This window comes from Phaethon aethereus (genome assembly GCF_964289735.1).
Source record: "Phaethon aethereus genome assembly, chromosome: 2".
Classification (NCBI taxonomy): domain Eukaryota; kingdom Metazoa; phylum Chordata; class Aves; order Phaethontiformes; family Phaethontidae; genus Phaethon; species Phaethon aethereus.
The window spans coordinates 80353223-80425311 of NC_138582.1; the positions used below are offsets into that span (position 1 = coordinate 80353223).

A 72089-nucleotide genomic window follows, 5' to 3' on the forward strand; every position below is an offset into this window, starting at 1 on the left:
TTCTGTAAATCAATGTGTGTGGCTAGTACATTGAATGCTTTCTGTAGTTGAATTTGTGTGTGAGCAATAGGTGAAGCATGACAAACTGGTCCCAGGCATTTGGAAAAATTCTCAAGCTGGGAACTGAAAGTTACTCAGTTGTAATTCTAGGTATTTGAGTTCTACTGCAGGTCCCTAGCTGCAGTAAAAACATTGACAGAAGATTAATTTGTAATATACACACAAAGACATTCTGCTCATCTCTCTTAGTCACCGCTTCTTGAAGTTGTCCTTACATCTGTTATGTTCTGTCTGTGTCAAAGTCATGAAAGAAAACTTCTCGCATTCAAACTTAAATGGGACAGGTGAATGAATAAGGTTATGCATCTCATTCATCCTACTGCTTGCAAGGCTTTGCGAGGGAGTGGCATTTTACAGTACAGCAGGTTTCTCTAAGATGGTTTCTCATTTTTAAGAGAAAAAGCCCCAAACGGTCAATTCTGTAGTTGCACTTGTGTAAGCTCCTTTTTGAAATATGAAATGAAAAACAATATGTTCTAAAATATAGACCTGGTGGACAGTAAAGTGTAAAGGCATTCAGGCAAACAACACTGATTTCAGAAAAGAAGAAACTGAGAATTCTAATTTTATTTTTTTTCTCACACGCTGTAGTTTGAATTCACCAGGTCTACGTTTTGTTTTCTTTTCGAGTACATCTCAGAAAAGTGACCAAAGCAGTCACTGATTTAACATGGAAAATATAATTTACGTAATAAAAAGTGTTTATTTTCATGAAGCTAGTTTCTCTATTGTATTGTTTGCAAACTAGATTCTTGATACCAGGTATATTGCAATTTTACTGCAATATCAAGGCAGTACAGCACATACGACCAATACCATGAGTCCTTTGTAACCTGGCCTACAAAGCTTGGTTGTGAGAAATGTCTTCTTTTCAGAGTAGATGACTCATTTCCAAGTTAAACACCAATACTGCTATCCTTTAAAGTATCTCTTCTTAATCTAATAAGCAAAACAAAATCTTACGGTTCTGCATTCAATAAATTCACTCTTTTTTTGTCTTTTTTCCCCCTGCAGTGTCTTTTAAAAAAAAAAGTGCTCTGTTTTGGGAAATGTGCTGTGATTTAAAAAGGAGGTTTTTGCTTCTCTATGCAACACAAAAGGGGCAGGCAAAAGCCATAGCTGAGGAAATACGGGAGCAAGCAGGAGCCCATGGACTTGAAGCTGATATGCACTGTATAAGTGAAATGGACAAGGTGAGATACTCCATGCTGTTTTGAAAAATAGGTATTTAAGAGCTGCACTTTTCTTCATGTGCTTGAGTGGTGACTGTTAATAATTGTGAAGGCTGGGCACATGCACCCATCTAAAATAAATCCTCTAGTTTTAAATTTTCGTTTCTTAGGAATCAGTAATTTGGACCAATACTCACAGACACTTAATAGCCCTCTGCCAAAGGTACATCTTTCTTGTGATTTTTCTTATTAGAACAGTACATTAATATATCTTTGATCTCTCTTCTAACAACAGTGCAGTGACTTCTTGAAAACTATTTATGTATCCAGTAGTGAATGAATTCTGTATTTACTGGTCAGCTCTCCTTTTTTTGAGAAATGATGCTTTTTTTTTCCTGTTTTCGTGTAGCATTGAGGTCCTGTGTTCTATTAAGTGTGGGCTCCAGCATGATCCTGAGCTTTTGTGGGGTATTCTTGAGTTATAGCATATGCACTCACTGCAGTTCGCACTGAATACACTCAAGATATATTCTAGAAACAAATAAAAAGCTTGGCTGGAGCAAGGAAATGGCTTTTTATTATTTGCTGTTATCCAAGGGTAAGGATCTGAGAACTGTTCATGTCTTTCTGTAGCTAAAAGCAATGTGAACTGTAATTTCCTTCACAAAGTACTTTCAGCAGTATGTCCTCAAACAAAAACATATTAAAAAACAAATAAACAAAACTTGATAGCCTGGTATTTCATATGAGATGGGTAGAAAGTAATACCTAAAAGAGTTTTCTTTGATGCACTTGAAAATGTGAGAAGTTTATAAAAATAATTTGGTTCCCTTCTAGCAGGTTGCTTTCTTGGGAATACAGTACATGTTGAGTAGCTAGTCATCGCTTTTGAATGAATGTTCACTGAATATGTAGCAAAGTGTTACAAAGAGACTTTTATGCAGCCAGCAGTGAATGTGAAGTTTGTCCTTATATTCCTCCATTTAATTTCTTTTGCATTTGACAGGTTTGGAGATTAGTTTCAGGAAGGCAGTATATCTCTAGCCCTGTTATTGGCCTGCCACTGGAATAAATCTATTTTGTCAAATTTGGCAAGACAACTCGGAGCTGCACATTGTTGATGAGGTAGAAAGATGTACTGAATTGAGAATCTGAGAATTGGGCACTGAGGAAAAAAGTAATTTCTGCAGCTTTGTAGATTTCATCACTTAAGTTTTTCCCTACCTTGTAAATAAAGAGAACTTCTAGAAGATTAAGTGTAATTGGGGAGGAAGGCAGTACTGGAGGAAAGAGCTTGCTTGAATCTGGTGGGGCCTCTTCTGAAGTCCTTTGGGCATGTTAGATCTAAGAGTTTATTCCACAACCTGTACGATTCAGAGGGGTGTGTGTATGTCTTAAGTGAGGAAGTAAGAGGTGTCTGTTTTGTCCATATTTGTCAGTTAGAAGGCCTGTCTTCATACAGCTTTTGGGTATTTCTCAGGCCTTGTCATCACTTAAAGGGATTGCTCTGAAGGTCTGTGGATGGAATAGGTGGCTACAGAGCCAATAGTCGTAATGTGATCCTGTTGCCATACAAGAATGAACGATCATACACTGCTCAAGTCTCGGAAACACTGTTACCAAGTAATGTCTCTCACCTACACTCCCATAGGTGAGAAAAGGTCATAATCATTGGTTGGTTACTGTGATTGCTTTTTATGCTTGATGTAAGACTGAAATAAAGTGTAAGTGAGGGAGGAGCAGTAAAATAGGAGGCTAAATGGAGATCACCTTGAGTCACGGTGCATGTAGTCAGCCTTGGATGAGTTACCTGAACAAGCACGATATGTATTATTCTGGGTAAGACATCATCAGGATGCCTGATCCTGTCCTTTTCCCTCAGCAGTTTTTCACAGCTTGAGCAGCTGTTTTGTGCCGTTGCTGTCCTCAGCTGAGGAGTACTTCTGAAGGCAAGAGAAAGAATGAGACAAAGATATAAGACCAAGGATATAGGAAGTGGAAGGCAGAGTGAAAAAACTGTGTAATTGTGTAAGGTTCTTGTTGGTCTAGTGATACATCAGACTTCCTGATAATTGACACAAATCAGCGCAGAACTTCTGTCCTTCCAGAGGCCAGATGGCCTTGACTTTTCTTCTTAAGGAGTCTGTCTACAATTGTTTTGCTTCCACAAGTCTTTAAGTTTGCAGAGGGGAATATGCAGTGGAGCAAGCAAGAATTTAGTGAACTAATCATACTTCTGTTGTAATGTATCCCCTTTTACTTTCTAAGCTTGTATCATTTTTTTTTAATAATGGAACATAATTTAGTGTAAATTTTTATGTGATACTGGTAGACCTTTGCATTTTGTACCTGAGAGTTTGTTTTTGTTTGTGAAAGCAATAGTCATCTGTGACAGTGCATTGCAGAAGCTCTTGTATTTGTACTTACAAAATCAGCTGTTGAAGCTTTAGAAATCTGGGTAACTGCAACAGGACCCTTAAGGCCTTTTTTTACACAACTTAATAGTTCAGTTTGGGAAGTCTTGGGAATTCATGGGTACTTGGAGTTCACCTGAACTTGTAAAAGACAAAACCTCTATTTGGAACGTCCCTGGACGATGACTCACTGAAGTCTGGCAAAGTACTTGGGGAATATCCTTGTATGCTTACTCTCTTCTCTTACGCTTCTCTAGACAGCTGCTGTTGGCCACTGTCAGAGGCAGGACACTGTTCCAGGTGGTAATTTAAGTTGCTCTATGCAGCTGTTTTTAGGTTCTTCAGGCAGGTTTTGGTAAAAATGACAACAGCAAACCCCCTTGATACTCCTTCTTTGTGTTCCGTTCTGAACTGTAGATGTAAGGGGTAACATTTTATATGCCTTGAGGGAGAGATAAGGTTTGAGTGATTTATTGAGTGAAGTGTTTAGAAGATAACTCCTCAAACTCTGAAGTTTTGAATCGCAGTCCTGAAACTGCTTGAAATGAAACGTAGTAGCTCTTGCAATCTTTATTTATATTTTCTCATAACCCTACTATTTTACTAAATTTGGAATGCTGAGAGAGAGTTTAAACTGAAACATACAGGGAGCAGTAAAAGGAGCTCAGATTGTTTACTGTGTCAAGGAGGAGGGCAGGAGTGACCTAATAGCAGCCTACTTGAGCTAGACTCTTCTTGGCAACAGAAGACTCTACAACAGGTAGCAAATTCTACTGAGTACAGCCTGATAAACTCAGATTTGACACTAATGGAAGAAGTTCTGCATGGAAGAGGGTGCTGAGAAAACTGGAATCTCTACCCTTATAAGTTTTCAAAATTCAGCTAAAATCATAGCTGACCTAATGCAGCATTGGCAGTTAGTCCCACTTGGGGGATGGGGTGGGACTAGGTGACCTCAAGTGGTTACTCCCAAACAAGGTGTCTGTGATTCTGTGGAGCTGTTGTTTGAGTAGGTCAGTATCACAAGCTGTCCATGTGATTCAAAACCCGTACGTCCTAGGGGTGCTGTGAGAGCGCGTTGTGCGGGTGACCTGACAGACGGCACGCTGTCACAGTGCTGCAGCCTGCTATCATTGGAAAGCTGCAACAATCAAAGAAACAATGCTTTTTACTTGAGAAGTAAAAAACAGTTGCGTGAGACCTGATTTTATGGAACTGATGCACAATCACAAATATAGGCAGTTCTTGTTGATATGGTATAATGGGAATAGCTCCCATAAAACCATGGGCAATGTGAAAGATCGGTATTAGCAAAAGGGAGATAAATGAATTTGGGGAAGGGGCCCGCTGAATCAGACCGTAGAGCACGGTGACTGATTTTCTCTGTTCAGAGCTACCTTAGCTCCCCCAAAGCACAGAGGGGTTTTTTTTGTGGCAAAGACAGATGTAACATGGAAGTTACCAGAAAGAACCAAATAATACCTAATGGAACTTAGAAACGACACCCACAATTTGTACGACCACACCCCAGTTATCTGTGTGAAGTTATCAGGATTATGCCTGCGTGATTGTGATCATATATACAAAAATTCCTTTTCTGCTTGACAAAGCAAATACTATAGGAGTTGTGTATTTAAGATGTCTGAGTGCAGCTGTGAAGTCATCTTTGCATGCGTACGAGGTTGGAAGGGACTTCATGAGGTCATCTCACAGCAGGGTCAGCTGAGGTCAGAGCAGGTTCCTCAGGGCTTTACCCAGTCTGGTCTTGAAAACTCCAACCAAGATTATGAGTTGCATCCCCAAAATGACTTGTAACTACTTGAAAGACTTTCTGTGGTTTAATACAGGTAAGATGAGATTAAACATTTTTCTGTGCACCTTTGGGAAGATACTATCTAAGGCTGCAAAGAGGTATCAAATGACACTTTGTAACTTACTTGCTCTATTACTTGTAGTATAACCTGGAAACAGAAAAGGATCCTGTAGTTATTGTTATTTCCACTACTGGTACCGGAGACCCACCAGACACTGCCCGCAAGTTTGTAAAGAAAATTCAAGACACGACCTTGCCACCTGATCATTTCGCACATCTCCAGTATGGATTGCTAGGTGATTTAGTATTTTCTATATTATTGCAGCACTTGTCTGTCAGTGAATAATTTTTATATTTTTCACTTGTGAATAGGTCATTTGGGTTTTTTTTTAAAGTGCTTATAAAACATTTATTTCTATAACAAGAACCATTTTTTGTGTGTAATGTCCTTTATAAGCAATAAAGGAAAAATGTCACAGCTACCAATTTATTTTTTTTATAGTTTAGTTTTCTTTGCATAATCAAAATATGATACAAGCTATCTATATTGTTGAAGTTTTAATTTCATGTCAAGTCCCTATGGACTAGATGAATTTACTTGACTTTGCAAGTAATTGGACATTTTTCTATACAGAGGGAAAGGCAGTATAAAATGTTGTTAAAAAATAAGGGTTTAAGATCATCCCATCCCTTTAAATTTGCAGTAACTTCTTAAATTTTGAATGTCGTACTTGTCAATAGAAGGAGTGTAACTTCAGGTTACAGATTGATATGCAAAATACAGATTTGGCAAAATACATCTGACATATCTTGAGCTGATGATAAAATCAGTTTGTTGAGTTTTCAGGTTGTGTTTAAACAAACTCCAGAAACTTCTGTTTGAACTTAGGTTATTTTGCCTGACAAGTTCATAGGAGTTGGAAACTTCTAGATTTCTAGTGAGGAAAGTAGCCACTAGAAGGAAATTTCTAGTGGATATATAGTGTGGAGTCTGAAATATATGCATCCTAATCATGTAATGTTTTGAGATGATGTTATGCTATTGCCTACTTATACGTTACAGTTGTAGTAACTAAATTATAACATGGTTTATGATTCTAGTCTGAAAAGTTACCGATCTTAAAATACGCTCATGGTATACATTTCAGCTTGTCCAAAGAAGTGTTCACTCTAGGTACCATACCTGAGAGATAGCAGTACTCTTTAAAAAAAAAAAAACAAACAAAAGGCTGTTAAAAAAGAGAAAGGAATAGTCCATCGTTAGGTGGGGAAAATAGGGATATAGTGGTTTGAAATTGCACACAAGAAAGGGTCAGGCTGTGAAAAATTGTGATAGTTAGGATAGTGAAACAGTGGTGTGGATTACCTACAGAATTTGTGAAGACTACCTAGCCAGTGGTCTTTGGGGTTGTTAGATAAGCATCTGTTAAGGATGAGGTATGTGTGGTTGATCGCTTTTAGGTTGGGTCATTGGTTTAGTTGATCTCTTAAAATCTCAGGACCTCCACAAACATACCGCTTGAGTCCACTGACTTTTTAACTGATAACAAAGAGCAGCTTCACAACTGTTAAAGGGCAGAAAACCCAGTGCAGTGAAAATGAGATCTGCAAAGTAATCATTGATTCCTGGGGAGGAGGGTGTTGGACCAGGTTCCCTTATGTACTTTTTCCTACATTTCTTCATTCAGATTGTTTAAAATCACTTCTGTGTTTTGTTTTTTTTTTCCAAGGTTCCAATATTTTTAAATTACTTTTAATACTCTCTCCCTTATGTTCTTGACATTTATTAACAATTTTAACCTGAAGGTGAGATAATTTCTTTTGTTAATTCACATACAGTTTATCAGTTTCACTCTTTCTATTCATTTCAGTTCCTTACGTTTTTCTTCCAACAGTGGTTTTGTGTTTCTTAAAAGCCTCAAACTAAAGCAATATTCTTCTGAAACGTGAAATACTGAAAGCAAAGTGCTTTCAGAGAAATTCTGTGTCTTACATTTGTGAAGGAGGAAGGACTTTCTCAGTTCTACTTTGGGACAAACACAATTTTTTTAAGGTCATAAAAGTTTCCTGGTAATATGCACTTTGCTATATCAGATTTTTCTGTTTCCTGCAAGAAAATGCTGTGTTGTCTGTGCAGATCTTTGTCTTTGTAGCCTGGGTGGCTGGCTGATTGACATGATTCCTCTTTCCTTGAATTTGCCAGGTCTGGGAGATTCAGAGTACACGTTCTTTTGTAATGGTGGAAAGACAGTAGACCAACGCCTTCAAGAACTTGGTGCCCAGCACTTCTACAACACAGGATTAGCAGATGATTGTGTAGGGTAAGAGCTGAACGAGTTTGGATTTACTTTCTTCAAGAAACAATGGTTAAATGTGAATTTGGCAAAACATTCTGAACTCTCTGAAATCAGCTGAACCTGAATACTCAGCACCTCACAGGAATGGGTTCTGTCTGAACACATGAACAAAGTATGTCTTTTCAATCTCAATTACCATGAAATAAAACTCCATTTTTAAAGTGTGAGCAAACATCTGTAATGCCTGGAAAAAAATGGAGGATATTTAGCAGTTTTAGAAATTAAGTAGTTCAGAATAAGTGGAGGGGTAGTGTAGGTTACATTAAAGATAGACTGTTTACTGAAGCAGATAAAAATAAAGCCAGTTCCCATTATATGCAGTACTGGGTAATGAGATCTCTTTCTACATTCGCACCAGACTTCTATCCAAGCTCACATCTTGCCGTTGAGCTGCTTTAAACAAACCCTGTATTGATTTTTATTTTTTTCTCTCTTCCATAAAAAATTAATTTCTTGTCTTTGATCACTGTAGAGGAATTATGTAAGAAGGTTTTTTTGATTGCTGTAGAGGAATTATGTAAGAAAACAACTCCCTTCCTGTTCTGTTGCTCTTTCTGGCCAGTAGGCTGCAGTCTTGGCTTACTTATTTTGAACTGCAGATTATATCTGTTCTGTGCATGATGATACAAGACAGTTGGACACAAACATTGCTATAACCATAAAACTTATATCTTGTGTTCTAAAATAATAAAAATGGAACATTAGTGTAAGCTATTGATGTTGCTGTTGCACAATGAAAAGTTGCATATTTTGCAACCATCCCTTCAACTTCCTGTCATAAAGTTCAGTGTAAGAAAATAAAAGTGAGAAACTGGAAGAAGAGCAAGGCTGTTACACACTTTAGGCTCCATAAGTTTACATAGTGGTAATACCTAAATGAAACTATTTTTTTAACAAAAAAGTTGTCTTGGTAACAGCTGCAGATATATATAAAACCAGAAAATTAATAGTATTGTTAGCTTTTGTCATCTTTTCATTACTTGTAAATTAACGGACTAGTAAGTCACAATAATTCATCTATTTATTTTTCCTTTCTCCCCCCCCCCCCCCTCCTTTCCCAGTTTGGAACTAGTCGTTGATCCTTGGATTGATGGACTTTGGCTTGCCCTCAAGGAAGCATTTCTGTTGCAGAAAGAAAAAGAAGGCATGAGCAGCGATGCTATTTCTAGCTCTCTCTCTGCAGCCCCACACGTTATGCATGAACTGAACTTAAGCTCAGAAGTACAGAACTTGAAACTAGAAGATGAGGGAATGAGGAGTTCTGATGTTCTGTCACAGAAATTGGTTGACATAAATCTTGTGGCTTCAACTAGAGACACTGAACCTTCACTTGTTCATTCTGTGCCTCCTGTCTCTCAGTCTGCTCTTAATATTCCTGCCTTGCCACCAGAATATATAGAGGTGCAATTTCAGGACACCCATGGTGAGGTAAGGACTTCACTTTGGATGATGGAAGCCTCCAGCTCTGTTAGGAGCATGAGTGTATACTCCTACATATGGCTCAAAAGAGCAACTGGATACTTACATAAAGGAGATACGTCCCTGAACGCAGGAGGTTTCTGAATTGTAAGTGAAAGGTCCATTTAGATTGTGAAAATGTAGTTACCTCCATAGGAGTTATGGGCACTTATGTTAAAGTATAATTTAGCTAAATTATAATTTGGCATTGCAGTGCCAGGAATGGAAGAATTAAAATCCTCAGTGGCTTATGTAAGGATGGTGAAAACTTTTTCCTGTAGAAAGGAGCATAGCACAATTTCTGTTCAAAGTTTTAGTACTTGCAGAATGCCTTAAGAGGGTGTAAAATTGCTCAAAGTCTTGCTGCAGATTTAATAACAGATAAACTTGTCATGGTAAAAACATGATCATAATTTTACTTTTGGAAATGGAAGATGAACTGTAGGTCAAAAGCCAGTGCGCTTTTCCTGTGAAGCCATGTTGAACAAAGACCTGCTGTACAAAGAGAAGAATTAGCATGAGCTGGTGATCAGCTCCAGTTAGCATATTTAGTGTTCAAAATGAACTGGAAAGCATGCCTCAAACTTCTCTGGTTGCCTGCCAAAGGGCAGACATTTTGGTCATCTCTGTGAGGGAGCAGTGAGGGCTGGCTGCCCTTTAAGGGACAGGGAGCCAGGAGCTGAGTGTGGTAACACAGCCAGCCCCGTTCCCTGATACCCAAGTGATGCAAACCAGGAGATGGCAGTCAGGATCAGCCAAGAGTGCAGATCATCAGGCCAGGAAGTTGGTGTGCAGATCCTTACTTGGATCAATAGTTTCTGTGGCCAGCCATGGGCATGGTTGTGGCTGAGCTGCAGAGCAGTACTCCTGTGATGTGGCTCAGGCAGGAACTGAAGGCCCAGGGCTGAGCTGAGGTGGGGCTCCTGGGCCCATGAGCAGCGGTGGAGGTGCAGTCCTCTGATGAGGCTGGTCAGGACCATGAAAGCCCATCAGTATCTTCAGACCCCTGGCACTCTTGAGGGTGTCAGTGGTAATTCTGAGAGAATCACTTAGTCTGACTAATGTAATTATGTAAGAGTGTATGAATTTAAACACTGGATAATTTTGCTTTTCTTTTAAACCTCATATTGTGGTTGGTTTTGCTCAGGTTGTTGATTTAAGTAATCCAAATTACTGAAAAAAAGATTTATGATTTAGAGGTATTCTTCGGTTAAAGACTAGTACTTGGGTTGAAGGTGTTGCTACAGTGGTTAAAAGAGCCCGTTTTCTTGTTTTAAAGTCATAGCATATATTCAAACTGATCTCTAAAATAATTGATCAGGTTCTAATATTGATGCCTTAACTTTTCTGTAAATAGAAAAAAAGTAAATTTTGCTTTTGGACAGCAAATTGAAAAAGCTGAATCTGCTTGTCTGGGATATAGTGACAGGTCACAGATTGTAGTCCACATTTCAGGTATAAAGCTGGATGGTTGTCTTGAGCCTTGGAAAGAATCAAATGCAGGTTTGGGTTTTTTTTTTTTTCCTTTGGCACTATTTTTGACATAGTTGGTTAGACCTTGTCAACAGAGAGTTCCCATGTGCAGTACTTGTAAAAGCAAACATGACCTTACAATTCATGTCCTTTTCCAGTATCTCACATTGCAACAACCATGGGTGTTTTTTGCCAAACACATCTGAAGTTGGCTTGTTTTGAAATGCATCAATTTGAGGTTTGGATATTGCCAAAAAGAGACTCCCTGCCGTTTAAAGAAGGCTGGGTACATGATCTCTAGTTGCTTTTATGATCAGTGTCCTGGGCTGTTGATTCTCAGGGTTGAATTAAGAAGCTGCTGCTTGTTAGTAGCAGAGCAGTAACAGTCTGCATTTTAAGCCTTTGTGGCAAGTGTAAGATAATACAACTTAGCTTAAAACTTGATCTCATTATGCCTTGAACTTGACTTGGAGGGAATATGAATGTAGACAGTTATCACAGTCCAACTGATGCACAATAACGATATGGCCCAAGCTGTTATTCACCATGTCAAATTTGTTGAGAATAACAAAACCTCCAACTGTTGGTCTCAAGTGATTCTCCTGTCTCCTTTTTTTTAAAATAGGAAATTTTCAGATTAACCAATATTCTCTTATGGGTAGAATAATTCCTCTCCATTTAACAGAGTATTGTTATGGACATTTATTATCTCTCCCACCTCTTTTCATTTTTGTCTGTATGGATCTCAAATGAAGCTTGCTGACAATAGTGATGGAGAAATGAGAGCTGTAATCTGATCTTCAAGTGATAGCCTTTGACAGAGGTGGTCTAGAATTATTCTTGGTGCCCATTAAAAATTCTTGGGGCACATTTTCACCTGTGTGGAAAAGTTGCAGCACGATGCTGTTTTGTAGTGTGGAGTTTGCAGGTTAGCTCTAAATTTAACTGTAGTTTTTGAAATTCCTCTTATAAGTTGCCTGTAATAATAGCCCAATCTGCAACCCAGAGTCTTGATCTGTAAATCTGCAATGACGTTTTTAAATAGCTTCTGTTCTTACTTCTTATGTCTGTTCTGTGTACCTAGTAATCCTTTAATTAGGTGGGAGTTTTTTGGGTTTTAACATAAATGCTATTCTCTAATTGGCTATTTTCAAGGCAGCTTTTGAAAAAGGAAACAGTTAACTGCATTTGTTAGTAGTTTAGGCCCATTAGACTGTTCAAGCCTACTGACTTTTTATAGTTGAATATATGCCTGTTATGGCTTCGATGTGATTTTTAAAAATGCGGCGCAAAACACTGTATGTATATAGAATGTTCATGTTTTTCCTCATTGTTTTGAATTGTTTTCTAAGATTGTTTCAAAAAATTAAACTAACACTAATTCCTGTATGTCATAGTAAGCTGTCATTTAGCTGATTTGCATTTTTAGTGTAAGTTTTTGTGTCCTCTTTTTCAGAATCCACATCTGTCCTCACTGATTTCAGAGGGAACAACCTTTGAAGTGCCAGTTACAAAAGCAGTTCAACTCACTAGAGAAGATGCAATAAAAACTGCATTGCTCTTAGAACTTGATATTGCAGTAAGTTAGTGATGGCCTTTTCTTTAGTGGGTTAGAATAAAGGGTGAAATGAATGTGTGTTATGTGTAATAACTGGGGTGAAAATTACTTATTTGACTGTTTAAAAAGAAAAAATAATTCCCTATACAGCAGGATGTCAGCTTAGTCTGATCCATTTTGTAAATGCAAAGCTTGATTTTTTCACTGAAAGGTATGACTCTGTGGAAACCAAAACAGAAATAAAGTGTCAAATCAATTTCTTTGTTTTCCGTGGATATTATATTGACTGAAATACCTTTTTGAAGGGAATTTACAGTGGAGATGGGCAGGCAGGGAATATTGAAAATTAATAATCTTTCCGTTTGTAAGTATACAACTTAGGAAATACTCAGAAACTGTATAGTAAATTGTGACTGTTCCTTGTGGTAGGTAATCTACAGAAGTAATAATTTGACTAGTATAATCAAGTGATAAGAATCATTATCACTCGAGCACTGTTTCTGCCTCTGGCATTCATTTGGTCTGACTTATTAATATAATACTCAAACTGTCAACCTCTGTTACCCTAGATGTAAAAACTCGTTTAATTTATTCAGGGAAGATCATATTTTGTATGTTATGAAGATGAAAGGCAGAGAGTGTTCGATATTACTTTACAAGAAATCTTTAAAAGGCAAATATGTTGCTTTGGAGTGGTTTTCCAAATTTGTAGAATTATGCCTTAGGGATATTGTGATTTTGGCGCTAACTTCTATTGGACTCTATTAGCCTAATCTGTGTTAATTTCCATGGGACATCTTTAAATCTCAGTTATAAATAGAGTCTGTTTAAAGTTCTAAGCAAGTGAGTCTCTGAGATGACATGATTTTTTGCATATATTTGTATGTATACATGTATCAAGTCATCACCACACACTGAAAATTTGAACATTTTGTGCCTTTTTTTCCTCACATTCTCAACAGCCTGTGTATACAGGTCACCTCACCTGATGCATAAGAGAAACAATAATGCAAGTATAATTTTGTGTGTTTCTATAACAGGTAGAAGCTTGAGCAGGGTTTTAGCAGTTGGGCACAAGAAGCTCTGCCAGCTGAGGAGAATCTGGGTCTTAAGATCTGAGACACCTTTTAATTTTCGCTGTGTTTTTCCCTTGCTGTTTTTCTTTTTTGCCTCCAGAAAATAAAAACGGTTGGGGTCATTTCAGTCACAGTTCATCAAATAGTTTAACCAGCAAGTTTTATTTTAGTGATAATGTATCTCTATACAAAGTTGCACCAATTATGAGGGCTTAATTTCTCTGCTCTTCTCAAACCAGAAAACAAAGTACATCAGTAATTAATGATCTGGACTGATTATATAACGCATCCTCTTAATACATATTTATTTTCCTTCTGTTTAGGCTGCTCAGCAGTTTCTTATTAAAGAGTGTCGAAATATTTAAACCAGATAAGGAAAGATTTTTCTAATTAGTGAGGTTAAACCTGAAAAGAAAACATGAGTATTTAGTTTTTGATCTGGTCCAAACAGTGAAATGCTAATACAAAGTAAAAGAACATATGACTTCATGTGACTGTTACAGTAGGCAGATTGCTGCTGTTAGGAATGGGGATGCTGTTGGCCTTGGTTTATGATAAAATTTAATAGAACTTATCTCATATTTTAAAACAGGATACAGTCTTTGACTATCAACCTGGAGATGCCTTCTGTGTAGTATGTCCCAACAATGTCAATGAGGTGGAAGAACTTCTTCAAATCTTGGGACTTTCTGAAAAAGGAGAGTATTTCGTTTGCGTAAAGGTTAAGCAGGGCACTAAAAAGAAAGGTATGTTGGATGCACTGGTCATGAACAAATACTCCTTTCTGTGTTGGTAGTAGTTGGTATGCATACTTCTGAATGTTTTTGTCTTTAGTATTGGAACACAGCTGTCATTTCATGAAGGCATGTTGAAAGTCACAGAGATGTGTTAAGAAAGAGAAGAGAAGAGAAAAATAGAATGCTGCTGCTGGCTTTACTATAGATGAGTTAGTTTCTGACTGGGAACTTGAGCCTGGCATTGGTATTCATCCATTTCATTCTTCCTCTGTGCTCCTTCATGTTTATGGAGATGAATCTTTAATCACATAACCTAACAATCCCCCACTTGAAAGTAAAATCTATCCTTGCACAGCACTTCACATCAATTTGTTTTACATCCTGAAGCAGAAGACTTAGTGCTGCTGCAAGGTGCCTTTTAAGGGGCTTGTAAGTCTATGTGGATGCGTTCTGCTGAGTCTTACGATCCCACACCTCAGAAAGGTTCAAGATATGTCCGTGTACCTGGACCTGTGAGGATTACTCTTCTCTTGCCTTGCGATTGGTGTCTTAATGGTGCTGCTGAGTTTTGCCTTTAGTTCTGCAGGATGGGGTAGGTCTCTTTGTTGTTCCAGTCTATGGGTAAATCAGTTCCCATGGCGAGATTCCCTGCATCATTGATGGGAACACAAGTTGTCCCTTAAGTATGAGGTGTAAATGGACACGTGTTCTTGGAACTGGCGAGTAACTCGCTTGTTAATGAGGTGAGTTTACATGACAGGCCATGTTGTAACATCATATGGAATGTCCAGGCCCAGCTGATCCCCATCCTTGACCCCCACTCCAGCAACTAAGCTCTGCTGGGAGGGGTCACTGGCAGATCTGGAGTAGAGCCAGTATCAGTTACAGCCTGGTCTGGCTGTTACCCAGCCCCACTGTACTGAACACCCTCCCCCTGCACCACTTCACACCTGCTTCTTCAAAAAAAAAAAAAACAAAAACCAAACCCCAAAAAAGGTCCCAAGCAGGGTCTCAGCTTTTTAACAATCTCCCTTCGGATCAGGACTGGTCCTGAGCACCCTCAAGCTCAAGACAATGTCACCCCATCCAGGGCCCAACTACCATGCACAGGCAAACAACAAGGGATTGGGTGGTGTGTTGGGGGATTTCACAGACACACTACTTCTACTGTTTACAGTATTTACAGATTTTGCAGAATCAAGCACATTTTCAAAGGAAGCAGTTAAAAGGGAGGGGTATAGCAAAGGAGGAGGTAATGGAGGGTCAAAACCATCAGATTTTCATAGGAAGGTGGGCTAGTAGGTTTTTCTGTGCAAATCAGCCCTGCTACCTGGCTGCATAAAATTTGAATCTCTCTCTAAGTTAAAGATAATGTCAACAGCATGTTCAAAGTGAAGGTCTCCTTGAATAGGCACAGAGAGATATTCTGTCCTTCCTGCCTACAGTAGTTCCCTTTATTCTGTTATACTGATGTTGCAGGAATAATGTAAAGCTGCCCTAACAGGGCACTTTGAGTTCATCAGTGGCAGAGCACTTTCAATGTGGAACAGAGACTATATAGCCAAGTGAACATAGCTTAGCCCTTTGATTGTTCTTGTATACCAAGAAAACCACCCTTCCAAGGCAAAGCTGGTAAAATAGTGGAGTGAAACTTGCAATATCGGTGCTCTCATCCTATGTGTAAATAATCCAGGTTATTGCATCTCTAGCTGCCTAATGTTGCACTATTCAGGGAAAAACTGTAAAATAATGTGTTATTTATGTAACATTTTACCATATCTTGTATATAAAATGGCACGACTGTTTGTGAATCTTAATGAATGATAATGGAAAGGAAGATGATAGCACTGGATTGCAGCACAGGGAATCAAAGTTTCTGATTTTGCTCTGGAGTCTTCTGAGTGATGCAGAGCAAGTCATGCTGATTTTTTACATTTGCCTTGGATACTCGGCCAGGACCTAGCAAGTTGCTACTGATCCACCGATGTCCAATCACGGCTTGTACACTGACTTCCATCCACTTCAGGTATGAAGTTAAGTGGTTTAGAATCAAACCCAAATTCATTTCTCTGGAGCTGTGCTGGTGAGCAGAGACTCATTAAGTTAAATTACATGTTGTTGGCAATCTGTACCGAAGAATTCAGCTCTATAGTGCAGCTTTGCAATTCCTAGCAATGTTCCAGAGTTGTTTTCCTTTTGAGATGGTTGTCTCTTAACTGCACTGACATTTCTGAGGAATTTGTAATAGTTACTACAAACTATTATGGTTGTGGGTTTACTGAATGAAGAGATATGAAAAACCTGGGAGAAAAGAGCATGAAGAGCAAGTTGTGCCTGGGCTGCATCTTCAAGATTTACCAGGAATTCCACTGAATTTTGTTTACAGTCTCTCTTTGTTCAGTCTATGAAGTCTTTGATGAAGTAGATGAGATCAATTGAGAGGACAAAAAAAGAAACTATTTGCAGTCTGGTGCAAAGTCTATTGTTCAAATACTGGATTTTCTGTAGGTTTTTTTTTTATTGTACAGATGAGCATCTTAAGAGGAGGATTAAGTACTTCTTGTAACATGCTGTCAGCATATTCAAGAAAAGGGAGTTTATATAAATGTGAAAATGAATGCTTCTTTCCTGCATTATATTTATGCCAATCCTCTTATCTTCTAAAAGTAAACTTTCGTCTTTGTAGCGAGGATTCAGTCAAGTAATGTTGGTATGAAGAGGTAATTTAGTAAGTTATGTAGGTATATTCTTGGAGCGAAAATTCTGTAGTATTAAAGGGCTCTTGAGCATGGAAAAAAACATAGTAAGAATCAGTAGCTAGATGTCAAAGCCAAGAAACATTGTCAAGAGAAATCTCAACATGCAAGTTGGGTCTGTAAGGAAACAGTTTGGCAGCTGCAGAGTTTATTAATTAAATGTGGTTTGTCACATAAATGCTATTATATTGCTTTTGGGGTTAACTTAGAATAGTCACTTACGCATGACGTGGCGTAAGACTGATAAGCCTGGCTGCACCCTAGCTGACTCCATAAAGGGATAGGTGGGATGTCAGTGTACCTCCTTCTCAGAAACGGAACCTGTAGAGACTACAGGAGGGATTATTTGCTTTGTACAGAAACCCCTTGGATTTGGTGGGCCTCAGAAGCTCCAGCTTGGCACTGGCTGCATACACCTTTGGTTAGATCATTAGAAAGCTTTGACACATTCTGATTTTCAGGAGTGCTTATTGATGGAGGGAGGAAGAATGTGGATGTTTCTTTTCCTGGTAAGCATTCCTCTGTAATTCTTCAAGGTGGAAAGTGGCAACAAAGCCTTGAGTGGTTTAGCAATGAAATTTATTTAAACACTCATGTATTATACCTGTCTTTTTGTTTCCCACTTTCCTGATGTTTCGAGTATTCTGTGGAAAATTGTCATTGATACTTCACTGGAAAACTGTCTTGCTGTTTAGTTTATAATTTCCACTAACCAGATGGGGCTCAAACATATAGAATTGGATCCAGTTTAGCTCTCTTGTATTTCCTGAAAGAACAAGCACTCTGTGATGCCATTTTTGGATGTTAATGAATGCATGTTTTGTTTTGTTTTTTTCTCCCTCTGAACTAGGAGCAACTCATCCACAACACATCCCTGAAAGAAGCACTCTGAAATTCATTTTAACCTGGTGTCTGGAAATAAGAGCAATTCCCAAAAAGGTGTTTATGTGTTTGTTCTTTTAAAAAGAAATCCTTAGTAATTCTATGCTGTATGGTCTCTTACAGATCTATCCTTGTTTCGTGTGTAGTTACTATGTTTCTTGGTGAATAAGGATTGTCAGTTTGCATGCTGCTGCTTGTACTTTATTCTGAGAAGTTTCACTTATTTTTCTGGCAAACTCTGAGATACCGAAATCTCTATTCCTGTTACACAGTATCTTGATTCATAACTAGTCTGGAAGTAAGTAGAAAACTATTAGGTATTTGGTGCCGGATAACTGGAAGGCTGACTGAACTTGGCCCCATAGGCATTTTAGAGAAACTATTCTTTCTAATCAGAGGGAGCCGTATCTGTCAAGTTTTGTCACAGAAAAACACATTGCCATAATGTCTTTTAAAGTATTTTAAAGCTTTTGTTTAGCATTTCAGTAACCTGGCAGAATTCAAAGAAAGATTTTTTGCTTGTATAGTATTTGTTCTCACAAAGCGTGGATATTATTTTCCTTTCATTCTGTGCCTGCAAAAAACTCGAAGCTTGCAACTGGAAATGCATGTGTATTTCTGGTATTGTCAAAACACATTTTAAAGACGACTTTGTATGAAGGATGAAGCTAAACAATTGTGTTGGTTGGGTCTCTGAGAGAAATTACTTTTTGGAAGGACCTTTTCACTCAATTTAATGCATTTCACAGCAGAAGAGAAGAGAATCTTCCAATTGTTTCAGCCTTTTCAAAACTGTATTTAACAATTTTGAAAAATTGTCTCAACAATAAGAGTAGGCAGAGAGTACTGGCTGGGGAATATTGCCCGAGCCAGTTTTTATAACCTATCTGCTTTATTACCTGTTCAGCATAGAATGTGGTTTATGTAAACCTATTGCCTGGAAGCTCAGTGTTTGACCACACTCAAATTACTTGGCAAGTGTTCTTTTGTGTAGAATATGTCATCTGATTGCACTTGGTGTTTTGGATCATTTTTTTATGCACTGTGTCTATTTCTACCTTGCTTTTGGAAAAAAACTTATAACTATTTACATCTGATTTTTACTTTATCTTACAATGCTCAATTTAATTTTCCCTTAAGAATACCTTGCAGTACCATTATGCAGGCATAAAGTATGGAATAAAACACCACAGCGACATTTACATGACTCATTAAATACTATACTTTATTTACAGTAATACCTCTTCTAAGACTTTTTATTATGCCTTTCCCGGCTTCTGTAACTTAGCAAATGGTGTTTTGTCTTGAATTCGTTTTTGTTATGGGGCTGTTTACTTAACTCAAGTGCAAATACATAAATAAGAAAGCCTTTCATAAATTTGAGATTTATCAGGGAATCGGTTGTACCTGTTTGTCTCTCTCCTACTCAGGCTAAGTAGGATTTTCTGACCTGATAGCTTGTACCAGACATTAAAAGAGCACTCCAAAAATAAAAAAAAAAGTCATAGTAGGTGAAAGTGTGCATTGGGAAATAAATTGTATTATCCATTAACCTGTCAGGTGACTGCTTCCTGTCCCCAGGCAACCTAAGTTTTTCCCAGTTTTGTGATGGTTTTCCCAAACGGACAGGTTTTTTTTATCCTGCATGCTTATTTTCTTCTCTGCAGGCATTTTTGCGAGCTCTTGTAGAATGTACCAGTGATGCAGGAGAAAAACGGAGGCTTCAAGAGCTTTGCAGCAGACAAGGAGCCTCTGATTATACACGGTTTATTAGAGAGTCTAATGTTTGCTTGCTGGATTTACTTCATGCTTTTCCAAGCTGCAAGCCTTCACTTAACCTGTTAATTGGTAAGTGACTGATTTGGACTTAATTAGGTTTTGTTTCTGAAAATGCATCAGACTAAATGTTCGGTTTCCCAAGAAAGGGGAATAACTGTTCCGTTAACTGCTTTAGAAATGTTACAGTATTCATAGTGATGAAACTAAAAGTATTGTTGGGGAACAGAGCTCTATTCTCCAGGGTGTGGTCTTTGGCCTCCATTCTGCAAACACTTAGGTACATACCTGTGCTTCAGTTGACTCTGGATTGCTCCTATGCATAAACAATAAGCATAAGGTGTTTGCAGGATTAGGCTCTGTTACTCCACTGTATGTTCTCTGGCATTTGCTATGCCCAATTTTTCTGGTATTGCTCGCTTCTTGTCACCATTCCCCACCACACTGTTCACTTAGCAATATGTCTGTCTCCTTTTAATAAGCCCTTCTCCTCAGCCAAAATGTGCAGTCTGCATAATAGGGCAAGTCATTCCTTTGAAGACACCATATCTATGTATATATATGTACATCATATGTAGATACAAATGTGTGTGTGGGAGGGATAGTGGGTTTCTCATTGAAAAAATGCCCAGTAAACTCCTGTCTCTGTTGTTGTTGTTGTTGGGCTTTATAAGCTGTGATTTCAAAATTTGCATAGGTATTCATAGTGGTTTGATAGTGAACTGGCACATCTGGTTCTAGGACGTTATATATAGGAACTATTCAATCAAGCAATGCCTATTCTCAGAGCTTCTGAGCTCCATAAAGCAGTCTAAGATGAAAGGTAGGGAAAATTAAATTTGAAGCTTCACCTTGTCCACTAGCTACTGGTATCTCTTCTGTGCACCTTACAGTTGTTTTTAGTTGACCAAGAACCCCATAAATTCACTGTTGTGGCCTCATTTTATGGTATCTCTAACAGATGTTCGACAAAGTCTAAAAAACATTCAAAATAGAGCTCTGTCTTAATAGCTTATTTCTGAGACAAAAACACTGAATGTTCAAAGAGTAAAATTACAGTTAAATTGTAATATGCTTGTAATCCGTTGTAGTGTAAACACTCACTATGATATTTTCATTTTTATTGGGGTAAATCAAACAATAAGTGATGCTTTTATTTATTTATTTATTTATTTAAATTTTTCAGAGCATCTTCCTAAATTACAAGCCAGATCCTATTCAGTGTCAAGGTAATGAAATATTCAAATTATATCTTCTTGGCAATTTAGGTATGCTTTTTTCTCAAGTGTGTGTGTGTGCATATGTTATAAACTAAAGAAGAATAAAACCTGAGGAAAAAGTGGTTGTCTCCCTGTTGCAAAAAAACCCCAGGGTTTGACTATTTCAAACAACATTGTTTTGAGTGTCTGGCGAGACTTTGATAGAATTCTCAAGAACAAGCTCACACATGTGTGAATCTGATATAGAGGAATTTGGATTCCCTTCTGTAGGCACTGGCTTCCAACTCCAACCTTAAGACGTTTTCTAACTATATATGAGTATCACACATTTAACTGAACACTGAGAATCTTGATTCAAGTGAGGTGGTTTGGGCTGCAAACGGACCTGCTATAAGATTGTACATTTCTCTCTCAGGTTTTGTGGGTTTTTTTAATGCTTTTATCTTTACAGTTCAAACTTATATCAGCCAGGAAAATTATGTTTTGTGTTCAATATTGTGGAGTTTCCTGCCTGTCCCGCTAGACCAGTCTCACGGAAAGGAGTATGTACAGGCTGGCTTGCTGAGTTAGTTGCGCCTCTGCTGCACCCCGGTACAAACACTCTGCATACGAAAGGAGGAAACCCTTCAACTGAAAAGGTACGAATGTTAGATCTAAACTCCCTTAACCGTTTAATTTATACATGTTTGAAACAATTGCAGGTTTCCTTGTTCACTGCCCTGATGTAATGCAGGTGTTTTGGCAGTATGCTGCTTCATTTTGCAGTTCTACCCTTCTTGTAAGTTTACCCTTCCCTCTGTAACATGTTTGGAATTTCATTGCTAAGTTGCTAAACACAAGTATCCATAGATAAAGTAAAACATGAGTAGTGAAACTTCCCATTGATGAAAGGCCAGAGTCATTTTCCACCTCACTGTATCCTTAAGCAAGTCTCGGAAGATGTTTTCATGGGCTAAAATACCGCTGTGCAATTAAATGATTACGGCTGTTAGCATTTGTAGGCTACAAGGCCAAGAGGCACTCGGTCACTTCCAGGGAAAGGGTGGCAGATAATAGGGGAGAAATCATAAATATCTTGTCAAGGTCTCACACAGTTTGCGAAGGCCAAGTTATTGAATGTGACACAGAGAACAATCTTCTATGGTATTTCTGATGTGCAACAAAGATCATAGAAGAGTTTGGGTTGGAAGGGACCTTTAAAGGCCATCTAGTCCAACCCCCCTGCAGTGAGCAGGGACATCTGCAACTAGACCAAGTTGCTCAGAGCCCCATCCAACCTGACCTGGAATGTTTCCAGGGTTGGGGCGTCTACCACCTCACTGGGCAACCTGTGCCACTGTTTCACCACCCTCACTGGGAAGAATTTCTTCCTTCTATCTAGTCTAAATCTACCCTTTTTTACTTTAAAACTGTTACCCTTTGTCCTGTTGCAACAGGCCCTGCTAAAAAGTCTGTCCCCATCTTTTTAGAAGCCCCCTTTAAGTACCGGAAGGCGGCAATAAGGTCTCCCCAGAGCCTTCTCGTCTCCAGGCTGAACAACCCCAATTCTCTCAGCCTTTCTTCATAGGAGAGGTGTTCCATCCCTCTGGTCATTTTGGTGGCCTCCTCTGGACCTGCTCCAACAGGTCCATGTCTTTCCCGTGCAGAGTAGAGGAGCAGAATCCCCTCCCTTGACCCGCTGCCCACTCTGCTTTGGATGCAGCCCAGGATACAGTTGGCTTTCTGGGCCGTGAGCGCACATTGCTGGCTCATGTCCAGGTTTTCAGCCACCTGTATCTCCAAGTCCTTCTCAGGAAGATGGTTTGGCATAGTGGGTATTAATAGGAAAAGGTACTTTTTTTGGTCTCTTTTCCTTTCAGGGCAGAGAATCTATGTAATTAATCGGTCACAAAGTTACTAGGTGTAAGCTAATTATTAAAAAATTTGAAATTCTAATATATAATTAGTATGACAAAAGAACTACTGCCAGGCTAATCTATCTTTGATTAAGAAAATGGACACAAGTGTAGAATTTAATTACAAGAAAACTGTGCCAATAATTCAAGATGTTGGTCTGGCAAAATGGAAGGAAAACCCATACAAGTTATCTTCGTTTTTTAAAACTAACTGAAAACCCAAACTGATTAATATGTGCATCGTATATCTTATTCCAGTATTCACATATGCTCTTTATTTAAAATATAATTGATTTGCAATATATTAAAGACCAAACATGAAAAAGAGGTGGTATAAAAAGAAAGAAAAAAAAGGATTATAACAAAATGAGTCTGAATAAAGTTCAGAACTATTTGCATCTGCTGCACAAGCTAGAATTCAGCATAGATAAATGTGCAGCAATACACATATATTGCAGAAATCTGTGGAATACCAATGCAAAATAAATTAGTGTGATCTTATGCAAAAATACCTTAGATTAATTGAAAACACTTTATAAGTATGTTTACCATTTGCAGTATTTTTCAAAGGAATGATCAGTTTGGAATCATTAATAGGGAAAATAACCTCCTAAGTCAAGTGTGGTTTGAAGTAGTAAGTATAACAGAAATACAAATATTGCCCCCTGCAGCAAGAATTATACTATATTTTTGTCATCATCATCAAACCTGAAAAATAATCCTGTTTAACATTCTAGTATCTATGACGAATTAAATGATAAGAAATGAGTAGTGCTAAACCACTCAGGTTTAGAGTGCAAAGTTTAAGTTACTTGGTCTAGTGCTTCACTCCTTCTTTAACCTTGAAAGTAAATTCAAATCCTTTCGTAATTATTATGCAAAATAAATTGGATGTTTGCTTATGACTTTAATGGATGAAGCTCTGCTATGGCTGCTGCTGAGTCTTGAATAATCTTTTAAAGGATTAAAAATAGTCATCTCTTGTTTTCCGTACATTATGTTAGCCGTGCCTCAGAGAATAGTTACGGAGCTCTTATGAAAATCATATCTAGAATTCCTTTTAGATACAGATCTGAAGATCAGAATAGTTTATCAGTGGACTGATATAAACCATTTTCCGAGATCTTTGAGCAGTTATGTGCCTTCCCTCAGCCATATGCATTTTTGGGGGTCATGTAAAACTTTTATGAAAATTAAGAATGCAAGTTCAGTATCAGTAAGCTTCAATTTGCTATAAACAAATCCTCACCTCCACTGGAATATTTTTAGATGTCCACAACATAAAAAAAGGTTGAGTTGCCTATAATAGCAATAAGCTTTACTTCCCTTTGAGTACCAACACCATTTCCATGAGTTTTGTTAACAGTATTCCTCAAATTTATCTATTGAAATTCCTCAAATTTCATACTCAGAAGCTCATATTTGTGTGGTTTTGCCTACTTTTTCTCCAGATTGATTAATAAGTCTGTAAGTATGCTGTGGGGTTTTTTCAGACGCTCATGTGAAATTTTGTTCCAGATGTCTGTATGGTATTAAAAATAAACTCTGAAGCTCAGGATTTGGAAGGATGTGTGGACATATACGCTACATAAATATCCTGAAGTTTCTAAAATGTTCATGGCTTTTTCACTGCTTAAGAATATCCTTCAATTATATTCTATCTAATTTCATTTTAGATACCTATTTTTGCTCGTCCAAACAATACTTTCCACTTACCTGCAGACCCATCTGTCCCGTTCATGATGGTTGGTCCAGGAACAGGGATTTCACCATTTATTGGTTTCCTACAACATAGGTATGTACTGAATTGTTACCTGGAAAGCAGCCTTTCTATGTTGAGGAAAATACAGCCTCAGGTTTTGAGTACCAATATAGATAACTTTTTTTCTTTGTTTTTTTTTTTTTCTTTTTACTTTTTGTAACACTGGTATGCTGATTTGAAAGTCTTACTACTTTTAAACAAGAAGTGCTTGTTTATTTATCTGTTTTTCAAATGAGTAAAACTTACATTTTCATCTGACTGTATCCAATATCCATAGTGGATATATAAGGAATTGGGTAAATTGCAGAAATAGTAATAAGAAATTAAATCTTTTATCTGTGTGTTGATAGTGGAAGCCCTGTGGACTGGTTGGTTGCTTTTAGAAACAGTTGATTTGCTTAACTTTGATATTCAAAATCCCTTTCTTTCAGAAGTGACATCTATATTAAAAGCCTTGGCATGCTGAATGTCAAGTTTTCCCCCACATTCCCCTATTTCTGTGTGTTTACACATTTTGATGTTTTAAGATCAGGAGCTTGGCAGCTCAACTGTCAACAGCTAGGCGTACTGAACCCAGCAATCTTGGGTTTTGTGGGGTTGTATTTGAGGGAAGATAGATCCCTTTTTTTCCCCTCCAATTCCAGCAGCATAATTTTGCAAGGCAAAGAGATGCTTGTGCAAAAAGTGACAAGTACCTTATCACCAAGGGTGTGTAAAAACATGATTTTTCAGAGGAAATGAAGAATGGGAAGAGTGGAATATTTGGGTGGGAATGCTTGCAAGTTTTGTAGGTAACCAACACATCTCATATCATTCCTACATGACTCATTTCCTGTAGCAAGATAGTGGAGTTTCTTGCATCCTGTAACAATTATTTTTAAACCATTTTCTTTGAGAGAAAAGTGAAATTTTGACATGATGTGTCTGAGTTCATGCTTCCACTTTAACCAGATCATAATGTACAATCCTTACTCCTTAATTTTAACCCCCAAATATATCATTATCTTTCAGAAGTATATTGCATTTTAAAAGATTCATAGCATTTCATAAGCATTTGATCAGTGATGAATAAAATCTCGAAATGTAACTAAAAAGTTGCAGCTAAAACCCCTATAAAGTAATACCTTCAGCATTATTTCAAGAAAATGCAATAACTTCTGATGATGTAGTAGTAAATAGATTGATAGTCATAAAGTCTTGCAGGCTTCTACAGCTAAATGGAAAGTGTGCTAAAATGCTTTGTGCTGAATTTTCCCAGGTGTTTTTACAGGGCTTCAAATGAAGGATAAAGGGTAGTGATCTCCTTATTGAGCAGTCAGGATTGTTTTGTGAGATGTTTGGAAGTGTCATTCTTGACTCTTCCAATGTGAAACTGTGGCAAAAAAAACTCCACATTTGAAGTTGATTGATTTTGAGGTGGTCCAAAAGTGAGTATTCAAGAAAATCAGTGGAGGAGGATTTGACTGTGATTTACCTTATGCCGTTTCACACTTCTGCCAATACAGAGGGCTATTAAAGCACTGCTTTAAATGAGAATTAGGTTATAGGAGTTTTCGATTCTGCACTTCCTAAAACAGATTGGATTTACATACGCTCAGTACATTCTTCTTTTTTTTGGGTCTGTTTAGGCAAAAGCTCAGAGAGGAACATACAGACTGGGAATTTGGAGAGACCTGGCTGTTTTTTGGTTGTCGGCATCAAGATCGAGACTATTTGTTCAAGCAAGTTTGCTATTTAACATTAATTTTGTATTGATGAGAGAATGCTTATCTCTGAGACATTACTAACAATTTTTATTGCCTTTCAGAGATGAGCTCAGATGTTTTCTTGAAAATGGCACATTAACTCATATTAAGGTTTGTTTCTCAAGAGATTTTTCAAATGCCAAAGAAGTAGCCCCGCCGAAATATGTGCAAGATGTCCTTAGGCTTTATGCTAAGGAAGTTGCCAGAGTCCTGCTGAAAGAGAGAGGTTACTTCTATGTATGTGGGTGAGTAGAGCGGAGACAGACTGTCTCAGAAAGAGAACAGACTTAGCAGAAGTTTGAGGCTTTAGAAAGACTCAGAGCTGTCTGAAAAAAACATGATGCTGAAAGGCCTTCCTAGAATGCTTGAATTTTATCACTATGTCCATTTTTTCCAGTATAGTCTTAGGTTTAGCTTGTAACCACAGAGTTCCACTAGTTGCTTTAGTCACTTACTATTTCTTTTTCAGTATTCAATTAAGCTATAGGAGGTTTCAAGATAATAGGTTTCTCTTGAGAAAAATGAGATACTTGAATACGTGTGATGATAAACTGCACAGCTGTGAGATAGTAGCAGTCCTCTTCTGTGTGCCAGGCTTGGATGGGCTAGAATGCTAAAGTAATGTAGTAGTAATGTATTTTAAAGTGGGGAGTTTTATTTGTGGATGCGAACTTAGGTGGAGATTTGAGATTTTTAGGAAGTTTGTGGATAAATAGACAGACTGAATATAGAGCCTGATGTCAATACTTTCTACTGCACAAATAATGTTAGCTATTTGTATTAAAAATAGCATTATTAAGAAGGGAAGGTTGTTGTGTTGGGTTTTTTTATATGGTGATATAATAATAAAAAATACTTCAGCAGATCCAATTCTCCGTAAAAGAAAGCAATTATTCTGTGACAGCTCAACTAGGGTTCCAAGGGTTTTTCTTATAAATTACAACATGCTGAAAACTTTGTAATGTTTGACTGAGAGAAACCCTTGTTACTGTCAGTGCTCAGCTACATGAAAACTCAGTGAGAATCTTGCCATACAATATACAAGCTGTATTTATGTTTAGGATTTTTTTAAATGCCTCCTTTCCAATAGTATCCTGCCTCTGAAGCTCTTGATAAAAGGAAAAATACACTGTTACCCATTTTCCTCCTCTATTTTTTTTTTTCCTGCAGAGATAAGAAGCACATGGCTGATGGTGTAAGTGATGCTGTAGTGGACATTTTGAGCATGGAAATGGAAGTTGACAAATTGGAAGCAATGAAAATCCTGGCCATGCTTCGAGAAGCAAAACGATATTTGCAGGATGTTTGGAGCTAAATATTTAGCTTTTCTTACACCTTAGTAACACAGAAGATTTTGTTTCACACTATGCTTTTGACTAAAAGTTATTGTCAAAAGTGCTATCTGTAGTCACACAAATACTAACTTTCTTAATTGATCTTTCAAACAGGAATATGAAACCTTTTAAATGACAACAAGCCGGGTTGCTTTTTGAAGCGTATGTTTTTTTAACAAGGTTACATAATGGACTCTCTCAGTGCCTTAATTCTCTCATTTTAAGATTGGTTTCACATAGAAAGTAACAACTTCTGTACTTGTACAACTATAATTGGATGTTTACATTACATTATGTATTTTTTCCTATAATATATACTTAAAGAAGCTACAGAGTAAATATGATGTTACACACTAACCTGTGCATCATCACATATATTACTGACTTACCAAGATTTATTTGAAAATGTACTGGGTTTGGGTGGCAGGTTTTGGTAGCGGGGGACTGCCGGGGTGGCTTCTGTGAGGAGCTGCCAGAAGCTTCCCCTGTGCCCGACAGAGCCAGTGCCAGCGGCTCCAAGAGGGACCCACCGCTGGCCAAGGCTGAGCCCATCAACGACGGTGGCAGCGCCTCTGGGGTGACGGGGTTAAGGAGGGGAAACACCCGGCAACAGCAACTGCAGCCGGAGAGAGGAGTGAGAAGGTGTGGGAGCAGCAGCCCTGCAGCCCCCCCGGCCAGGGCAGCAGGAGGGGCAGGAGGGGCTCCAGGCGCCGGAGCAGAGGGTCCCCGGCAGCCCCTGGGGAAGAGCCTGGTGAGGCCGGCTGTGCCCCGGCAGCCATGGAGCTCCACGGGGGAGCAGATCCCCACCCGCACCCGGGGAGGGCCCCACGCCGCAGCAGGGGGATGCCCGAAGGAGGCCGTGACCCCGTGGGCAGCCCGCGCTGGAGCCGGCTCCTGGCAGGGCCTGTGGCCCCGTGGGGAGAGGAGCCCCGGCTGGAGCAGGGGTGCGGGCAGGACTTGTGACCCCGCGGGGACCCAGGCTGGAGCCGCCTGTTCCTGAAGGACGGCACCCGTGGGGGGGCCCAGGCTGGAGCAGCTCGTGAAGAACTGCAGCCCCTGGGAAGGACCCACGTTGGCGAAGTTCACGGAGGACTGTCTCCCGTGGGAGGGACCCCAGGCTGGAGCAGGGCAGAGTGTGAGAAGCCTCCCCTGAGGAGGAAGGAGCGGCAGAGACAGCGTGTGATGAACTGACCACAGCCCCCATTCCCCGTCCCCCTGCGCCGCTCGGGGGGAGGAGGGAGAGAAATCGGGAGTGAAGCTGAGCCCAGGCGGGGAGTGATAGAGTGGCTTTGGTAAACTCCTGGTCTCCAGTCAGTGTCAACCTACCACAGAACACTTCCTAGATACTTCCTGAGACTATTTGTACTTTTCCAGCTTGCACAATGACAGTAACTGCTAAAAGGAATGAATGTTCAGAATGTTGCACAGAAACATTACTATAGAATTTCAACTCTGAAGTTTTTTTACATTCCTAGCTTTTCTGTTCCTTCAGATCTCAAAGTTTTGCTACACTCCATGCTAATGCTTATTAGATTTTCCTGCATAATTGTTTTGAAATTATTTTCATTCCTGTTCCTAAAATGTTTGTGGTTTAATTTACAAGCAAACTCACCAGTTGGGTTGAATTTGGTTGTTGGAGAAATAGTGCTTAGTAAATGCTTTCTCAGATTACTAAACTAATTTTTTTTAAGTTGACGGTACAGTAAAATATTGTGTTTTCAAAGCAGTTGTCCTTACATATGAGAATCCACTGCAAAAATCAGTTTGTTGGAAGCAAATTGTTGAAGTATCTGGTCTTGTTCTAGCAAGGGCCATTTGGAGTGCTAATAGGTGGAAGAGTAAAAGTGTAAGTCAGTCATGCTTCTCTTCAGATCCCTCTTCTCTCCCCTCTGCTTTTTCTAACTTCTAAACATCCTTGTTGTTGTCTTGGTTCCTTGTCATACTTAGATCTTTAAAGATAAACACAGAGTATGAGAGAATATTTTAGACGAATCAGTGTTCATTTCCTGGGGAGAATTCTTGTTTTGTTTTGCCTTACGCATAATCAGAACCACATCACTTATTCCAAGTCTTGTGGTTGTCTAGTGATTATTAGTTAATTTTTTCTTGATTTACCTACCAGTTATGGAAAAACTATGACCATCAGAATGAAATCATGTATTTAAAGAAGAAACATTCTAATGAAGTGCCTGGAATTAAGGTTTTGACATAACCTGTATAATGATTATTTAAATATCTTTGGAAGAGATCAACTAAAATTTCGTGCAGAAATTCTTCAGCAGAACTGTTATATCAGTCACTGTCAAGTAATCTCTAAAAAAAGCTCCATAGGGAGAGATGGTTACAGTAACTGCAAACAGTGCATTTTTTTATCTTTGGCATGTAAGAAGGAAAGAAGCGCTTCTTTTGGAAATGTACTCTAATTTTAAACTTTAATAGAAATGACTAAGGTGATAAAAGCATCGACGTTTTGCATCAGCCAATTACCTTTATGTGTTTTTAAAAATTAGTAATGAAAGAAAAAGCTACCAGTATCGCAATAGTAAAGATAAATCGTTAACTACCTTCTGTTAACTGGAGTTTGTTTGGAAACAGCACTTAAAATATCATGTGTGTTCTCAGATAGGATTTATGCTTTTCAGTGTCACTTGGAAGTTCTTGAAGATTACAGAGAAAACAATGTTTTTCTAACTGCAAGTTGCAGCATTTCCCAGATCTCTTACAGGTATTCATTTTTGTGTTACTTGGCACAATACAGAAGTTGCGATGACCGTCTTAGTAATTCTACAGGTAATAGCATGGCACCTTTTGGGATATCAACAGTTGAGCGTCCTTTTCTGATTGTGTGTATTGCATTTGACAGAGGGTCTAATTTACAACTGGTATCCATGCATTTCCCCTCCCCTGTTATCATTCTCTACAAAACTGAAGTACTTGGATTATTAGTAATGTAGTGTTAAGTCCGTAGTGAAGCGCATGACCTTTCTTATGATCTCTTAGAACAATGAAAAATAGTTGCAGCTTACTCTTAACTTTATAACTGCATGGTCCAAAGTTCAGGCAAATTGGAAGAACCCAAACAAACGCTGCCATGTGTTGTTACCTCAAGTATTTTTGCGTTCGCATTCAGTGATGTTGAACAGGCAGGAGAGGCAGGGAGGAAAGGACTTCTGAGATACAGGAATCATGGAGATGGAGAAGACTTGAGGTATGCAGAGGTTTTTTTTAACAGTAAATTTTAATAACTTTTGTACAGTGGGATTGAAAATCTAAGCCTCAGATTTAGACATGTTGCATGTATGGATGTATGTATATATTTTCTACTAATGGCCTTTAGCCTGGTCAGCTAGAGAGAGGGACCACTGCTGATCCGTCCTGGGGTCACTGCCATTTCAGGGGAGGGCCTGATATGGACCGACGTATGTGGGTAACAGGGAACATATGTGTATGTAACGTGTAACGGAACATTCTTACTCTCAAATTTCACCCCTGGAGGAAAGCACTTTTAAATGTATTTTTAAATAAACCCCAAGCCTATATTTGCCAAAATGTGGGGTTTTGTTTGGGGTTTGTTTTTTTTTTTTTTCATGTTTACCACCTGGGATTTAGTGCATTAGGTCGAACTGAAGATAAGGCTGTATGTGGGCACATGTATATTTTTCTACGTGTGAAGCCACACGCAAATTTTGTAGCAGAGGTCTTGTGCCTGCTCCCCCCTGCCCCCAGTTTCACAAAGGACTTCACGTGTGTATGGGGCTAAGCAGATATTCAGTGAAGTCATGAGCCATTTTTACTACTGTGACATCCTCTTTGCTGTGTGGGTAAACATAGCTGTATGGCTGATGATTAACACATTAGCTGCTGCCACCATCTCTTCAAGCCACTATGAGATGGGGAGGTGGGTAGTTAAAATGCTTTTTTCTTCTCCTCCCCCGCCCCCAGCCTGTGCCAGTCATGCCAGGTATCTGGCCAGCGTAAGACGTGGCAGTACCTCTCGTGCCCTTCCATACTGGAGGTGTCAAGCCCAGGTGCTGCTTAGATTGTATTCAGGAACATGGTGAAAGCATGTCATGGAGATTTGTTTGTTTGTTTGTTTGCTTGGATTTTTTTGACAAGGTCTATTTTTTATTGTTCCTGTCAGCTGCATCCAGTGTTATGTGTTAGGTTCATCTATGCCCTGCTCTTAGGGAGACTCATGGGACAGAAGGATTTATCTCTGCCTTGCCCAACAGAAATATCCGTGCAGCCAGATATTTCTTTTAGCGGAATTGTCTTCCTCACTTGACCCTTCATTCTTTTGTAATGATTTTAATTTATTTTTCTTCTGCCTCCATTTAATTTTAATAGACCCCAGCAGTGATAATTAGTTTCTGGTAAGTCTTTAATAACACTTACCAGGCAGGTTATATTGTTCAGTTTTTATTCATCTGGTTAGTTACGATCAAGACAGTGGAAATGTTACCATTCTGATATATTCAATAAGAAAAAATCCATTTCTTCTTGATAGAAGTTCTTCAGTTTCCTGCTTATTCCTTGCAGTCGTTCATATTGCAGCATAGGGCAGGAGACGTGGAATGCCAAAGAGTTAGTGGCATCTGCACACCATTTAGATGAACTCTTCCATTAATCAGTGACTTACTGCGCTGTTAGTTATTGTAGATATTCTGAAAAACCTAATTTTTTTAACCCATCTCTGAACATTATGCAAATACTTCTCCAGTTTTTGTGCTGCCTAATAGCAATTACTGTTACTAGACAAAGATGTGTTGTCACATAAACTGTAAGGATAATATACACTGCATGTTTTATCTAAATGTTATCATGTAGGCTTACTAATACTGCTTCCCAGATGATAGTATTTTTGTGCTGTTGAGGATATAAATACTTTGTCAGGTTCCCTGCTTGGCTAAAGTAGTGCCCGTGGTGGATATATCAGATGCCTATACCTGAAGAGTTTGTGCTTTTTAAAACCTTTGTCAACACTATGCCATAGATAATTTTAAATGTATCTGACTCTCAAAATCATCTGCTTGAATGGACAAATTCAGCTGCAGCTGTTTATAGTTCTAAATTCCACTTAAATAACCATTTATATTCAGTTCATTATTCTATAGGTGATTTTTTTTTAAAAGAAGACTGAAAGAACACTTCTAGGAAACAGATATGAAGTGACCTGCCTAAAGCTTAATTTTGAGCTTTATGGTTCACATGGAGTCATATGCTTGCAAATTTTATTTTCCATAATATAAATATGAATATTCTCATTGCCTATTTATGCTTTTAGCAATTTGGTATGTTGATGGTCTTGCACAATCAGTTTATTAGTGTCTCAGTTTCACTGGATGTCCCTTGTTAAAAGGGACCTTTTTTGAGTGGCTCTGTCATCCTGCATCCCAACCTGATAGCCTCAGATTTTTTTTTTTGCTCTTCAAAAGGAAACTTTATGCCTCCTTGTCTGCATCTGATTCACTCCATTTATGCTTCATCTGAGTTGGAAAGACCAAAACTGAATCCAGTAGTCCAACTTCAGACATGACAACGAGGTTGCACACAGATGCCTAAAAGCAATTAAAAGGGACTTCAGAGCGCTGGGGCGACTTGGTTGATGGAGCAGGAGCACAGGCAATGTTTTCATCAGTCCCTTCGGTGACAGGGAGGAACACTGAAAGGAACAGGAGAACGCACCTGGTTAACACGTGGCTCAGGGGCTGGTGCCATCAGCGGAATTTTGGGTTTTTTTGACCATGGGGCGGTTTACACAGCACCGGGCCTGCTGGCAGCAGATGGAGTTCATCTATCTCAAAAGGAGAAAAGGATTCTCGCTTACGAGCTGGCAGGCCTCATCGAGAGGGCTTTAAAGCAGATTTGAAGGGTGAAGGGGATAAAACCAGGCTCACTAGAGATGAGCCTAGGGGAGGCGTGCCAGAGCTGGGCGTGAAATCGATAGCCCAGCTCAAGTGCATCTACACCAATGCACGCAGCGTGGGCACCAAACAGGAGGAGCTGGAAGCTGTGACTTAGTCGCTGTCACAGGAACATGGTGGGATGACTCACAGGACTGGAGTGCTGCAATGGATGGCTATAAGCTCTTCCGAAGGCATAGGTAAGGAAGGAGAGGCGGTGGAGTGTCTCTGTGTGTTAGGGAGTGTTTTGATTGTATAGAGCTCAACGACTGTGATGATAAGGTTGAGTGCTTATGATTAAGGATGAGCGGAGAAGCAAATAAGGCAGATATCCTGCTGGGAGTCTGTTATAGACCACCCAACCAGGATGAAGAGGCAGATGAAGCATTCTACAAGCGGCTGGCAGAAGTCTCACAATCGCTGGCCCTTGCTCTTGTGGGGGACTTAACTCACCAGACGTCTGCTGGAAATACAACACAACAGAGAAGAAACAGTCTAGGAGGTTTCTGGAGTGTGTGGAGGATAACTTCCTGACACAGCTGGTGAGTGAGCCTACCAGGGGAGGTGCCCCGCTTGACCTGGTGTTTACAAACAGAGAAGGACTGGTGGGAGATGTGGTGGTTGGAGGCCGTCTTGGGCTTAGTGACCATGAAATGATAGAATTCTCGATTCTTGGTGAAGTAAGGAGGGGTTGTCAGCAAAACCACTACCATGGACTTTGGGAGGGCAGATTTCGGCCTGTTCAGGATACTGGTTGAGAGAGTCCCTTGGAAGACAGTCCTGAAGGACAAAGGGCTCCAGGAAGGCTGGACATTCTTCAAGAAGGAAATCTTAAAGGTGCAGGAGCAGACAGTCCCCATGTGCTGTAAGAAGAGCTGGCGGGGAAGGCGACCGTCCTGGCTGAACAGGGAGATTTTGGGCTCAGGGAAAAGAGGAGAGTTTTTCGCCTTTGGAAGAAGGGGCAGGCAACTCAGAGTTCAGGGATCTTGTTAGGTCACACAGAGAGAAAATTAGGAAGGCAAAAGCTCAGCTAGAGCTCAACCTGGCCATGTTCGTAAGGGACAGCAAAAAATGTTTTTACAAATATATTAACAACAGAAAGAAAGCCAAGGAGAATCTCCATCCTTTATTAGATTTGGGAGGGGAACACTGTCACCAAGGATGAGGATAAGGCTGAGGTACTTAATGCCTTTTGTGCCTCAGTTTTTAATAGGCAGACCAAGTATCCTCAGGGTATCCAGCTTCCTGAGCTGGAAGACAGGGATGGAGAGCACAATAGACTCCCCCTAATCCAGGAGGAAGCAGTTCATGAACTGCTATGCCACCTAGACACCCACAAGTCTATGGGGCCTGATGGGATCCCCCCAAGAGTACTGAGGGGTCTGGTGGAGGAGCTTGCCAAACCACTCTCCATCATTTATCAGCAGTCCTGGTTAACAGGGGAGGTCCCAGAAGAATGGAGGCTTGCCAATGTGTTGCCCATCTACAAAAAAGTCCAGAAGGAGGATCCAGGGAACTACAGGCCGGTCAGTCTGGCCTCCATACTGAGGAAGATCATGGAGCTGTTCATCTTGAGGGCGCTCACAAGGCATGTGCAGGACAACCAAGGGATCAGGCCCAGCCAGCATGCATTCATGAAAGGCAGGTCCTGCTTGACCAACTTGATCTCCTTCTATGACCAAATGACCTACCTAGTGGATGAGGGAAAGGCTGTGGATGTTGTGTACCTGGACTTCAGTAAAGCCTTTGACGGCATCTCCCACAGCATTCTCCTGGAGAAACTGGAGGCTCGTGACTTAGACAGGTTTACTCTTCGCTGGGTAAAGAACTGGCTGGATGCCGAGCCCAGAGAGTTGTGGTGAGCGGACTTAAATCCAGTTGGTGGCTGGTCACAAGCGGTGTTCCCCAGGGCTCGGTTTTGGGGCCGGTCTTGTTCAGTATCTTTACTGACAATCTGGATGAGGGGATCAAGAGCTCCCTCAGTAAGTCTGCAGATGACACCAAGTTGGGCAGGAGTGTTGATCTGCTGGAGAGTAGGAAGGCTCTGCAGAGGGATCTGGACAAGCTGGATCGATGGGCTGGGGTCAACTTTATGAGGTTTAATAAGGCCAAGTGTTGGGTCCTGCACTTCGGCCACAACAACCCCAGGCAACGCTACAGGCTTGGGGAGGGGTTGCTGGAGAGCTGCCCTGTGGAAAAAGACCTGGGGGTGCTGGTTGACAGCCAGCTGACCATGAGCCGGCAGTGTGCCCAGGTGGCCAAGAAGGCCAACAGCGTCCTGGCCTGTATCAGAAATAGTGTGGCCAGCAGGAGTAGGGAAGCGATCGTGCCCCTGTACTCAGCACTGGTGAGGCCGCACCTGGAATCCTGTGTTCAGTTTTGGGCCCCTCACTACAAGAAGGACATTGAGGTGCTGGAGCGTGTCCAGAGAAGGACAACGAAGCTGGTGAGGGGTCTGGAGCACAAGTTGTATGAGAAGCAGCTGAGGGAACTGGAGTTGTTCAGTCTGGGGAAGAGGAGGCTGAAGGGAGACCTCATTGCTCTCTACAACTACCTGAAAGGGGGTTGTGGTGAGGTGGGTGTTGGTCTCTTCTCCCAAGTAACTAGTGATAGGATGAGAGGAAATGGCCTCAAGTTGCACCAGGGGAGGTTTAGACTGCATATTAGGAAAGATTTCTTTACTGAGAGAGTGGTCAAGCATTGGAACAGGCTGCCCAGGGAGGTGGTGGAGTCACCATCACTGAGAGTGTTCAAAAAACATGTGGATGTGGCGCTTCGGGACATGATTTAGTGGGCATGGTGGTTTTTGGTTGATGGTTGGACTTGATGATCCTAAAGGTCTTTTCCAATTCTGTGATTCTGATTCTGTGTAATACCTGACATCTCGTTTCTGCAAATTTTTACATTCAGTCCATTCCACTTACCTGCCATTACCTTTATATTCCTCCACTGTCTTCCCACAGAGATCCAGTTTTATTTTTACTGATTGTGTCAGAGAAAGAATAAAGGAACTATAGCTAGTTCTCTTGACTTTTGTGGCTGTATTCTCTGTACTATTCCTGCTCATGTGGACATGCCTCAATAGCATTGGTAGCATACAAACAGAGACAACCAAAGAGAATGCACATAAAAATATACCCGTTGTGATGACCTCTGTCATCACAAGGAGAGCTGAAAGTTATCATGACAATGTTCAGAAGTAAGTAAAAGATCACTTTAAAAGAAAACAGTAGGGAGAGAAAGCAAAATGAGGCTGTCCACTGATTTAAGTTCAAAACAATTTTAGAAGAGCTGAAAATGATTGCAAAGTCTAGAGACTGTTTAAGAAATTTAACCACAAGCACTTCTATTTATCATTTTTGGCTGGTAGAATTAGCTTCATTTCAGAAGCACTGACAGTCTTCTTGATTTATGATATATTTTGGCTGAGACCTGAAATAGCCCCGTAAAACCCTTGTAGCAGAAATCTTTTGTATTGACCTATGCGGGAATTGATCCCCAACAGAAGGTAAGGCAAATTCCTAGTGTAGCCACAAAGTCACATCTTACAAAAAAGATTCATCAATCTTGATGCTCTGTTTAATTTTCTTTTTAAGAGATATAATTTTTCGTAGTGAAACTGCTGTTAATAAGATGTCAAAAAACCCCAACCACCATTGAGTTTGAAAATGTTTTTAAGACGGCAACTTGTTTTTCAAAACTGGTGTTTTTGTTCCAAGATTGGGTCTATACTTCTTAGTATGGCTTAACCGTAGCGTTTAAGTTTTAGGCAACTGCAATGACTAAGAAACCTGACAGTGAAAGAGTTTGGGAGCTGGAATTCTGTGCCTACTGGGCTTTAGCTTAGAGAAACCTTTGCGAACGTTGATGCTTCTGCTCTCCCAAAGATAGACACGTATGAGAGCTTGGCAGGTTTTTTCAAGTGGGCATAATTATTTACACTTCTAATTGTCTTGGATGCATTTAGAAAATTGACCCTGTCCTGAGCATTTTAGCATTTGAGTTAATTTTGTTATCTTTTATTCTCTTTCCCTTCCCATGCACTCTTTCTCATTGCTTTGCTCTAGTATTTAAATGTGTTAGATTTGTTTTTCAGCAAGAACAAACAACAAAGGACAATTTTAGAAACATTGCCCATACATTTAGGAATGGTATCAAGAAAGCCAAAGGTCATCAGGAGTTAACGCTTGCAAGAGATGTTGAGGTCATCAAGAAAACCCTAGATTAATAACAAAAAGCTGAGCAAAGAAAACATGACCCATTGCTGAGTAGGGTAGGTGCTCTAGTGCCATTTGAAACACAGAGGGTTGAGATACTCAGTGGCTGCTTTGCCTCAATCTTCAACCGATAAGGTCTTCCAGGCCTCTCTCCTTAAAGAGAAGGAACTACCAGCAGTGGATGTGGATCAGGTTAGGAATTACTTGAGAGAGCTCAGCTCATCCAAGCCCAGAGGACCAGACAGGCTGCATCCAAAAGTGCTGAGAGAACTGGCTGATGTAGCTCATAGTGAGGCTACTCTCTTTTATGTTAGAGGAGACTAGGGAAGATCCCCAGTGACTGAAGGAAAGCAAACATTGCACCAAGTCCAATACAAGCTAGAAGAACAACTAGAGGAATGACAGACTGATTAACTTCTCTTTGTTCTCTGGAAAAATCATGGAGCAAGTCTTCTTGGAATACATTTCTGGGCAGAAGTGGAGTGGGAAAGTCAGCATGGATTTAACAAAAGTATAATGCCTGACCAATGTGAGTTCTGTCTAGAATAACATGGCTGGATTTGTGGATAAGGAGAGAGCAGTGAATGTCATTTACCTTAACTTTGGCAAGACTTTTGGCACTGTCATCCACTGGATTTTTGTATCTAATGGTTATAGGATGACCCTGATCAGCAGTGAAGCACCACACAAGCTCTTGCTCACAGTCCCCTCTTCCCCCCAGCAGGATGGGAGAGAGAATAGGAAGAGCAAAAGTGAAAAAACTCTTCAGTTGAGATAAAGTTTAATAAGTGAAGGAAAAAAGTGTGGAAAAACACCACACAGCAGCGGTGCAAAAGCAGTCACTCACCACCTCCCAACAGCAGACTGCTTCCCAGCCAGTCTTTGAGCACCAGCTGCCTTGGAAGACTGAGTGCCTGGAGAGCAGCTCTGCAGGAGAAGTCTTGGGGGTCTTGGTAGCCCCAAGCTAAATACGAGATAGCAGTGTGCCCTGGCAGAAAAGAAGGCCCAACAGTATCCTGGGTTGTGTTAACAGCCAGTAGGCTGAGGGGAGAAACTATTCCCCTTTACACAGCACCTAGACCACATCTAGAATACCGTGTCCAGTTTTGGCCCCTTAATACAGGAAAAATGGTATTAGGGGGACCTAATAGCAGCTGACTGGTGCTTATGATGCAGCAAAAGATGGGACCAGAAGTTTCAAAGTGGTGTTGCATAATGAGTGGACAAGACAAGGGGCATAAGTTAAAACAAGCGAGGTTCAGGAAGAATAGAAGGAAAGGTTTTTTTCACCATGAGGAGTGTCATGCAGTGGACCGGGTTGCCCAGAGAGGCTGTGCAGTCCTCATTCTTGGTTTACTTCAAGTTCAGACTGGATAAAGACCTGACCTGTAGCTGACCCTGCTTTGACCTGGAAGTTTGACTAAAAACCTGCCAAGATCCTTTCCAACTCAAATCATCCTATGGCCCTATGAACATGGTACAAGCTGCAGAGTCAAAATTCGTCTTTAGATCTAAATATCAGAGCAGCCACCTGAAGCAGGGACACACCCTTCACTATATGTGTGTTGAAGTATGCAGCATAACGGGAGCCAACCTTGCAGTCTTGGCAGGGTGGCGTGGCATATTACAGTAAGAAAGGAAAGGACTAAGCCAAAGAGCTTTTAGGAACTCCAGCTGCCAGGAGATACTGTTTCTCAAGTGGCAAGACACTAACCAACTGATCAATGTCACTCTTCACTCTCTGAAAAGGTGCTCAGTTCACCTGAAGCTGGGAATTAAGAGACATGTTTTATCATAATATGTGTGCATGTGAGTGTATGCATGTGTATGTCTCTCTCCTATGATGATGTACGAATCGGGATGCATTAATAAATCTGCTTCTAGTGATAGTTTGTACTGAAATGTAATGTGATAAAAATACAGCATGATGGAGGTGACTTTGGATCCCTATCAGGATATTAGTAGGATGGAATTAGCTATGATTTTTCCTTCATTATGAGGAAAACAATTTGACGAAGAGTGTGGACGTGTTGCTAGCTAAGCCAAGCCTTGTTTCTTCCCAGAATACCGTATGTATGAAATTCCAGAATACCAGAACAAATCAGCTTTAATACAATTTTAGAATACCTCCTGAGTGCCATTAGATAGCTACAGACTATCTGTATCATGTTTGTTACATGTTTGCAGGATTGCACTGAGGCAAAAGAACCAGGCACAATACCAGTTGTTAGTATAAATAAAATGTGTACCCACTGCACAAAAGCAATTGAACATTCAGTCTTAAGTCTACACTTATTGCTTTTTTTGGTGAGAGACAATAAAAAGGATTTTGTATGTGTGGTTTTGTTGCTTTCGTTTTTTCAATCCAGTCAGTAAGGATTCATAGCAGGTTAGGTAAAACCCATCTAATAAACTGTTAAGGAAGTATAATGCAATTTTCTTTAAATGAGGAAGCCAACTTGCATGATTTTTCAATGTTTTTGGGAATTGGGGAATTTGTGAAACAAAAATCTAAGGAAAAAAGTTTGAGGTATGAAATTGAATAAATTACTAATACCTTGTGTTTCCCTTCTGAGCTTCTGCTTATGTTTGTATGAAGGCAAGTAGCTCTGGGGTGCCATTACATCACCTGTGGTCAGCTCTCCAGATCACAGGTAACAAAGAAAAGACAATCTGAATATTCATCTTGTTTTTGAAGTAAAGCGTCCTCAGATTCTACCTTGGGGAGATCTCTGCTTTTTCTCCAAAAGCCAAAAAACTGTAGGTTTTATTACTGCTCTTGAGGGTAAGAATTTGAACCGTTTCACTAGGGAAACTGGAAAATACTAACAGTGAAATACCAAACATTCTTTATTTTATTTGACCTCATCTTTTTTTCTCATTTTGAGAGAAAAACTGATGAACTAAACAGGTTTCCTGATGATGGGAATTCTTCATTTGGTTGAGGCTGAAGGAGGGTATAATTTTTACTTCACATCTGTACTTGCTTGTTAACATTAGACATCCATGAAGTTCTTGTTCTGTAGGAGCCCATTAGGTATAACCACATAAAAACATATGTGCAAAAATCAAATGTGGTATAGAGTGAGTTGGTATTAAGCCCTCAGTGAGCAAAAATGTTACTTCTCTAGGCTTCAGCATAAGAGGCTTCAGGAGCTGTAGTTCAATTTTCATTTGATCTGCTCTTGCCCAGGTTAGGCAAGAGACCTCTATCAGAGCAGGCCATGCTATTGCATCAAGTTCTGGTGAAGCTGCCTGCAGCTCCTTCAATGTTGGACTAGTCTGCCCTGACCTGCCTAAGCTGAATACTTAGTGCAAGCCCTTTCACTTTTCAAGATCATCATTTTCAGTGAGATTACCTCAGAGACAGAGGGAAAAAAGCCTCTATGAAGGCTTCTTCACTTCTTCTACACTGAGTGTAGTCTGCATCAGATTGTAGTCCGAATCCTCTTCCCCAGTTTTGAATGGCTAATCTGTCTGTTTATCTTCAATAACATTTTCAGAACTCTCTCTTTGCTCCTAACAGGAATTCAGCACTGGAGTCTGTCCTCGTTTCATCTGGGATAGAGTAAATTTTCTTCCTAGTAGCTGATACAGTGCTCTGTTTTGGATTTAGTATGAGAATAATGTTGATAACACACTGAAGTTTTTAGTTGTTGCTAGGTAGTTCTTACTCTAGTCAAAGACTTTTTCGGCTTCCCATGCCCTGCCAGTGAGAAGCTGGGAGGGGACACAGCCAGGGCAGCTGACCCAAACTGGCCAAAGGGATATTCCATACCATATGGCATCATGCTGAGTTTATAAGCCGTGGGGAGTTGGCCAGAGACACCGAGGCTGGGGAACTGGCCGGGCATCGGTCAACAGGTTGTGAGCAGTTGTATTGTGCATCACTTGTTTCGTATATTCTTTTATCAATATTATTATTTTTTTTAATCTTCCCTTGCTGTCCTATCATACTGTCTTTATCTCAACCCATGAGTTTGGCCTTTGTTTTCCAATTCTCTCTCCTGGCAGGGCAGGGGGAGGAGTGAGTGAGTGAGTAGCTGCACGGTGCTTAGCTGCTGGCTTGGGTTAAACCATGACAGAGTCTTTTGCAAGCAAAAATGTTGAAGGCAACCACTGACTTGTGGAAGACATTTCTGCAGAAGAGCATCAGAGGAATACTTGTTAGTCCTATTTCTTCGGACATATGAGAAAATCAGATGCTTTCTGCCTGTGAATAAAAAAACAAATGAAAAGACCCAGTTATAGTGGATCTCATTATCTCCTCAGCTATGGTTTTGGATAATACATGGAGAAGCAATTGATGCTGCCAGAAAATCAATAGATAATTTACAGAGAGAAGTGCCTTCTTCAGGAGTACATGAGAACTGGAAAAGAAAATTCCAGTATTTAAAATATATTATAGTTTTATTACCTGTAAATAGATCAATCTTTTTTATTGCCAAGAATAATTGTTAAGGCTCATCTGTCTTCAGATACTTAATCAGCATAATGGTAATAGTTTTGTACAGTGTGAGATTTTGTAGGTTTTTGACATCTAGCAGAGAGAATTTTTACGTGCATGCATTATTTTTTTGGAAGCAACATGCTCAGTTCCTTGAAATGTAAGAGGCTGGGCTGAGAGCCTGAATGAAAATTACCCTTAAAACTCAGAAACTTTCACGTAATCTAAACTTATTTAACTATGATTTGGGAAGTTAGGTGTTTTCAATTATTTAGAAAAATCTAGATTTGGAGGTATTAAGCATAGTTGTTGTGGTAAAGATTATAAAGCTGCTTTCATTCACATTTAGAATAGGAAACAAACATGCTTAATATTTGGAAAAACTTAATTTTGAGTTTTGTGAAGATAGGAAGAGCTAAATAATTGTGTGAGGAGGTCCTGGAAAAGAAATGATTTCACATTTTTAAAATATACCAAAATTAGCTAAAATTCAAAATTTGAGTCTTGGCACTTAACAACCTGACGACATCCATCAACTTTGTATTTATTTATTTGGAGTTTCTCTATTGTTTTTATTTTTTATGGCAAATATATTAGTAAACGACATTTTCCCCTTTCTTATTTTCTTGTTACGTTTTTCATAATCTGTTTAGAGCCAGCACTGGTTAAATAAGCATTTTGATCTGTCAATGGAATAATGACAAATACTTTGCACACAGTTGTAATATTAGCAACATAAAACTCAGGTTGATCTGTTTAAAATGTTGCGTGCAAAACCCAATACATTAAGTAATAACATTTTGTGTCCATATCAAATATAATAATATCAACTGAATGGGAGATGAACCCAATTACCCATTATGTTGCAGTGCTATTCTGAAAGCAGTCTGTCGTGGTTTAGCCCCAGCCGGCAACTAAGCACCACGCAGCCGCTCGCTCACTCCCCCTCCCACAGTAGGGTGGGGGAGAGAATTAGGAAAAAAACCTCGTGGGTTGAGATAAACACGGTTTAATAGGACAGAAAGAAAGAAGGAAACAACAATGATAATACCAACAAAGGAATGTACAAGAACAAGTGATGCCCAATACAGCAATTTCTCACCACCCGGCGATCGACAGCCTGTCCCCGAGCAGCGATTTCCGCCCCCCGGCCAACTCCAGTTTATGTACTGGGCATGACGTCGTATGGTAGGGAATATCTCTTTGGCCAGTCTGGGTCAGCTGTCCCGGCTGTGTCCCCTCCCAGCTCCCCGGGCACCCCCAGCCTGCTCGCTGGCAGCCCAGCACGAGAAGCTGGACTGTCCTTGACTGCTCAGCAACAACCCAAAACATCAGCACATTATCAACAGTTTCTCATCCCAAATCCAAAACACAGTGTCACACTGGCTTCTGTGAAGAAAACCAGCTCTATCCTGGCTGAAACCAGGACACAGTCATTTTTGCTAACTGACCCAAAGCTGCAAGCTTTTAGAAGACCTCTGTTGATCTCCTTGAATGTTCCCTCAAGTAGTCCATGAAAAGCCTAGAAGCTTCAGGCATCTTTGAAACAGCTACCATCACTTTAGCAGTTGTAATGTGAAAAAGGGCCTTTTGGACATTCAGTCATACTATTCTAGTGAAAAGCTGACTACTTCATGGAAAGTAGCATCTCCAGCAATTTTCTTTCACTGAGAGGAGCAGTGATCAAATGCAAGTGTTAAAGGAAAAGCTCCCCCTGATTCTGATTTCTGCTCTGACATCAAGGCTTCAGCTAAGCTGCCATTTCTTCCAGGAGTTTTCTTCTACTCAGAATTACTGTTTGAAGACTGTCTCCTTTGTAATAACTTAACTTGGCTCTGGAATTAAAGGAGAACTCTTGTTCTCTTCTCTTTGGTAAGAGATGTTGGCAACTGCGTGTTACACGGCATCTGAATTAGGCCCATTTCCCAAACAACTCTTCAGGAAATCTTCAGACAAAACCAGCTGTAACAATTCTGGTTCCCCGAGTGCATGCAGCCTGCTGCTTCTTCCATTTCCATAGTAACCATGCATATGATAACTCATCCAAAACCACATGTCCCAGTTTTGCACCATCAGACTCACAACATGGGATTGATAGGGACTGTGTGCTTTCAACTTGTGATATCTTTTTGATTTTCACAATTTTAACATACTGCAGAGAAACACCAGAACTGAATAAAGTAAATAATAAAATATACAAGAAGGAAAGTTCTTACCAGCTGTGGTTTGTGGCGGTAACATGAGAAGCTAAGACATTTTCAAAGTCAGATTTTAGGTGATTACTGCTATAAAAATATTACATTTATGTTTGTGATATGGATGGCAGAAACTAATTCACGGGAATGGATCGTTGGAATTCCCTCTCATCTGTTTACCAAGAATTTACCAGCCATTTTTCTGCATTAAAATTTTGCTATAAACCTGCTGTTCTCTACTGATTTCAAGTGTGAACTTGCTGCTGTCAGTGATTGTCAGCAGCCTGTACAATAAGGTTGGTTAGGTTTGGTATTCTGTGTCATCAGCTCTACTGAATCGACAAATCTGATAGATGTTTAGTGTCTGTGCTTGCTGCAGCCACAGATAACCACGCTGCCTCTGCTACTCATGGGGAGATTGCTCCGTCACAGCATTTCACTCAGTCAGTCCAGTTTTCTCTGGAACCAGAGAATTTTCCACCCGTTTTGCTCTTCTGGTGAGATGTAGGCGTCAACAACGGGTTTGCCAATCCCAGGTCCTGCTGCCTGTGGCAGGTGCCTTCAGTTTATGCAGCAGAATGTCCCTGAGCAGCAGAACAACCTTCACCACTGAGACTCTACGGGCAGAAGCCCTGAAAATGCGGAGTGACATGAAACTTCCCAAACTTCGCAGAAACTTGTCTCCTTTTTGCTAACGATTTGCTTCACGGGTATTCTGAATGTTACCAGTAATAGTCCCTTTGTTTATTTGCAAAAGTTTAGCATCACAGTCCATAAACTATTTGTTAGCATGACTTTTTCCCAGTCAATAACTGGTCCAATTCCATGCCATGCCACAAACATATCACAACATAATGTCTGTTTATTGTTTTCAGTCATTTTGCAAAAAATCTGCATGAAACAGCCTTTCAACTTGCAAAGTGACTGAAAATATTTACAATAGAATAAAGGGAAATTTAAGTTGAATGGGGCTTCTGGACATTGTTATCAGGTGGAGGGTATTGACTGATGCCTTCAGGCCTGGGATGGAAATGGACATGGGCTTCTCACTTCATCCATGTGGGTGCTGCTTTGCCATCTCAGGAAAGCATCTTACTCTGTACCAGCACTGATCCTCCTGACTGAGAAAGCTTCTCCTCTTTGGTGGCAAAAAAATGCTGTTAATACATTCATTCTTTAAATGTAAACGTTCGTTATAAAATGCTGGAATAACCACTAAAGTTTATGTAGAGAGATTGATATCTTTACTTTCCTCCAGAAGAAGGATGCCTCTCTGTAGGTCTCAGGCTGCAGGGCATGCCTGGGGCCCCTTGCTGGGCCTGGACAGTGGAAGATGGTCTTGATTGCGTGTGCAGGAGATGTGCACTTGGTGGTGGTCTGTGCTGCCAAGTTAGGGAGCTGTGGGAGGCAGAGGCAAGAGTGCACAGCATCAGAGGTGATGAGAATGAGATGAACAGGATCTTCTCTGAGACTCCACAGGTTCAAGACCCTGGCTTTTTCGCTGCACTGAAGGAGGAGTAGGCAGAGATATTGCCTATCGGGTTTGGAAGTGGAGACTCCCAGGATGGCTAAAGCTGGCTGTGACTTCTGGCCCCAAGGAAAAGGCTCCTGCTCCACCCAAAGGTTTGCAACTATGGGATAGACTCAGAGCCCTGGTAGCAGACAAGAGGCTGGGACCTCTGTCTAATAAGACATCCAAATCAGCTGAACCTCATGCATGCAGCAACACCAAGAGGAAGTGGCAAGTGGGAGGAATACTCTTTTGCTGAGATGGATGGAGGACCCCATCTGCCAAACTGGCATGTCCCATGGTACAATTTGCTGCTTGTCAGGGACTCCAGTGCAGGAGAGTGTGGAGACACTCCTGAGGCTTATCCAGTTCTCAGACTATTAATCTCTGCTGCTATTCCATGAGGTCACCAGCAATGCTGCCAGGGGACACCTGCAGCGTATCAAGCGTGACTATATGGCTCTAGGTGTGATGGTCAAGGGTTTGAGGCCCAGATGGTTTTCTCCTTGATCCTGTCAGTGGTCCTGTTTTTTTTTCTTATTTTGATGCCCCTTGTACATCTGGGCTTCATTTGAACTGTTGTTTCCTGTTTCACACCTGAGCTTTATCAACATCTGTGTTCTCTTTCTGCCCTACAGGTAGATATGCTCAGTTGTGCAGTGACGGGCTGCCAGATTGACTAAGCTGCCAAAAGAGATAGTGTTATTTGAGCTTGGGCATGGTACTGCACAAATGAATCTTGCCCTGCAGCAGAGATAATCAGCTTATATTTGCAGTGACATATCTGGGATATACTGCTTGGGTGTCTGCAGCTACTCTCTGCTGGGTCATATAGATATGTTCCTGCTGGAACCATCAGTTTCATTGGATTTGAATTCTTAATGGTTTCCAGCTGGACATAATCCTTGAGCACAGGCTAACATCTGCACCTTCTCTGCATGAGAGAGGTCATGATTCCCATGTATATATTCCCAACTTTTCATTTCCCTGTCTCAGAGACTGCTGTTTCTTCTGCAGTTCTGGGACATTATATTCCATCAGAACCGGGAAATGATGGTGTGAGAGAAGTTTGCAATCTAGTGGACAAAGATCTGTTACAGCCTGATTCTGTGTGGGCAAGGGAAACTACCACTATGAGTGGAACTGCATTGGATTGGGTGCACAGCGCAGTGGTGGAATCTCTGCCCTCAGGAATTTTTGAAATGTGTCTGAACTGGACAACCCAATCTAGCTTTGGAAGTTAGCCTTGTCTGGAGCAGAGGAAGGGTTTAGATGACACTCAGAGTTCCCTTTCAACCTAAATCCTTCGATGATCCTATGAAATGTTCATGTCTAATCACATAAGCCTAAATGCAAAGCACAGTTACCTGTACCTGCATTCTTGTGCCCAGAAAGCAAGAAAATAAGCAAAATGTCCTTCCTGCAGCTTGAGGAGGAAAAAAAGCCATTAGTAAATAGCAATACTTAATGATAAAGACAATGTATATGGCTAAGAGATAATGTAGGCGTAAAGAGAATATGTACAATTGAGCAGATTTCCCATCATCTGTCATCACTGCTGTGGGGGAACTGGTCAGGGCTGACTAAGATGACTCTATCAGAAGTTTCAGCAGTTTAACTCCCAAAGTGATGAAGTAGGAAGCACCATGTACAGCACTGCTCTTTCGGACAACTACAGGACCTGTTCTTCTTATCAAATCTTTTTTATTCTTTTACACTTTAAGTCCATTTCCATTATGAATTACATAGAAATATAGAAATATTGTTCAAAGTCTTTTTTGCAGTGTGGTACTGCACCACACTAGGACATTTTTTATGTTCACCCTTTGGTCTTGAAAAGTTTGTATATTTAATGTGCACTTTAATTTTGTTCTGTATTTCTCCCAACACACAAGAGATTTAGTGAATTCAAATGATTAACAAATATTGGCAGTCAGGTCTTTGTTTTTTCAGCTTGCATGCCAAGTGTCAGCAGGATTCAATTTAAAATGGTTGAGATAATGATCTCTCTCCTTGTAGCATGTTACTTTATCTAGCCTGTACAGCCCATTTTTCTCTCAAACAGTCAAGTTACATGCCATGGAAGCTTTTAAAGCAGATAAATAATAAAATGCAAACACTGACTGATTTCTTCATACCCATGGCAAATTTAGCTTTAAAAAAATATACTTAGATTTAAATGGGTAAGTGCAAATTTTTCATTACATTTCTGTTAAAAGTATGTATTAACCAGAAAATGATAGGCTCCATTTGCTTCAAAAGAAAATGCACATCATAATTTTGAATTGTACTCAAACTGTGTAATGAGTTTGATTTTATAGTATAAAAAATAATATAAACTGGTTTGATTTTATATTATATTTTCATGTAATTCTTTTGTATTTGTAGCTACGGTTCAGTAAAATAGTTCATTATTTTTAGTGAGGCTTCTGCTTTAGTGTTCAGAAGATATTATCTCGCAATACGTTCTTCTAGAACCACTGAAATGTGATTAAACCAGTGATTCCCTTTCCAACATTGTTTTTTTCCATGGTGAAAGTAGGGCAGCATTGGGAATTCTTGGTTGGAAGACCTCCTTCTCTCACAGTGTCTAGTCCAACCTACTGCTCAGAGCACTCCTGCCACCAGCACTACCTCAGGTCAGCTGTCTCAGTAAATGCTAAGGGTGGAGAAGGTTATGTATCGATACATACATCAGTATAACTTTCGAAGTTTAGATTTCTGTTTCAAATCCCAAAAATATTACAATTATACAGAGAGAATTAAGAGAAGAGAGTGGAATATTTTTAATAAATTCTGGTTTATTTTAAGAAGGAATTCCTTTCCTTCTTTAAGAAAGAATTCTTTTTAATAAATCCTGGTTTATTTTAATAAGGTTTCACAGCTTTGCTGGTGGTCTTCTACCTAATTGTTCAGGGTCTGTTCTAAATCCTTTTGAAATCAGCAAGCATCAGGGAAAACGAGCAGACCTGAGTGCAGTTGCAGCCATCAGCTTTAGGATCAGTGGGAATTTTCCACACGGGTACATTTCTACCACAGAGTGCTCATGCACCGAAGGTGAAACACCCTGTGGAAATATGTCAACCCTGATGAAGCTTTCAAAGAATATTAAATATCTTTCTGCCTTGTTTCTGGCTGCCTTGGCTGCCTGCCTCTTCGCTCCTCAGCAGGTCACCCATAGGCTTCTCTAGCGCGAGATATCCAGATTCCCTTTAGGACCTAAACAACATGTAACAGGTTTTCACTTCCATTAGATTTTTTTCAGCCTGTTGGCACGTTGTCCTCTCTGCTGGATGGATTTATTTCAAGGTTTTCAGGCAAGCAGCAATTGCTTTCTAGATCAGGCCTCGATCAGACCTTCTGTGGGTGGATCTTCTCTACGACGTCTGTAAAATCAATAGGAAGGGCGAGAGGAGCTGCTTTCCTGTAGTGTGTGGTGTTCTGCCTCTTCTCAAGCATGGAATAAACACTGTAAAAGTTGTGCAAGATGGGATATGGAATGAACCTTGAGTATACTAAACTGGGAAAAATACAGATGTGATTTTAGGCAGAGCATAATTGTAAGGCTTTGAAAGCGGAGACATTTTTGAACATAAAGAAAAAGTGTGCTTTTAGGTATGATGTTTGGTTAGTAAACAATGATGAGGGAAATTCATTTATAAGAGTCTGTAATATTTGAATGTGTCTATACTACATACTACAGGTGATTTCTTGCCTGTCTTACCAATAATCAGAAGAGAGGTTCATGACTGAAGAACTCGTATATGATTTAACTTCTATACTTTTAATATTTAAAAATCAACAACACACAGGCAGTGATTTGATTTATGTAAAGAGCTGGTCTTGAAAGTATTGCTTATTTTTAGGGAAGAATGTTTTCTTCATGTCTGTTGTATCTCCTGAATTCCATCTTTTTTCTGTCAATATTATTTTACATTTTGTAGTATCCTGTTCTTAGTATGCGCTGTTTTTATTGCATAAGAATACTTTTTTTTTTACCTAAAAGGATAGTAATTGTTGGTGAATAATCAAGTGTTGTTACGTCTTGCTAAATGAGAAAAACATTAATGGAGAATATGGACGGTGGTTCAGAAAATGCGCTTTCTACTCTACTGCAAAGGGGTGCGAAGGGAAAACAGTAAGTTGTACTGGGTCTGGCTGAGACGGAGTTAATTTCCCCAGAGCAGCTCTCCTAGTGCTGTGCTGTGTCCCGGTAGCTAGAGAGGTGTCGGTGGCACAGCAGCGTTTGGCTGCTGCTGGGCAGTGCTCGCAGCACCCAGGCTGTCTCTGCAACATTCCCCCTCACCAGCAGGCTGGGGCTGGGCAAGATCCTGGGAGGGGACACAGCCAGGACAGCTGACCCAAACCGGCCAAAGGGGTATTCCACACCATATGATGTCAGCTCAGCAATAAAAGTGAAGAGAAAGGAGGAGGAGGGGGCAGCATCCATGTTTCACAATATTTGTCTTCTGGAGCAGCTGCTACGCATACTGAAGCCCTGCTTCCTGGGAAGTGGCTGGGCATCGCCTGCTGATGGGAAGTAGAGAATAGGTCTTTTGTTTTTCTTTTCTTCCCCACGTGGCCTTTGCTTTTGCTTTATGAAACTGCCTTTATCTTGTCCCACAAGTTTTTTTTTTCCATCTTAATTTCTCCCCCCCCTGTCCTGCTGAGGAGGGGAGCGATAGAGTGGCTTGATGGTACCTGGTATCCAGCCAAGGTCAACCCACCACATTAAATCAATACATGTGATGTTTTTGCAATGGAAGGGATGAAACTTTTCTTTGTAATAACACTAGAAAGAAGCATGACAACTAATTGTGTGGCAGCCTGTTATCAACACATCAGCACTTGCAAACTTGTTTCTGGTATTAGGACAATATGATTTTCTTGCATGAGCTCTTTCTTAAGTAGTGTATGAAGAAGTAAATTTTCTGGGTTAACTAAAAGCAGGTTTCTTTTAAGTCATTGGACACTTTGTTGTAAAATTCCAGTTTATCCCCAGATCTCCTTTCACAACAGATTTTTTTGCAGATTGTCATATCATATTATCTGAAAAAGTTTACAGGGAAACATCACACCAGAAAGAAGCAGAAAATCTGTGGCTGCAGTTACAGGCAGAGATATGGGTTCTTACCCACATCAAAAGGTCTATAACACTCTGCAGGTGTTTGGGAGTAGTTAGCATAGATTTTTAAAGGGGAAATCATGTCTGAACAACCTGACAGCCTTCCACAATGAGATGACTGACTTGGTGGATCAGGAGAGAGCAGTGGATGTTGTTTATCTTGAGTTTGGAAAGGCTTTCAACATTGCCGCCTATGACAACCCTCTTAGACAAGCTGATGGAGTACAGGGTAGATGAGTAGACAGTGATTGAAAACTAGCTGAACGGCTGGGATCAGACAGTTGTCATCACCAGCACAAAGCCCACCTGGAGGCCAGCCACTAGTGACGTGCCCCTGGGGCCAATCCTGGGTCCAATCCTGATTAACATCATTAATGACCTGGATGATGGGGCAGTGCACTTTCAGCAAGTTGGCAGATAATGCAGAACCTGGCCAGGGAGGTTAGTGCTTAATTAGCAAGGTGAATGTGTTGCCTTTCAGAGGGACCCTGACAGGCTGGAGCATGGAGCCAGCAGCAATCTCATGAAGTTTAGCAAAGGGGAACGCCAGGTCCTGCACATGGAAGTAATAACCTCATGCAGCAGCGTATGCTGAGGGCTGAGTGGCTGGCAAGCAGCTCTGCAGAAAGGGACTTGGGGTCCTGATGGACAACAAGTTGAACATGAGCCAGCAGTGTGTCCTTGCTGCAAAGAGGGCCAAGAGCTTCCTAGGCTGCATTAGGAAAGGTGTTTCCAACAGGTCAAGGGAGGTGATCCTTCCCCTCTGTTCAGCATTGGTGAGACACATCTGACTTGCTGTGCCTGGTTTTGGGCTCCCTGGTGCAAGAAGGGCATGGATATACTGTAACATGTCCAGCAAAGGGCCATAAAGATGATTAAGGAATTGGAGCATGTGTCATAAAAATAACAATAAAATAATATCTTATTTACATAAGTACCTTTTGGTTTGTTTTATTTGCTTTTATTTATCATTTGTTTTTCTTTATTATTTACTTTGGCTTATTTATTTACTTTCTGATTTCACTTACAAAATAAATTTGGCCAGGACCTGTTGCAGTAGGACAAGGGGTAATGGTTTTAAATTAAAAGAAGGTAGATTTAGGCTAGATATAAGGAAGAAATTTTTCACAATGAGTGAAAAAAGTGGTGAAACACTGGCCCAGGTTGCCCAGAGAGGTGGTAGATGCCCCATCCCTGGAAACATTCAAGGTCAGGTTGGACGGGGCTCTGAGCTACCTGGTCTAGTTGAAGATGTCCCTGCTCACCGCAGGGGATTTGGACTAGATGGCCTTTAAAGGTCCCTTTAACTATTCTATGATTCTATGATCCTATGAAATTTTATAATGTAAAACAATAAAATATCAAGCCAAAGCAAGAGCATAAGTAGAAATGAGTGATTTTTTTTTTTTTAACCTGTGTTCTTTTGAGAACTGATTTTGCTGAGAAGTGTGCTATTACCTCTTTTTTAATTCAAAAAATGGTGAAAGATTTCAGTGTTTTGGAAAGTGAAAGGGGTGGGCATGCATTAAGAACTACTATCACACAATCTCTAAAATCTGAAGCTGTATGACACAGAGTTTGATTTTAGAGTGAGCTGTTATTATATCAAGATTGAGCGCATAATGAAGTAATTATGAAAGTTAATATTTCATTTTTGTGATATATAGTTTAAGAATAATTTCAGTCATATAAGTATATTGCTTTTACTTGGGTTTCTGTGTTGCAAAGCATTTTAGGGAAAGATGAGAAAGAGGTAGGAAAATGAGACGTGTAGCAGAAACTTAAACGTACTTTCCACACTAAGCCAATAAAACACAAGTTTGTTGTGCCCTAAAGCCAAATGTTAAGCTTTAACTTTGCCATCAGATGGCAGCTAAAAAGGATCAGCAGAGTTTTAAGACACAGTATCCTACAGGCACAGCACAGACTTATCAGAAGTGACTCCTTGGCCTCCCTGGTCCCATCCCAAGTAAACAAAGTGAACCCTAAGCTAAGTGACCTGCTTCTGGCAACACTCACTGTCTTGGGGTCACACTCTACTGACAATGTTTGAATTAAAAGGTCCTAACATAAATGATTTATAAACTGCATAAACAACCTCGTCCTAAAGAAACAACCTTTTTTGTCCATTTGTGATAAATTGCTGCAGATTGGCCGCTTTACAACTGTATGTTTACAAAAGAAATAAGCAAAATTAAAGTCCCATCAGAGATCTCTTCATTATGTGCTAGAAAAACCTGACTTGGTATCTGTTTGATTAACCTGCTGGTGGCACAAGGTTTGTAGTCTGGTTCTTCTGCATGATAAGCATGCAAAAAATAGATTAAACCATTGCTTTTCTGGAGACAGAGAGCCTCATGATCTCTGAGACTTCTTTTCTCTCCCTCTCGGGGTGCCTGTGGACTTGTGTGAGTACTCACTATTAAGTCTGTGGAAAAATGGCCTTTGTTACGGTGAGAGCACGGAGCGGCTGGTGGATGCAATTGTGCATGCACCTCCATTTGCGCGGGCTCTGCTCCTGGCTACAGAAGGAGCCATAAGGAAAGAAGGGATCCCCTCTGGGACCCCCAGCAAGTCACCACAGTAGAAGCATTTGGGAACTGCAGCTGAACTGTGAAATGCCAGCATTTTGGACTCAGTTCCCTTCACAGTACACTGTTTGGGTTTGTTCATCTTCCAACATTTCACCCAAGTCATTAAGGATTTATTTTTGAGTGAATTGATCCCAGATAGACAGGCCTCAGGACAGTGAGAAAGATGGTGTAGGTCTGCGTTTGATTATGCATCATCTAAGTGCACAAATGGAGCACAAGGAGAAAAACATATGAAGCAAAAATACAGATGACGGACAGAAAAGGCGTCAGAAACACCACAAGAGGATGAGTGTATGGAAAAGAGACAACAGAGGTCTCTGCCCCAGGCTGTTACCAACTTATTTGTGAAAAATTATGCTTTATATGGTCTTAATTTCCCAGAAAGGTGCCATTTATCTTGTTAGTATGTCCCATAATCAGCTGATCTGAAGAAGCCTATGGTTACTGTCTGAGCCTATCTCAGAGGGACTGCACTCTGATACCCAAAGTAACCTCTCATTAGTTACCAGCATTCTGTAATGCTGTAAATGGCCTTTCTCTCTCTTGCTGTCTTGTGGATATTTATGGGATTGAGTGTCCTGTTGCAGAAAACATGACAGATTCTTCATTCCTGTATATTTTCCTGCTCATTTTAGCCTTTCTTTAGTTGGATTTGGCCAAAGATAGGACTAAATGAAAATCCTGAGCAGATTCAACACAGTACTTGGTTTAGCATTTCTTGCTTTCCTTTGAAAGGGTAAAATGAGAAACTCAGATCTGAACCATTTGAAATCTGGCATGTCTGAAATCTAGGAAGTGTGAACGCAGAAGAGCTTGAAATGTCCTCTTACTCTGAAGTTTCACTAAAAAGGACAGCCTCCACCAATTGTTTCTGCATAAACTCAAAGCTCTTGTTGGACCTACCTAGGGGGAAATAATGCATTTTGCTGTTTTCCTCTAACTCCCATTACTGCTGCTCTCACTGCCTCATCCACAAGAGCTCCAAAGTCCCAGGTGCCAGCCTGGATGCTGTTGCCTGTGACAAAACAGTTAAAGCCCAGCTTGCATTTGCCTTGGCTGGCTCCTTGCCTCTTTGTCAGGCTGGCAGGTCCCACCACGCACATGGTCGCTGTGATGTTGGAAGGTCCTTCTGATAGAACGCTCCAGAGGTGTGGTCGCCAGCACTGGACACTGGTGGTCTCTCTCCTCAGTTACATTCTGATGGATAAAATCACTGCACGATGGTACCTGCATTCAACTGCTCTCAGATTTACATTTTTATACTCCACCCTTATGCCACTCTTTTTCAAGTTGCTCTTAGCCTGGTCTCTCTTGTTTTCCTGGACAAAATCACTGAAGCTGGTTATGCTTCACTTCACGGGCACTGGCTCTTCTGTACTACTTTTTCACATCTGGCCCAGAGGTGATGAAGTGAAAGAAGCCTCAAAAGGATAAGAAGATGGAGAGCTCAGTATGAAAGTAGAAGCTGTTGCAGAATAGTCTGAAGTATTGTTTGTTGTTTATTTAGTGTATTAATGAAATCCGTAAAACTAGCTTCACCCATATGCCGCCTTTTCCGCAGAAGATCTGTCGGTTGTTGGAGACAGTCTAGTTTACCTGGTACTTTCACAAGAGATTTTCCAAGCCCAAAAATTTACTATTTAAAAATACAAAATCCCTTACATTTAATTTTACATCTAGTTGCCTTCTTCTTTTTATCTAAGTTAATAGTTTGTTTGAATGATTTTTTTTTAATAAGCTTATCCTTATACACAGAGACTTTATCAAAGTACAACATGTGTATTTGTATTAATAGGATGATTTACTGGTAGGATTTTCTGTTTGGTGCCAAAGTTCTCTATCTCCAGTGATTACTTCTGTCATCACATGCTTTACTTACTTATTTTTGGCTGACATTTTGTAGGCATTGTCTTTCATTAATAAGCATCAATCAGGAAAATCGTGACTTGCAAATTGCACACTCCTTCAGTACTTACAAGCCATCAACTGTTGATAACGAGTACAGAGAAAACATGAAAGAATGGCCTTGTGAGTAAGGCTTTTGTATAGGATTCAGAAAATCTGTTTTAATTTGTGATTCTGCCACACACTTCTTATGTGGCCTCTGGATAATTGTGTAGGTTCAGAATCCAAGCTGTATAAACATGAAAATGATAATTTCACCACTTTGTGTTTACCTTGCTATTGTATTACAACCATTTCAGAAAATGCTATACCTTTTCCTACATTTGCACAATGGCTACAACAGTGGTCTGTGGGGTCCTGTGGGTCCACAGTAACACAAAGAATAGTGTTAGAAGCAACAAATCATCCCTTTTCCTGCACGTGTTCAATGGAAAATAAAAGGTGAGCCTGCTGTGACTTATCCTGGAGGCATGGCATTAATGTGCTGTAGAGTTGTACACACCAGCCATTCCTAATTTCTTACCATTAATCCAGAGGACAGCTCTAAGAATCAGGGAAAGACAGTGAAGAAAACATTTCTTCGTCAGACTCAATCACCCGTAAATATTGGTGAAATAGATTTGTGTCTGAACTGGCAACACTTAATCAACCCTTCATCAGGGATGATGTGCTGTAAGTGTGTGGAATGAGTGGAAGGCAGAAACAAGTCCCTGGTGCACCAGTTTGGAGAGGGTGCCTAAAAGGTTTACATGCATTTCATTAAAATGATGTCCAATGTCAGAAATCCACATTGCAGGAATTGTCAGGTTTATTAAATATTATATAGAATTCCTCCAGAAAGGAAGTGATCTAGTATCTACTTATACTAATATTATCTGAACCTTCAGAATGAAGCTGAATCACATTCCACATCTTTTTTTCCTTAGTGAACACGAATAAAGTTGTATTTGTGTCACTAGGAATGCATGGTTTTACACCCAAAACATAATTCTGACTTCCTGGGGAAAGCTCTCCAAATTCAAACAAGAAAACAAATAATTTCACCTTCAAGTTACTTCAAAATACTTAATTTGGCTGGTCACATCCTCTGTATCCAGCAGCTGTCAAGAGCTAGCTTCCAGAAAAGTAATAAAAAGGCTGGACAATTATACTATGCCACACTTGGGTAGAATATCCTTTCCTGACCCCTGAAGGTGAGCAGTTCGCATCTGACATGAAGTAAGATCCCTGCGTCCTTTGTTTGCATATTCACAAACACTGGTAATGATCACTGGGGTTTAGCCCAGTTTCTCCAGCAAGTGAGAATTCATGCTGTTCTCCCTGAAACGAAATAAATCCCTATGGCTGTTTGTTTAGCAGATCACTCAAAGCACTTCACTGGAGAAACGTATTAAATATACAGGCTGAGAATTGTGAAGTTTCACACACAAATCAATTCTGACAAGAGCGGACCAGAAACAAATGCTCAGGTTAGTTTAATATTCCTGGCAGCCCATGTGGAGAGCTGACAACTATTCGTCTGGCTCAGACTATTGGAAAGCATCAAAGAATTTTCAAAATTTGGCAGCACTTAGTGTAACTGCAATCATTGGCAAGACAGGGCTTGAGCCCTGGTGGTTCCTGAAGGAGATTCTGCACACAAAGTCATGGTAGAATGAAGACTGAAGCACTTATAAATCTGATTTAAAACTTGCAATGCTTAATGGTGTAATATCCAAGATTGCAGGCTGTTGTAGTTGAAGATCATTAGGAAAGCTGTCACAAATGCTTTTTTTCTTGACCTGTTGAGAGAGTTCATGGTCTAAAAAAAACACTTGACTCACATAAGATTCTACTTTTCAAAGTGTTTTGCATTTTTGAGACCTTTATTTTGCCACGGAAGGAGACAGTAGAAGGAAAGTAAAAGAGTTGTTGATGCATATGGTGTGTAGCACTTTGTCAAATCACGCATGGATAACATTGGAGTTCCTCCAGTTTTGTGCAACTGAGGACCTCTAGAGAAGAAATCATGACTGAGTTTCTGGCATCTGTAGCAGGAGACTGAGCAAGGAGTGATAAAGCAGAAGGATTTATGGCAGCAGCTTGAACTTTGGAAGCAGATACTTGTATTGGCAGGAGCTGAAACAGTCCCCGCATCAAAAAGATGAACCAAAATGAGGAGTTATGTTGCACAGTCTTCTTTCACTGGCCATGTGGTCTTTGGGACTGAGAGACAAGTTTGCAAGGAAGCTGCAGAAGTAGTTTAAAACAAAAGGTTATTAGGTTTTATGCTTTGACATGAACTTTCCATGTATATTGGGTCTGCGTGGCAAGGTTTTGGTAGCGGGGGGCTGCCGGGGTGGCTTCTGTGAGGAGCTGCCAGAAGCTTCCCCTGTGCCCGACAGAGCCAGTGCCAGCAGCTCCAAGAGGGACCCACCGCTGGCCAAGGCCGAGCCCATCAGCGACGGTGGCAGCGCCTCTGGGGTGACGGGGTTAAGGAGGGGAAACACCCGGCAACAGCAACTGCAGCCGGAGAGAGGAGTGAGAAGATGTGGGAGCAGCAGCCCTGCAGCCCCCCCGGCCAGGGCAGCAGGAGGGGCAGGAGGGGCTCCAGGCGCCGGAGCAGAGGTTCCCCGGCAGCCCCTGGGGAAGAGCCTGGTGAGGCCGGCTGTGGCCCGGCAGCCATGGAGCTCCACGGGGGAGCAGATCCCCACCCGCACCCGGGGAGGGCCCCACGCCGCAGCAGGGGGGTGCCCGAAGGAGGCCGTGACCCCGTGGGCAGCCCGCGCTGGAGCCGGCTCCTGGCAGGGCCTGTGGCCCTGTGGGGAGAGGAGCCCCGGCTGGAGCAGGGGTGCGGGCAGGACTTGTGACCCCGCAGGGACCCAGGCTGGAGCCGCCTGTTCCTGAAGGACGGCACCCATGGGGAGGCCCAGGCTGGAGCAGCTCGTTAAGAACTGCAGCCCCTGGGAAGGACCCACGTTGGAGAAGTTCATGGAGGACTGTCTCCCGTGGGAGGGACCCCAGGCTGGAGCAGGGCAGAGTGTGAGGAGCCTCCCCTGAGGAGGAAGGAGCGGCAGAGACAGCGTGTGATGAACTGACCACAACCCCCATTCCCCGTCCCCCTGCGCCGCTGGAGGGGAGGAGGGAGAGAAATCGGGGGTGAAGTTGAGCCCGGGAAGAAGGGAGGGGTGGGGGGAAGGTGTTTTAAGATCTGGTGTTATTTTTCATCATCCTGCTCTGATTTTAATTGTCAATAAATTAAATGAATTTCCCCAAGTTGAGTCTGTTTTTCCTGTGACAGTAATTGCTGAATGCTCTCTCCCTGTCCTTATCTTGACCCATAAGCTTCTCATTATATTTTTCTCTTCCCCTCTCCAGCTGAGGAGGGGGAGTGACTGAGCAGCTTTGGTGGGAACCTGGCCTCTAACCAAGGTCAACCCACCACACTATGTCTAGCTGAAATGTCCATTTTCTTATCTTTCACTCTTTTGCACTCTCAGAAGAGTTCATTCTAGCTTTATTCTGTATTTATCTCCATGTTTCTTCATTCTTTTTTTTAATTGTTTCTTGTGTTATTACAGTCCTTCTGCTTCTCCCCAGTAAACTGCTTTCATATGAGTAGTCTTTTTCCAACCTCATCCATCCTTCTTGCCTTCCTTGAGCTCTGGCAACCCTGTCTGCTGTTCCAGGTTCCCCCAGGTTGTTGTCCACAGTGGTTCCTATACTCAGAACCGCACCCCTAATCCCTTCCACTACCCCTCAACACCTCTTGCATGTCTTCCCATCACTCGTATCCTGCTGTACCTGATGCCTGACTGAGGCCTGCAATGGGAGAGACTATAGGCAGCAGTGAAAACCAAGGCAGCCTGGAAAAGAGAAATCCCATTCAAGGTGCAGCCCTCAGTGATACTTTCCTAATCCTAGAAAGGTTGCCGTCAAGCTCAGGGTGACGGCTCTGCTGGGAGGTGCTGTGCGCTGTGGCAATGAGACTGAGTGTTCGCTTGCAATTCCTTGGAATAACTTGGGTGTCCTGGAATCGGAGAGTCTTTCATTGGAATTGATCTGCTTCAGTGTACTTGTTAGTGCTACTACTAAGAGCCTGTCAAAACTAATTTTGATGAAATGAACCTTTGTTAAAGTTGAAATTACTTTAATAAAGGTTGTGGGGAGGGGAAAGGCATCTGAGAGAGTGTCACAGCTACATGAGTGGACTCTTCCTCTCCACTCCCTGGCGAGTTTCATCTTCAGTTCCAAAAAATTAAGTTCTTAGAGATAAAATTGTGCAAAATTTCTGCAGTTGTTCTAGAGTTTAATGAAAACAAATTTCAAGGCAGTAATGTGCTGCTGGCAAAATGCCTGATTCCCTTCACCCTGCTCCATCTCTAGGTCCTACTAAATTTTCTTTCTTTCAAATCTCTCAAAGATCATATATAGAAACACTGTACAGAGGGACTAGCAGTGTGTTTACAGCACATTTGATTCAAGAATTACTTGAGATTACTTTCAAGATTACTTAAATATGGAAAATTGGTTTGGTTTTTGTTTTAAGCTTTGTTGTATGTGTTTTCTTTGCTTTCAGGGGTGCACTGTCTTTTCAAAAAATAACATTCCAAGTCAGAAATACAAAAAAAATTACCAGATGCATATGATGAAAATAAGGCAATACAACTCAGCCAGCTTATTGTATAGGTGATTGACAGTGGAAAGTAGGGGAAAAACGTTCATTTCAGACAAATAATCCATCTCGACAAATAGTTATTACATCCTAAGATCTATGAAATGTTTCTATATGATTTTGCTATAAGGCAGAAGCCATAGTAATTTATTTTTTTTAAAGAGCTCTTTGTGTACGTGAAGAATAGTGAACTACAGGGACTGTTGATGTTGGACCACAATGCAAATTGTATCCCAGGGATTGGCAGGGTGCAGTGGAGACCATCCATTCGCTTGGTTTGTTTTCAGTTTGTGTGCTATGTTTCTTCAAAAAGCTAATTAGTGGACCAGCCCCTCCAGGGAAGATTTTCTTTTCTTTTGGGAGTAGCTGAAATGATTGTTCCTGGAGGGGTCTTGGACCCCACTGTCTTGGGGGCAGAGACAAAGAACTGGGCCTGCAGTTCACGGGGGGAGACTAATGGGAGGAACAGGGAGCAGATAAAACCCATACCTGAGATGTGACAGTGAAAACCCAAAGGCTAAAGAGGATTGTGCAGAGTTTCATGCAGTCCAGACAGTGGTGTATCAGTTTTTTCAATTTCTGTTTTACCCATTTTTATAATGTAGGGTTTTTTGTCACCTTTTACTTCCTCTATTCAGAAAGTTCAGTATTCTACTTTCTTAGATACAAGATAAAAAGTCTTTTCTTTTTTTTTCTTTGCCTCATTTAAAAACATGCCAATGTTAAAGAAGTTCACTCTCATTACTGAGATCACCTCAAAACTGTAGTTGATTTGGGGTACTTTTATAGATGGCAAGAGGATTAGCATACAACTATTTCACGTATCTATTCTTCAAATAACCCAAGTATAAATTGACTGTATTCACATAATATATAATAGAACTTATATAAAAAGCAAAACGTAAATAAATTACCAATACAGTAAAAAATAAGCCAATTTAAAATTCTTGCTGATTTTGTGCATTTCAGTATACTGAGTTATTGCAAGGCACATTCTAATTTTCCAGTTCTGGCTGCCTGATCGATTGTGAGGTGTGGATTCTGCCATCTCTCAGACACATTATAAATCTCTGGTATTTTAACTCACTCCGTCCCACTATCCAATCACTGTTATACTAATGTAATGTTACTCTAAGCATTGTATTGTTCTCACTCAGATATTGTTAGGATTATTGTCAAACTGCAAACAGTTTTGCCTCATCTGTTGCGTTTCTGAATGTGTTCATGTGCGTACAATTCCCAGTTGCCAACCCTGGCAGGCAATGTTCATTGGCATTGGCAAGATAGAAAGTCTTCCATTTGTAGTAAACTGCAGAGACGTAAGTGGCTAGAGATCAAATGCGAAGAGCTCTTAAAGCAGATGGGAACTTGCAGTCGAGTCCAAACAGGTGATGGTTGTATTGGCTGGGATTCTGTCCTGGGGACTCTCAGAAGATTCAGACATTTGGCATCAGACAGACACTTGGGGCTTTTGTCCAGCACTTTGGCTTGTTATTCCAGCTTTCCATCCTCTCGTGCATGGTTCATTCACCCATCTATGCTTTACCCCACAGTTCTTCCTTCCAAAGGGCTCCTCTTGCCTTGCCTCAGCTTGTTCTCTCTCATCCTTGTTTCAAGAGCTGCTTGTTTTTTCTCATTGAAAGGAAAAGTTTTAGATCTTCATTTTTATGTTTGAATGGACTTATGCTGGCCTGGAATTTGAGTGAAAAATCTGTGAAACAGCTGCCAGAGCTTAGTGCAACTTGCTGAAGCTTGGACAAGCCCTTCACTGCTTACCCCAAGGCACTAGGAACAGAAAAATGCAGTGACCTTTTTTTCCCCTTATAATGTTTGGCATTTTAAATGTTTTGTTTGTGGAAAGATAATTATTAGACAAAATCTTTGAAAATAATTCCCAGTAAGACAGTCAGGCAGACACAGACTTTTCTACAGATACATGAAATCTATAAAAAGGAACTACTGATAAAGAAACGTCGTCTTAGGCATTTTCTGTAACAGTGTTCTCTGGTGGCTCCGGGTGATATTACAAGCTTTGGAGCACCAAGTTAAAAAGTATTCTTACAGGACCTGTGATCTGAAATGTTTACAGATGAATTGCAGCAAAAGCTTGTTTTAGATATAGAGGAAAACAAAGCTGATAAATATGCCATCCGGTAAAAAAATCTCTGAATAAACATTTGTGTATTTCCCACATATCTCTGTGTCACAGGAAAACTCATATTCAAATTAAAAAAAAAATCAAGATATATGTGAGTATTTAATATATTATTTGTGTAATGTATGTATTTATGTATATATAGATATGCATTCAATATGCCCAGCATCTGAAGATTAGGTGGTTTTAGCCAGTCAAACTGGACAAGTTCAAACAAGCCAAAGACTTTCTACAAACTGCGTAGCCTTCAGGTAAAATGAAACATTTTTTGACATAAGGTTTCCAGAATGCCATCCATCCAAATCTGAGCATACAGTGTACTCCTCTGGTCGATTTGGTGTTATGTAGCTGTGTTTTAGCTTGTACAGAAGTGACTCTGACTGCAGTGAGGAGAAATGGTGCTAGTTAACATTGTACTAGATACTGCAGTGCCTGAAAATGAGACATTAGTAATTTAATTTTAGGTTATATAGTGAACCTTTCAACTGAATTGAACCTTTCAACTGAATCGCAGTTTTGAACTATTTTGAAGTAATTTCAAACAGTGCCTGGTATATCTATTTAGTTAGCTAGTTTTGAAGAAGTAATTGGGAGCTAATTCCAGTTCTAATCTTGGTGTTAGAAGGTTTCGTGTCACTGCATGCACCTTAGAAATTCAGTAATGATGCATCTTTCTCACACCAGTAGTTGGTGGTGCAACACATTGTAGCAATACTCAGACTAGTAAATATGGTGTGCCTTCATATTTTAGGCTGACTAAAACCAAGAACTGGTTTCCCCTTTTTTGGTGCTCTAGTTCATGGATAAACCCTCATATCAAATGGCTTTTACACATTTATTTTGAGGCAATAATTTGCCAAATTTAATTTCAAATCTATGTTAGCATGGAATTTTTTTTTTTTTTGAGGAAACCTCTTTTTTAGCCTTTCACACTTATCCTATGTAGAATATAATTTCTTTCAATAATCTTCCAACATGAATTTACCTTTCCCTTTAAAACAAAATCCCTTTTAGTCGCTATCCTTGTGAAGTCTGTGCTATTTTCAGAAGGAAATGACACTTGTTTTCCATGTGACAAGCACAGAGACACGCATTCATAATCTCACAGATTCCTTGTAGGCCAAGTGCTACAGTAACTGTTGTGACTGGACTTCCAGTTATCACAAACCTGGCTGGCCTTGATGAACTTCTGCGCATCTTTTAATGCTATCCTGTGCATGATCTAAGGAAGTCCTTTGCACTCTTCTCCTATGATTAATGAATGTACATAGAAAACTTTTGCATGTATGCTATTTTTTTATTTCGGGGTATTCTAATTAGAAGAACAGGTTCCTTTAATAGGTGCAGACAATTATTCTACACACCAATATTTCTGCCAGAACCATTCTGTCTTTTATACCTTTGCTGAATGAAGCGACCACCTTGGCAACAGAGTCTGTCAAATTTATTACAGTCTCTTTTAAGATGAAAGGAAGAAATATTCTTTTTTTCCCACAGGAACTGCTATTTCCAGGATCTGTGTTTTCCAGAGGTTCCCCAGATAGTAAGGGTTTGTTTAAACAGCTCTTTAAGGATCACTGTTCTTGCTTACATGCAAAAGAGCTGGCTACTGCTGCTGCTGGGAATAAACAATAGCAGCGCTGCTGTGTTTGCTCTTTCTTCCCTTGCTGTATTAGTCACAGAAAAGATGTGTTATCATTTACTGGAAGAGTGTAAATTCATTTTTCTTTTCTGTAGAGTGATGATAAAACTCCTTGAGAGTACTTCTGATAAGTCTCTAACTCACAGATGCTCTGCATTTTGAGAATCTTTCTCTCCCAAAATTCCCATTCGAAATAAACAGATCAAGAACACGCAGAATGAAATTTAGATACAGGATTTGGATTTTATCCTTTTTCTTTACTTCTGCTAAAATTCAGAGTATCTTGAAACCTTTCACTGCTAGCATATAGCAAGCATGTGCATTCACTCATTCTGACTTGGATTCCCCATCATCTGCTGGAAATAATTTTCTTTACATAGTTTAGGCTATCCCTGAAATTATATACTACCTTGTGTTTATTTGTAGTTTCGCCAGGTCCTCCTAACCCTATGGGATGAGGTTCTGGGTTAACACTCCAGATCCCCCTCCTTCCTTTTTGGTGACAGTTTTGTACCCACAGGATGCTTCTACCTCTCTGGCAGGAGGCAGCCCTTGGGAAAGAGGGAACTGCTGGCCTCCCAGCATGGTGCCTTTCGCCCAAGAGACAGAGGAGCCCCTCTGTCACTTTGGTCCCATTTCAGGCAGCCCTTTCTGGATCCTCAGAGGGTCCAGGTGATGGTGCATGAGCTGGGGTTCTGATGCTGCAGGCAGCCCCTTTTCGGTTACTCAGGTTAGCTCATCTTCCCTCACTCCCCGCTGTGGCCAACAGCATCTGGCTGCCCCGCACGAACAGGCAGCAAAGCAGAGGAGATTTGGAGGGGCTTCTGAGCAGGTCTGGTGATCACAGATGTCACATACAGAAATCCCTGCTTTAGCTTTTTGTGGAGCTCCTGCTTACTCTAACCACCGGTTTAAAGTCATACTTCAACAAATAAAGATTAGAAGATAGAGCTCAAATCACTGTAGCAAATCAACACAAAACTTAAAAACTTGCGGTAGAATTTACTTAACACTGGAGAATTCGTATTTCCCCCACTGAACTGGAGCAGTGAAATCTCTCTGAAAGGCGGTATGTCTAAAAGATACATGAGCCTTATTTCCAAAAGCTGCTTGAAAACCCGAGAAATCCCAGGATCATGAGAAACAGTAAAAACCCGCTTGTCAGTGCAAATCCCATCAGTTGCAGCTTGTTTTTTCCTGTCATCTTGGATGCAGAGGTGATCAAGGCTCACAAGCCCTTGTTTTCCATAGCAGTATCACCTGCAGCCTTCTCCCATCTTGTGCCGCATAGAGTTTGACTGACATGAAGTAATTATAGCAAGCTTTATCAGCAAAATTCAAGCCCACTGGGCTTTTGAAGATCAAAAGACTGTCACAGATATGATCAGTTCCATTTATCATGTTATCACATTCTCCATTTTCACCTTGTACTTCTGAATGACAGCAAATTCTAGTCTCGATAACTCCAGCTGCAGCATTTATGATTTTTATTTCATACCTTTCAGTTCTGAGACCTTCAAATCTAACTAACTGCATCACTTTTATCTGCTCACTAACGACTCTCTGGCTGACATGTTGTTACAATAGAGTGGAACTTGAAACCATCCCTGTGGGCTTTAAAGGTTGATCATTTATATGGGGGTGCTGATGAATATAAGTTGTGTCTGCAAAATTTGAAAGAGAAATCTTTTCACGATCTATGTTCCCACAAGCCCTTTTCATATTTTTCATCCCCGGAATTGAACTCATAAACTTGTCAGCCCATCATGAATATTGAAATCATAAACAAATAAAAATGAAACCCTATGATAAAGCACCCTATTCTCCCCTCCCCACACCCAACATGTTAATACTGCTATATTAAAGCCTGGCATTTCAATCACAACAGAGGTGCACTGCTGATATGACGGATGACCTAAATGGAATAAATGTAAACGAACACTTTCTCAGCCAGACATTAAATGTGCTCCGTGTGCAACTGGTTCTTGGCCGTGTGAGAGACAAACGTAAATACTATTAATCAAATTTTGAGTAGATTTTTCCTTTACCTCTTAGTCCTTTCCTTCTTTTTAATAGCTAAAAGGACAAAGATTTCAGAGCAGGGGAAAAGGGGCAAAACCAGTCCCATCTGGTGATGCATTATCACTTTGCAAAGTCATCAGGGAAACAGTCCTTGTATCTGAGCAGTGAAAAAAATGACAAGGGCTATTTTTGATAGCAACATAAAAGACCGCATTTTTCTCAATAAATTAACCACAGTAAGTGAAATGATGGCTGAACACTGCATCTGCAGGAGACAAAAATGGCACTTTCCTCACACCTAGACATCACAGTTTAGACAAGCATGCAAGTTGCCTGCTGTGCTATTGCTTCATAGCCTGTGTGGCTGGTACATTGTTTCTCTCGGTGAATTAAGTCCATGCTGGTGTGGAAATGGTCATCGACTAACAACTACATTTATTTACACATGCCAGATGCACTGAACAAGGAAGCTGTGGGTGCTAATAATGCTTACCTGTTCAGAGCTGAACTCCCAGATGCATTAGGAAATGTTGGTCAAGTTCTTCGGACAAGGAAAGATGAGTGAAGATGTAAGCAGCAACAATATTGTGTTTCTGGGCACCTGCTTGTAGGCTTATCACATGAACACTCTTTCATGGTGCAGAGAAGGCTACAGTCGTGCAGGGTCCATTTCTTCATAAGTTTTGTGGTGGGACCTTAGGTCATGTTGAATCCTTGGGCTTAGCTTCCCAGGGTGTCCTTTTCCCTGAAGTGAGCATCTCCAAAAGGACCCGTAAATTCAAATGGCTTTTTCTGCCAGGTCTTCCCTCAGGCCAGTTCAGAGACTATATTGGATGGTGCAAATCCCCACCCCACCTCTCTTCTGTCACCTTGGGGTGATACGTGTGCTCTCATCTCCCCCACAGCCTGGAGGCTGTTTGTTCTGCAGAAGGCTCCCAGCTGGCTAGGTCTTTCCTACCTTGTCTCCTCCTTTGCCTCCCTCGTATGGAAACATCTGTCTGCCTCCCTTGCTGCTTCAGTGGGCACCACAGACCCTTCTGCACAGCAGCCCAAAGAAAGAAACCACTTGTGTCCCTGCAGGAGAAATACAGCCCAGAGTAACTGTGAATAAAGACATTTGTTTCATAACTCCTCTGGACTAATAGTGTCCATGTTCCCTTCTCAGCTTCAGAACATTTCTTTGGAGTGCAGGATTTAGAAAGGCACAGGAATTCTTGTCTGCCAGGCACGTGCTCTTTCTCTGAGACTTTAGTAACTGTATGAGCTTATATTGGGTTTCACCTATGTCTCTGAGCCTCTCTGGTCTCTGAAGCCATTAATATGTTGGAAGAAAGTATGGCCTAGTGAGGCATAGAAAAGAAAATGTTGACTGAAATTTAGAGCTTGGGACCTAGTTACTCAGGGACCAGGAAGATGGACATCAAAATGGTGAATTTGTTATGCTATTCTGGGCGTCTTTTTGCGCTTTCAGAAGTGCTGCATACCAATAAAGGGTTACTTCTCCAATATTCTCAAATGATCAAGAAATATATGCTTTCCTCATCATATTAATGACCTACAGATACTGTGTTTGGTATTAAAGTCTATCTATTGTAAAATTAGCTGTGGTGCAGCTGCTAGTAGCTCTTAGACTCCCACAGTCTCATGACACTCTTACGTCCTTACATGTGAATATGCCAACTAACTTTCAGCTAATTTAGTTGAAAAACAAATCAAGAAAAGATTAAATAAGTAGAGTCTCTAGTGACAGCAAATTCCTGCCCACAAAATATTGCTTCCTTAAGTGCAGTTTGAAACCAACTGTAAGCATTTGTAAGTGAAGTTCATAGCAGCTATTTAATTGTTCCAGTGGAGGATAATAGGTGGAAGCAAGCAGATATTTAAATAAAACCAGTGTTTTCTCCAGCATAATAGACAAAGGATTAAGTATTAAGAATGTATCAATATTGAAAAGTCCACAAGCAAAAGGTATCTTAGTTTTAAGACAGGAAATATTGGCCAATTAAGTCAACAATTTCCAGTAACCATTAGCTTTCAAAGAGCCTCTCAGATGCTCACTCAAGACTTCTCATTCTGTGGGAACTTCTCTTGTAATCACCTATATTTTATTCCCCTCAGTGGTGTTCTGTTTGTTAGGAAGAGAATAAAAGGAAGAGCATCCTGGAAACCATGTAGTTGTTCTTACGCTGACCTCTGCTAATGAAGTCCTGTCTGACTGTTTGCAAGTGTTGCATTAACTCCTCTGCTTGGAAGCTAATATTGATGTAAAATACCTCACAGATCAAATGTACACCTTCTCTTTGATTTGTTTATTACACCCAACAGTACAAAGTCTAATAGCATAGAAAGGCTGCAGAAGGAGCTCTGGTGCAGTGAATTAACACAATGACCTGCAAGATTACAGTATTTAGTAGTGATCACAGCACTGTCAAATTTCAACATCCTGTGTGAGGAAACTGCAGCTGTAAACAACAGTATTGTGTAGGCATTTCTATGTCAGTCATACTGCAGCCTCCTTTTCTTAAGACATGCTTCCAAAAAGTTGAACCACATGAACAATGAGTAAGCTTTGTGTAGAGCATCTTAAAGGGTTTCTCATACAACATAAAAAATAAAGAAATCTTAAATAGTTAAAGCACCCAGTGGTGATGTATGCAATTGAAAGGAAAATGTCTTATATTCTGCAAGTTGTCAGGCAGGGCATTCTTGAATAGGAAGTAGTAGAAAGGTCAGAGAGTTTGAAAGGCAATGTAAGATATAAGGCATTAGACACATTTTTCCTCTTAAAATACCTGAGTAAAGATAAAGATATACTATCAGATTCTCACTAGAGAGGAGGACTCGCAGAAAATTTAAATTAGTCAAATCAATCAAGTGAAATCAGTATAATCAGTATGCTGTTGAAACACAAGGCTCAGAAGAAAATTTCATTTGAAGTTCCATGCCAGGTTGTTCCCCAGGTGGTTTGCAGTGGCATGTCCATGACCCAACACCACCTGGGAACTTGAGACAATTCTTTTTGTATTTAGGGAAGATTTTTAGCACAAAATGTTTAAATCAGATGAATACTTTTTCCTCCTCTCACATGCTTGTCTTCAGTGAAGTATGTGTGTGGTTTTAATACACATTTCATCTAAATAGATTTACACTAAGAAAAAATAATTTTCATCTTGGTTCTACAGGTGTCACTTAATGTCTGTTGGGATGGAAAATGCAAGAAGATAATATTTTTACTATATGAGATGAAATTCTGTGTAATAAAGCAGTTTTTACTGGGTTAAAAAGCAATGTAAATATCACCCATTTTTAAGAGCTTTCTAAGTTTTGCAGTGTTAGTACTTCAGTGGCTAAAGTTTTCTTGCCTAATTTTATTGTGAAAATGAGTAGAGACATGGGGGGCCACTTGGCTCACTGAGACCACTTCCCTGTTGTTGCAGACAGCAACATTACCTGATCTCTTTCATACATTGATAAAAACTCCATTTTGAACATCAATTATGTGTTTTCTCCTTTGTGTAAGTTAAAAAGCTGCTCCAGAACTCACTCCTCAAGTAGAACGAAACCTCTAAGTTCAAGCATACATTTATTCATTAACAGAGAACCATTTGTTCCTGTGCCAAAAATGTCCTTTCACTTAAGTAAGGGTTTTTTGTCCCAGAGTTTGTGCTTCTGATGATGTATTTATAGACAGTAATCATATCCCTTCTCACCCTTAAAGATACTCCAAATTTTGCAAAATACAATAAATAAGATAATATCCTATTTAGAAGAATATATTGAATTCAGAAGTAATGCCAAGAAAATGTCTGAGACACCTGATCCTTTAAGGCAGAAAATACTCAAATTGTGGAAAGTACAGGACTACACATGCCATTGTATCATCACTTCCAGATCTAAGATATGGTAAAGTTTTGTACAAAGTAAGGAGTTAGTACGGACACTATTCTGATGGTGAGGCATGTAGGAAAATGTGATGGGCTTTGCACATAAACTTGGATTATTGGGAAATCTGTTTTACTGAAAGAACAAATGTTTGCAGAGATTATCAGCTGAGTTTCTAGTACCCATGCCTTGAGAAATTCATTGGACAGAGATGTCAATGGATAAAAAGGGGAAAAAGAAGCTCAGTCCTGCAGATGTGATTATGTCTTTAAATTTTTCTTTTTGTCCTTCATTAAGTCATACATAGATTATCTTCCAAAGGTGCTTAGGAGAAATCACTGTAGAATTATTTGCAGTGATATTATCACCAGTACCTAGTGGCTATATAAAGCTGTACCTGTTACTAACTAAACTGTGTGGTCTACATTTACAGATATAAAATTTGCTAGAAATAAAAGGTCAGTTGTATACAACTTCAGCACACAACTAAAAATATTTCCAGATACTTTCTAGGAAGATCAAAGAAAGCGTAGCCCCCTTGATGAGCAAGACTGGGAAACTGGCAACAATGGATGAGGCAAAAGCTGAGGTACTGAATGACATCTTTGCCTCAGTCTTCACTGGCAGTGTCTCTTCCCACACCCCTCGAGGGGACGGACTGCAAGACGGGGACTGGAAGAGCAAATTCCCTCCCACTGTAAGAGAAGATGAGGTTCAAGACCACCTGAGGAACCTGAACATGCACAAGTCTATGGGACCTGATGAGATACATCCCAGAGTCCGGAGGGAACAGGCTGGTGTAGTTGCCAAGCCTCTGCATGATATTTGACAAGTCCTGGCAGTCAGGTGAAGACCCTGGAGACTGGAAAAAGGGAAACATTGCACCCATTTTTAAAAAAGGTAACAAGGAGGACCCTGGGAGCTACCAACCACTGTGCCTGGGAAGATCACGGAACAAGTCCTCCTAGAAGCTATGCTAAGGCACGCAGAGGGCAGGGAGGTGATTTGAGACAACCAGCATGGCTTCCCCAAGGGCAAGTCCTACCTGACCAACCTAGTGGCCTTCTATGATGGAGTGACCACATCAGTGAACACGGGAAGAGCTACCGATGTTTTCTATCTGGACTTCTGTAAGACCTTTGACATGGTCCCCCACAATATCCTTCTCTCTACATTCCAGAGATATGGATTTCATGGGTGGACTGTTGAGCGGATTAGGAATTGTCTGGATGCTTACACCCAGAAGGTAGCGGTCAATAGCTCAATGTCCAGATGGAGATTGGTGCTGAATGTTGTCCCTCAGGGGTCCGTATCAGGACCAGTAATCTTTAATATCTTCATCAATGACATAGCGGTGTCAAGGGCACTCTCAGCAAGTTTGCCGCCAACACCAAGCTGGGTGGTGCAGTTGACACACCTGAGGGATGTGATGCCATCCAGAGGGACCTGGATAAGCTCAAGGAATGGACCCATGTGAACCTCATGAGGTTCAACAAGGCCAAGTACAGAATCCAAGTGCACCTCGGTCGGGGCAACCTCTGGTATCAATCCAGGCTGGGGGATGAAGGGATCAAGAGCAGCCCTGCCAAGAAGGACTTGGGGGTGCTGGTGGATGAAAAGCTGGACATAAGCCAGCAATGTACCCTCACAGACCAGAAGGCCAGTCCTATCCTGGGCTGCATCCAAAGCAGTGTGACCACCAGGTTGAGGGAGATGATTCTGCCCCTCTGCTCTGGTGATACTCCACCTGGAGTCCTGTGTCCAACTCTGGAGCCCTCAGGACAGGAAAGACATGGACCTGCTGGAGCGGGTCCAGAGAAGGGCCACCAAAATGATCAGAGGGATGGAGTACCACTCTTATGAGGACAGGCTGAGAGAGTTGGGGTTGTTCAGCCTGGAGAAGAGAAGGCTCTGGGGAGACTTACTGCAGCCTTCCAGTACTCAAAGGGGGCTTCTAGGAAAGATGGGGACAGACTTTTTAGCAGGGCATGTTGTGATGGGACAAGGGGTAATGATTTTAAACTAAAAGAGGATAGATTTAGACTGGATATCAGTCTAAATACTGATAATATTTAGTACCAGTGAGTGGTACTCACCACCCCGTGAGGGTGGTGAAACCCTGGCACAGGTTGCCCGGAGACGTGGTAGATGCCCCATCTCTGGAAATATTCAAGGTCAAGTTGGATGAGGCTCTGAGCAACCTGGTCTAGTTGAAGATGTCCCTGCTCATTGCAGGGGGGTTGGACGAGATGGCCTTTAAAGGTCCCTTCCAACCCAGACATTCAGATTCTGTGATTCTATACTTCTGTTGACTTCAGTAGGCTTCAGATCCCTCTTTAAACATTTCTTC

At 40.6% G+C, this 72089-nt stretch overlaps 1 protein-coding gene across 1 annotated transcript; it reads left to right on the plus strand.

Moving 5' to 3' along the window:
- Positions 1 to 1109: 1109 nt before the first annotated feature.
- Positions 1110 to 27676, plus strand: MTRR (5-methyltetrahydrofolate-homocysteine methyltransferase reductase; the record flags this gene model as incomplete). Its single annotated transcript, XM_082014673.1, has 14 exons — positions 1110 to 1253; positions 5602 to 5755; positions 7663 to 7780; positions 8878 to 9244; positions 12204 to 12326; positions 13974 to 14127; positions 17725 to 17813; positions 19424 to 19604; positions 20719 to 20761; positions 21204 to 21390; positions 24324 to 24442; positions 26038 to 26157; positions 26217 to 26399; positions 27325 to 27676. The coding sequence occupies 14 exons, from the start codon at positions 1110 to 1112 to the stop codon at positions 27467 to 27469; spliced, it is 2127 nt and encodes a 708-aa protein (XP_081870799.1). The 3' UTR covers positions 27470 to 27676.
- Positions 27677 to 72089: the final 44413 nt, after the last annotated feature.